We start from the raw sequence: 72,089 nt of genomic DNA on the forward strand, positions 1-72,089 counted from the left end.
AGAGCTTTAAAAATGGCTACATTTCTCCAAGATACTGTCAGCTTACTAGACACTTACCTGGGCTTCAGCACCGTGAGCCCACCGGCCTCGCCCCAGAAGGATGGGGTGAGCAGGGATTTGGGCTGGGACTCGGGCAGGAGAGGAATTGATCAGCAGCCATCCTCCCTCACGCACTCCCTGTGCACGGTTCTTTTCACATTTTCCAGCTCATTGGGTCCCCACACAGGCCTGCGAGGGTAGATGGTATTATTCCTGTGGTGGGTGAAGCTGAGCCAGAGAGTCCTGCCAAGATCTGATCCCTGGTACCTGCTGAATTTGGGTCCGACCCAGGTGTCACTTCCTTGGGTCCCAGCTGAGTTCTGTCACTGATCAGTGGGGTGGGGGCGGGGCAGGGATGGGGAGCGGGTCTCGGGCAGTTGCCTTGATCTCTGTAGGCTGCAGGTCTCTTCTCAGAACAGCCGGGGTCCCCCCGTTCTCTGATTCTCCCAGCTCCTGGGAGCTCCTGGGAGATCTGACCGGTGCCTCTCTGCTGGGAGGCAGCCAGTCCCCGTGCGTTTCTGCGAGGTCTCACGCTCCGCACCACTGGCCCGGCTGGGTGGCCCCTCGCGTGTGCACGCAGGCCTGTCTCCGCCAAGTGGCTCTCAGAGACGAGGCCTGGTCGCGGGGCCGTGGGGAGTCTCTCCGACAGGTGTGTGAGGTGTGCCCAGCGCTTTGCCCGGCGTGCCCAGGCGCTGTGCACGTTACCTGTTTGCCGGCGAATGCCCAGCGCCTGCTGGGAGAATTGGCTGGTGTCCAGTGTGAAGTGAGATTCCGGGCTGGAAACGGTGAATGTGCGCTTCATGGCTGACTGGAAGAGGCCGGCCTCACCCCTGTAGAGAGAGGAAGGCGGGTCAGAGGATTCTTGGGCACCAGTGTTCCCTGAAGAGTGCGCCTGGCCCCCACTCTTTCTAGGGGTGCTGAGGCAGAGCAGGGAACGGCCTGTCTTCTCGGCGGGGTGGCCCTCTGAGGGATCTTCAGTGGAACAGGCAGGGCCTGGAGAAGGGGAAGAGGAGTGTTGGGTCTTTATCTTCTTCACCCGCAGCCCGGATGGTTCAGGCTGGAGCTGCAGGTGTTCCTTGCGGAAGGCTCAGGACTAGACGGCCCCCATGCCTGTGTTTGCACGGGTCGGTCCATCTGTGTCCCCCCGAATCCAGCCTCAGCTTGTAGAGAAGCCCTGTGATGGGGGAACCCACAGGGGGTGGCTTTGGTGGATGAAGCCTTCTCTAAGGTCACCTGTGGTGGAGGGAGGTTCGTCCTCCTGATCCCCGTTTTTTCTGTTCACCTGGGGGACGGAAGGAGGGCTGAGCCTGCGCAGGGAGGGTGACGTAGGCTAGACTTCAGGGAGAACTGGCATCCCCTTTGCTGAGAGCTCCCAGAGAATGACGAGTCCTCTTTCTCCGGGGGGCGGGGAGGGAGGGCTGGATGCCCTTCCAGCCCCGGGCCCGTGGACTGAGGCCGCCTGGAACAGCATGAGGTGTGGGGACCAGGGTCCAGGATGCACTCTGACTGCACGGTCCGTCTTTCCTTCCTGCCTTGGAGGCCAAGCCTACGCTGGGGGGCCGGGGGAGCATTGGGCTGGAGCTCCCGCCTGGTTCCCCCTTGCAGAGGCAACTTCTGGAACTGACCCTGTAGGACCGACACCATTTATAAGTTAAAAAAAAAAGGGGGGGGGCGCAAATACATGTCGCCCTTCAGCCCTTCATCCCTATCAGGAAAGAGCCCTGAGCTGCTCTGAGCCTGTCTTTGTACCCCCGCCCTGAGCTCCCCGCAGCCCTAGGGCACCTTCGCCGGGCACTGGAGGGGTGGGGGTGGGACAGGAGGCAGGACCGGGCGTGGTGTGCTGGGAAGAAGGCAGGAGGAGGAAGAGGACTGTCTCAGGCAGATGCACAGCGCGGGGACCATGGCAGTACCTGCTCTGCTGGAGGCACAGGTGTGTGTGCACATGGGCATGCCATGTAGAGGAAGCCCGGAGCCTGAAATAAACCCGCGAATGGCCGAATGAGGGCTGTGTTAAATACGGAGAACCAGACATCCTTTCTTGTTATGACTCCTGCAGCTTTAGCTCCAGCGGCCGGACAGGTCGGGGGGCATTTCAGTGGGCCCGCCTTCCAGTGAGATCACGCTGATTTTAGGCTGCCTGCTTCTCTCCTTCCTTTTCTGTCCTCACTCTCACCCATCCCTTCAGCGAGTGAGTATTTGTCCACGCATGTGTGCTCGGGGGGGTGGGCGCGGGGCGTGGGGCTTGCCGTGTCTCTGGCATCACTGGATGTATCACTTCTGTTTCGGATGCGAACAAACCACACGCTCCCTGCAGAGATGAGCCATCTCTGAGCGGGGCAGACCCTCCCCGCCCCTCCTAGTCCCCGGACCCCTGAGGAGGTGAGAATCGGGGGGGTCTTTGCTGGGACCAGCTCAGGCCACAGCAGGGCAGGCCACCTCTTTGAGGTGGGGGTTGCTCACGCGTGAATCCCCCAGACACTCTAGCTGGTTCTTCTTTTCCGCGTGACCCCTGAGTAAGAGCCCTGAACGGCGGAGACCACCTGTCCCCCTGCTCGGGGAGGAGGGGACAGGCCAGGAGGCAGGGAGCGCAGGCTCGTGGCCACTGGCCTCTCGGGACAGGTGGACTGTGTTCAACAAGGAACTCATTTCACCTTTTGGCCCTAATGGGAGTTGTTTGTATTTTTTTCTCCCTCTCTCTTTTTCCTCCTCTCTCTCCTTCAACCCCCCCTTCCCTCACCACCCCCCCCCCAGCCTCCAAAAGAATTTAATCTGCTGGACAACAAACAATACTGTTATAAAACTTTGAAAACAAGAGGGCGAGGCCTCCCTGACAAGGAGAAGGGCATGCCGGGTAACAGCGAGGGAGCCTGCCAGGCCACGGTGGAGCCGGGCAAGAGCCCAGTTGGCTGCGTACCTGGGTGCCTGCCCCCGTCTAGCCCACCAGCCGTGCCATCCCCAGTCCAGAGGGGGAAGGAACTGAAAGGAAACGGGGGGCAGAGAAGCGCTTGAAAAGGGGAAGTTGTATGTGTTCCCCGTTCTCTGATCTGATGGGAATGCACTAGACTGTGAAACTTCCTCCTCCACCGCCCTCCCCCTCCCTCCCTCCGTTTCTCCCCTCCCTTCCCCCCCCCCCCCCACTCCTCCTGCCTCCTCCCACCACTCACTGTTCCAGGTTCTGAGACTGGCAGACAGAGGCCCTGATAGCAGAATGAGGCTGGCCCAGCACTGTAGGCACAGCCAGCAGCCCCGCCAGCGCCAGGGGAAGCAGGAGAGGAAGGTGCTCGGGGTTGGCTTTGGACTCTGGACCTACCCCCCCGGCTGCCCAGCCTCCCTCCCTCCCGCTAGGGAAGTGGAACCATGTCACAGGGTGTGCCCCGTCCATGTGCTCAGCCAGGTGTGCGCCCAGGTACCGGGCAGACCCGCCACTCGGAGGTTAGTGGATATGCCCGGGCTCCCAGGAGCCGGCCGGGGCCTCGCTCCGGGAGGTGCTCCGGGAGGTGCGTGACCTGGGGAGAAGCTCTGCTCGCCCTCCAAGAGCAGCGGGGCCGGGCACGCCGAGGGAGGGCCTCGTGGGGACCGGAGCCTGCCTCTCCCAGCAGCAGGCCTGAGGGGCTGTGAGTGGGGCGCCCACAGGCGCTTACTCTGCCTGGGGAGGTGGGAGGCCGGGCCCTGCCTCTCTCCCTGGACCTCCAGAGTTAGATGCCTCCTGAGTCCCCCTGGACGGAGTCAGGGACATCATTTGGTGGCTTTCCTCCGGATCCACATGGGCTGGGACTTGGGAACGGCGTGGTGGGCATTGTGTTTGTGCACCAGACCGGAGGCACGCTGCCTTTTCCTCCCGTGGGAAGCTCCGGCTCCGGGCTGTGCCCATCCTCCGAGGCCCTGGGCCGAGCCGGTCCCATTCCATCCCGCCTCCTTCCCTTTGCTCCCCACTGCCTCCTGCTGCCTCCCACGCCCACTGCACCCAAGGGCGGGCAGGGGAGCCCTGAGGCGTCCTCCCTTCCAGCCTGCCCACCCGAGGGTCCCCTGCCCTGGACTGAGTGGGTGACCAGGCCAGGTTCTTGCTGGCGGAGTCAGGAAGGGACAGAGAGCCTCGCTGTGGGAAGCACCGGCCTCCATAGGCCTCCATACCCCGGCCTCCGGGGAGGCCAGAAGTGCTGCTGATGCTGGGCCTCCTGACGAGGAGGCTGTGGCTCCCTGCCCTGGTGCCCCCGCGGGCATTTCGGGGCTCTGTGGGTCTGGAGCATGTTATTCCTGCTTGGGGATCTGGGGCCTGGGAAGCGTGGTGGTCCCTGGCTGCTGAGCCCTCTTTGGGGGGACAAACCGCCCCAGACAGAGAGCCATCTCCACGTTGGCCTCCACGCCAAGGCCTCCGTGCCCCTGCCCTGCCTTTCACTACCCTTTCCTCTGATTCATTAACCGCAGCGTGCGGGCAGAGGCAAGCTCAAGACAAAGTGTCCTGGACACGGGGCCTGGGCGGGAGCAGGGAGTGCCAGGAAGCGGGGCCGGGCCTCTGGGTTCCTCCGGACAATGGGCTGGGGCTGTCTGGGGGGCAGAATGTTCCGCTTTCTCCGAAGGGCCTTCCCCGGGCCCCTCTCTCAGCACGAGGACTCCGGCCTGGCCGCCGGGAGCCCCGAAACCAGCATTCCCAGTGGCAGGAAGAAGCCTGATCTGGGCTCCGCTTCCGGCGCCCCTCCCCCGCCCCGGCTGGGACTTGCGTCAGTCAGTCACGTAAGTGGCTGTGACTCAGCACCCGGCCCGGTGGGGAGGGAGGGCTGCTGCCTCCACGGAACCTCCGCGCTGGCTGTGAGCTCGGCGTGGCCGCACAGAGCGCATCCTGGGGGTGACCCTGTCCCCCGGGCTGGGTGACGGATTTCACACACGCGGGCGCCTCTCCTTCCCACCCCCCTCCCGCGCTGTCGTTTGGGCACCTTGCTGGGCCTGCGATCGTTAGGGCTTTAAAAGACACCGCGTCCTTTATAGAACGAGGCGGGCGCGCTCGGCAGTCTCCGGACTGTTCTGTACCCCACAGCCGGGAACGGAAGTTAACCCTCGATGTCTCCATCGTCGGGCTGGCACGGTTGTTGCTGTGGACCGTGTCCGACTCGCAGGCCTTTAGCCACCACGTGGCCGCCCGGGCCCGCTGCTCCTGCCGCGCGCTGCGGCCGCTTCTCTGTCTTGTTCCCTGCAGGGTCCGGAGCACGGAGCACGCGGTGACCGGTCTGCACCAGCCTCCTCCGAGGAGCATTCCGAGGCCATCCCCGGGAGGTTCTCAGAGGCGCCAGCAGGAAGTCAAGGCCTGGGTTCTGATGCACTGTGTGGTGACCTGTCCTCTGAGCTCGGGCCCCTGCCCAGGCCGGGGAGTGTCCCGGGCGTGGGGGGTGGACAAAGCTGCAAACAGAAGGTGGGCACAGAAATGCGCTGGGGCTGCACTTGGCTCCCAGGTGGCACCTCCCAGGGTGACAAACCCCCTCCTCTGGGTGGGCACTTCCCTTCCCAGGCGGCCCACCCAGCCCTTCTCCACTGGCCGGTGTGTTTGGGGCCCTGAGGCCAATGGGGGGATCCTGCCCCCTGCAGGTGGCGTTAGAGCCCTCAGCGCAATGCGGTACCCTGGGCTACACAGACCTGGGTGCCAGGGAGAGCGGGCCCCCCAGCCCTCCGCAGCCTCCCCCAGATCCCACCAGGGAGCACGCCAGCAGCTGGCTCAGCAGACGCTGAGGGAGAAGCCTGGTTCTGGCGGGAGAGCCGGGATCTCGGCGGCCGGTTCCCTCCCATGGGGTCGGAAGGGCGGACGGTTTGGTACTAAGATGACTTCCTCTCCTCTCCTCGTCTTGGAAGAGAGTGCCCCGTGGTGCTTTGCTAATGATCTTGTATCTCTTCTTCCAGAGGACTCCGCGAATTTTAGGACTGAGAGGCTGGGAGCCCGCACCCTGCGGTGCCCCTAGCTCCCGGTGACAGTGACAGTGCCCTGTGCTGGGCGGCCCCCCTCCGAACTCCTGGCTGGCGTTCCCTGGGCAGCAGGAGAGGCATGAATTAATCACCCTGATGATCAAATGACAAGCGTGTTCTACGGAACAGCACTAGACGCTGAGCTGTGACTTAGCCGGAAGCTGGGCTGAGGGGGCGGGTGGGGGGGAGCGGGGAGTTTTCCTGAGAGGGGGGTCTGCAGGGGGACCCCTGCATCGCTGGGGTGGGGGGTGCTGACAGGGAGTCGCAGTGGGAGAGTGGATGGAGAGAATGTTCCAGAAAGTGGGGGCAGCATATGCAGAGGCAGGGTGTCTGTGTGACAGCATCTTAGGAGAGGGTGGTCAGGTGCTGGCTGTTGGGGAGTTGCAAAGGAGGAAGAGCTTGGCTGGAGAGAAGCTGAGAACGACCCAATGCAGATCTCTTCGTTTTACACGATTCAGACCCCTCTTCCTCCTCTTCCTCACGGTCACGGCCTCAAGAGGCAACAGAGACGTGTTGTCTGAGCGTCAACCATAAAGAGGAGACGGGGCGGGGGGCGGCTGTTAGGAGATGGGAACTCTAACTTAAACACAGTTTGCACATCTTGTTTTCAGGCAGATGTTCAAAGCATCACGAAACACGGCTCAGTGCGTGTGTTCGAGGATTACCTCCTTGCCACAGGTTTAGGACGCTGGTTTTTCTGAGTCGCACCAGAGGTTAAATAATATGGCTGGGGTGGTGGCACTTACGTGGGGCCCGGTGGGGGCCCGGGTCCTTCCGGAACAGGGCACTAGGAAGGGGTGGCCTGGCCCCGGTGACGGGCACCTTTGTGTAGTGCTAGAGCCTCCCAGGCACAGGACGTGAGGTGATGCCAGAAAACACCCGGCACACGGCGTGCTGTTTCCCCAGGGCAGGGCGGTCCTGACGGGGACAGGCATGGCAATGCAGGCCATGGCTCCTTTAGCTCAGCAGTGCAGCCTGGTTCGGGGGGCGGGGAGGGGCGGGGGGACCCGTGGGATGAGACAAGCGAACGTAGAGTGGATGGACCTGTGCCGTGACTCTCCCGCTCCCCGAGCATCGCCGTGGACACCCCTGCCCGCCTGCCTTCCACACGGATCTGGCGACGCCACGCGTGGAGCCGCGGGAAGAGAGGCCGGGTCCTCCGATCGCGCCTCCCTCTTTCCTTCAGCGAGACCCTCTTCTTCTGGAAGCTGGTTTCACATGGTGGCTTAGATTTTTCCATCTTTGTATCTAGCACCATTTGAAATCAGTGTTTTAGGAGTAAGAATTGCAGCACAGCCCAGGGCCGCCCACCGGAGCTGCGGCTCTGGGCACCGGCTCCTCCTCCTCCCGCCGCCCAGCCCGAGCCGCCTCAAGACGGAAGCAACCGGAAAAGCAAAGCACCCCCGGGGGGTATGCTGGGTTTGGGGTAACAGTGTGTGCGTCGCGATGGGGGGTTGAGCAGGGGCCAGGTGGGGATACTGCCCACAGGTAGCCACAGTGCCCTGTTGGCTGGGCCTCTGAGCGGCGATGGGCACTGCTGGGTGGGGACTTGGGTGCCCAGGGAGCGGAGAGGGCTGTGCACCCGGAGAAGCTGGGGCGTCAGCACTGCCCGCCTGCTCCCAGGCCCTGGGCCACTCGCGTGGGCAGCGCGGCTGACGCAGACCTGCCACCTGCGCGCACGGCGGCGGGGCGGGACCCCGGAGCGCCACCGGACCCATCTCTTACACAGGCTGACCGATTTCTCCTGGTGTTCAGAGTCTGTTTTTGTCTAGCACCATTTGAAATCGGTTATGATGTAGGGGGAAAAGCAGCAGCCTCGAAGCCCCGTGCCGCGTCTGCTCAGCCACAGCCTGGGCTTGCCTGGAGGACGGATGGGCAGGGGGCGGGGGCTGGGCGGGGCGGGCACCCTGTTTCCTCCTGACTCCTGTGCCTGCCTTTGCGGCGCTTTTCCTGCAGAGGGAGGAGGTGATGGGATGGGTTTTTCAAAACAGACCGCTGGCTTCTCTGAGGCCCTCGGTTGCCTTTTGCTGGAAGGCAGTAACGCTGTAAGTGCTGCAGATTGGTTGCTTGTCGACGTATCTTTCTGTTCAGACATGGACTGTCCGTGCATCTGGACGTAATAAACATTTTACTGTATTCGATGTGTCATGTCCTTGTGTTTCTTTTTTTTTTAATTGTTATTTTCCACTCACAGCTCTGCGGTGAGAAGCGGGGGCCTGAACAGTTAATTTCCTATGCAGACCTTACCTGCCTTATAAAGCATTCCACTGGGTGGCAGCAGACACACAGTAAAAAACGAAGCCCAGCCCTAGCCGGTTTGGCTCAGTGGATAGAGCGTCAGCCTGTGGACTGAAGGGTCGCAGGTTCGATTCCGGTCAAGGGCACATACCCAGGTTGTGGGCTCGATCCCCAGTAGGGGGCGTGCAGGAGGCAGCTGATCCAGGATTCTCTCTCATCATTGATGATTCTGTCTCACTCTCCCTTTCCCTTCCTCTCTGAAATCAATAAAAATATTTAAGCAAACAAAGCCCATTAAGGCCAAATGGAGTTCTGGGAGCCAAGAAACAAGATGAGAGAGAGAGGATGACAAGAGATGTGGATCACCTGGAGCTGCTCTTGATGGGGAAACCCACCTGGGTCCCAGGGGCCCCGCCTCGATCCCGGCAGGCAGCGCGCCTGCACGTGGCCCGTCAAGTGCAGGCCGCCTGCGGAGCTCAGCGGCGGTGTGATCGAGCAGGAGGTGCTTCCTTTCTCTCCAGGACAGGGCAGTGAGCTCCGGAGAGGGGTTCGGAAGTTAGCCGGAGCTGACAGAACAGGGGCCGAGGCCTGCGGGGTGGGTGTTCAGGGTGCGGGGCCGTGGGACCCTTGCTGGAGCTTTTTGCACGGAAGGTGCCTGACCACCTGCGACGGGCCTGTGGTCGTTTCACTGTGAGCCAGTGGTTCCCGGTGAGTGGTGGCAACTCAGCCAGGCGGGCACGGATGTGATGCACGCCGGGACGGCGGCTCCAGAGCTAGTTCACGCTGCTGATGGAAGATTCCATGTTCTGATCCCCAGGATGTGGTGGTGGGAAGAGGTAAGACCCCCCCCCCCGCCCCCTCCCCCAATGGTTTTATTCACTTCTCTGCGGAGGTAGTTGCTAAGCGCTTTGGGTCAGTTGTAACAAATTGAACCATGTTTGCTCCACGTACTGTGTCCCGAGCTCCAACCTAAGGTACTGAAAAAAAAAAACAACAAAAAAGACATGGATTCTGCAGACAGGTTGCTCTGATTCCGGTCCCCAGATGACTACGTACTAGAAGTTAAGATTAGCAGGTTGCTGCCTTGGGGCACATCTCGAATCTCATTTTCAAGGCCATGCACTTGAAAACGCTTGGTTGGCTGGGAGTCCCGCTTAGCTAAGATGTACCACCTGGTGGGCTGTAGGGGTGTAAGCGGGAAGGCGCGCTGGATGGAAGGCTCACTCGGGCCTCGGGCAGGCTGTCCTGGCAACAGTTCCCACCTGTGGAAATAAAGGCTGAGGCGTTCCTAATAAGCCCGAGACACAAATCTGAACACAATTTAGGTGAAATAATGTAAGTCTCCAGCCCGGTAATTCTTCACGTGAGGTGTTGGCCCAGGCCTCACTGAGAAGCCGGCATATAGTTCAGGCCGGGGGGAGGGGGGGAGGCGGGGGGGAAGGGGACCAGGACTGTCCATATTTGGGAGGAGCTTAAGAGTTTTCCTTGAACATAAGAAAAGCTGTCTTTTGGGTTTATTCTCATGAGACAGCTCCTCCCGACCTTCTGATCAGTGTCACCCCAGGAGCCTGTACAGAGGGATGCTTAGCCGCCACCCTTTCAGGTTCTGCCTTAACTCTTCCAGCAATGGGACCTGGGCATTGCTTTTCGCTGTTTGTTTCAAACTCACCCCGGGTGATGCTAATGCGTAGCCAGGGTTGACAACCACGCGTCTGTGGCTTTGCTCCTACACGGCGTTGCTCCTCACAGTGTGTTCTGAGGACCCACAGCATTGGTGGCCGGTCTCCTGTGGCGGCGGTGACAAGTCTCAGCAGGTGGGGAGCCTCAGTGTCTTCCGGCCTCTAGAAAACATGCTACAGCCTGGGTAACTGGTGAACAACAGAAATGCGGTCCTCACAGTTCAGGAGGCTGGGAAGCCCAAGATCGAGGCCCTGGCAGTGTGGGCATCTAGTGAGAGCCAGCTTTGTGGTTCACGGGCAGTGCCTTCTAGTGTAAGTTCACGTGGCAGAGGGCTGAGGGACTTAGTTAGGTTCCTAATCCCGTTCATGAAGCCTGTGCCCTCTGACCTAGTAACTTCCCAGTGGCCCCACCTCCTAATGCCATCCCCTCGGAGGTTAGGATTTAACACAGGAGTTTTGGAGGAACACAGACACTCACACAGTGTCTCAAAACAACACACATTTATTCTTTTCGTTCTGGAAGTCTTAAGTCAGAAATCAGTTTCACTGGGTGGAAATGAAGGTATGGGCTGGGCCACCCGCCCACCACGGGGACTGGGAGAGAAGCTGTTTCCTTGCCTTTTCCAGCTTCTGGAGCTACATTCTTTGTGTTTTTTTTTTGGCTCCTGCCTCCATCCTCCATCCAGCAGCATTTTGCTTGAGTGGTCACATTGCCTGGTGCTGTAGTCACATCTCCCTCTGCCTTCCTCTTAGAACAGTGGTTCTCAACCTTCCTAATGCCGCGACCCTTTAATACAGTTCCTCATGTTGTGGTGACCCCCAACCATAAAATTATTTTCGTTGCTACTTCATAACTGTAATTGTGCTACTGTTATGAATCGTAATGTAAATATCTGTGTTTTCTGATGGTCTTAGGCAACCCCTGTGAAAGGGTCTTTCGACCCCGAAAGGGGTCGCGATCCACAGGTTGAGAACCGCTGTCTTAGAAGGAGATTGTGATTACATCTAGGGTCCCACTTGAATAATCCAAGGTAACCTCCCCATCGAAGGTCTCATCTGAGAAAACCCTTTGCCATGCAGGTAACATCACAGGTCCCAGGAACAGCATGGCTGTAACCCGCTATCTGTGAGGCCATGATTCAAACTACCACTAACAGCAGAAGGTGGGACTCACAGGAATGCAAACACTGGGCCCCACCTGAGACCTTTTGAATCAGAATCTGCATTTTTATCAAGATCAACCTGTGATTCACCTACACACTACCATGTGAGAAGCAGGGTTCTATGGGACCTTATCCAAAGAGTCTCTCATAATGGAGTCCCATGTCAATTGCAAATTGAAGGAGTCTTTTCCTAGGAGCCTCTTCAGGTGGCGGTAGGTGATCAGAGACCAATCCTTTCCTTAAACACCATCAGTAAGTGCTCAGCTAAATGGCAGTATAGTCTCTCAAACACTCAAGGAAGCAACAAGCCCAAAGTCCCAGGAGAGCAGAGCTGTTGCTTGTTTCCGGTATTTGCCACAAGGCTTGCCACTGCAACATAATAATTCAATGTTTTAAAAGCGACATAAAAGTAACATGACCACAAGTGGCTCCTCCTGCGAATGTGGGTGTCACTGCCCCGCTGCAGGTTTTCTCGGGCAGGTCAGGAATCGGGGTGGGTAGCTTCCTCCGTGTGATCTATGCTATGGTAATGTGTTCCCTTTCTGCCCGTATGTAAATGAGAGGGAAGGGAAAATGCTTTACTGACCCCAAACCCCAATGTTGTACTTCCCCCATATTAAGCAATAAAGGACAGAGTATAGACATTTAAAAATGTTAATTTCACAGAAGGAAAGCAGAAAAGAGCTAGTTAATACTAGACCCCAAAGGAAATTATAAAGAGCTTCTGGTAATCAGTGACTGAAACATCTGAATAAAGAGTTTGCAGGGCGCCCAGCTGGTGTGGCTCAGTGGTTGAGTGTAGGCCCATTCACCAGATCACAGTTCCCTTCCCGGTCAGGGCACATGCCAGGGTTGCGGTTTGATTCTCAGTGGATACTGGGTTGCGGTTTGATTCCCAGTGGATATATATGTGTGTGTGTGTGTGTGTGTGTGTGTGTGTGTGTGTGTAGGAGGCAGCCTATCAATGTTTCTTCCTCTCTCTGAAATCAATAAAAAACATTAAAAAAAAATTTTTTTTGAAGGGCTAAGCAAGAGATTGTCCAATATTCTAACTGACCACACGGGGGCAGCAGTGCTATGATTTACAAAAATAGCTTCTTTTTTTTTTTTTTTCAGTGTAACCTTACATGGATGAGACTGGAAATGATGAAAGTAATGTAGGTTAGGGGAAAAAAAACACGTACACTCAATTTTGCATGATTTCAGGAAGTCAGTACACTAGGTTAAATCCTGTTCAAATACCTAAATTCTTAAAATATGTAAAAAAATTCATTCTGAGTTACAATATTAGCTGTCGGGCATTACTAAATTTTAGAATACCAGTTCCTTAAACCTAACATCTCCTTTAACAGTGCAAATTCAAATTCCTCCTCTCCCACTTTTTTTTTTAGCATTTTCGTAGACTTTTATTGTCACCTACAATGTTCTTCCTGTGTATTTTATACCAATATACAAGTATAAAAAATAACCTCAAGGCAAAGCCAAATAAAATTGAACAAAATGCTTTATTTATAGTCAAGCTAATTTTCCTCCAGTGCTGGTATTAGAAAGATTGCTTCTTGTATTCTTAAACCAGATAACCTTGTTTGGTTAGGCATGCAACAAGACCTTGATTTGAGTCTTAGGCATTTCTGATTTCTTTCATAGGCTGATTTGATAAAAATTCAAATTTCTTAAGTAAATTTACACCTTTACCTCCTGTGTTTATTAGTTTCCATGTAGAAATGGACTGTGGATGAGAGTCACTAGTGCAGAGGTTTTCCACCTTAGCTGCATATTAGAAGCCCTTGGGGACCTTTAACATAATCCCTCTGCCCAGGGCACAGAGCAGATCAATTGTGCTGGGAAACGCTGGGGTGGGGGTGGGGCGGGGGGGGGGGGAGCTCTGCCAGTGATTGCAGCCATGGCTGAGTCCCACGGAGCCTGATCTCAGAGGTTCAGCAATCTGACTTAATGCCAACAGCAAGAGTTTTTGCATAAATAGGAAAACATCTTCCTAGTTACACAAACCCAACTTTATAATTTCCTTGTTGGACTTGGGATTGAAGTATTAGCCATAGCCACGCATTAAGCTGGTGTGGAAGGCATGTCTCCTAGCAGACGGTGTCCACAGATACTCAGATGTGGTCGCCTCATCTGGGTAATAGGACACCTGGGCAGCAATCGGGAGGAGCTTCGCCCGATGGGCATGAGGCGCTGGCCCTGGAAGATGCCCAGGATCTGACAGGACCACAGGCCTCTCAGGCACCAGTGAAGCAGGAATGCAGCACAGGGCAGAGGGCACAGCTTGACTAACAGTGTGTTCCTTAGAGAAATGCAGCAGAAAGAGGAGCCTTGGGGAGAAAACTTGGGATTTAATTGTAGAAAGTCTTCGAGCATCATGCTGAGGAACTTGGACTTCTGCTGTAGGTGTCATGAACACCTGTGAGCAGGAGAGGCATGTGATGGCCTGGGAGTGGAGAAGCCCGGATGTATGTCAGGCTCTGAGATGTGAGGAGCAGGAGTCATGACTGTGAGAGTGGGAAGGTTAGAGAGGGCGGGACCCCATTAGAAACCTACTCTGATTTGAAATCAGGCACCCTGGAAATGAACACACTGACACAAAGCACACTTCAACCACCCTACTTTTTATTTTATCAGATTGTAAGGAGAAATTTTTCAGAAAATAATAAAAACCTCCATTCAGGGGGATTCCCAGTTCAATGCAAATACATTCTTCCAGTTTTAAGAAACATTTAATTCAAATATACTTCCTTCTCTGTCATTTAAACAAGTTTTTCTACAGAAAACTGGTTTCCCCATATTTCAGTAACAGAATTTGACAACATAATGTTTATATGTATATATCTCATATATATTAAATTGAAAGAGAGTAAACTTGAAGCACTATTATAAAAGTTAATTTTGAAAAGCATCACAATCTTTGGTTGAAAAATGTCCCTCACGAGAGATTACAAAGGGAAGGAACACTTTATAGAGTAAAATAGTATTTACTCTGGTCCACTATGATTTTCCAAACATGTCCCTCTCAGGGCAACATTTCTTCAGCCCAATTTGTGCTAACAAAAATAAAAATAAAAATACCCTTTAAGAATAAATGAGAGCGGCAGCCCCTCCTCTCTGCCCACTGGCTCATTTGAAAGAGGCCCTGCCAGGCGTGAGGACTCAGAGGGAGGGATCTGGTCCACCTGAGCATAAAGTGCTACCTGAGCTCCGTGATTTTTCTTCCCTGCAGAGGACCAACCACAAAAACACACAGTTTGGTTTCCTTTTCTGAAACACGTGGCTTTACGTTTACTCTGCCTCTTAGCAGGCGAGGTGAGACCCACACGATGAGTAATTCTGATACAACTTGGGATAGCTGATGGATTTACTCCCTACAATACTGCCTCCTGCCAGGTGACTTAAGTGAGATAGCCTTTTATTCAAGTCGGGAGAGAAACCCCCTAGGCCAGAATTCAGAGCACATTCGAGGCCTCTTAAAGAGGGGAATTCTCCCCAGAAAGGCCAGTGTTCACTTTGTACCAAGCTGGCATTCCTGTGAGGAGTGTTAGTGCCCTCTAACTTTTCACAGAAGCAAGCAGCTGAGCCTAAATTGTTATTAATTCTTAGACTGGTTTGTTGATGTTAAGACAAGGCAGAGAACAAATGCCAGACATTAACTTCATGGCTTCTCTAAATCACCAAGAAGTTAAAATATATTTTGAAAAATAGAAATTTATCTCATCCCCTGTAAAGTTACTTTCCAATAATATTCTTAGGTAAGGAGGTCAAACTTACTCAGTTTTCAGTGGTATTGTTTTTAATTTTTAAGGGCTGAAGTAGTATACACATATTTGTAGACATTTTATAATAAACTATCTACAATACACATAATAGAGTTGTTGAAAGCGTAAGTCTTAAAAGTTGGTATTCACTTTGGAAAAGAACATTGCAAAATCACCTTCTTTATAGATGAAATGTCTCATTTTGAACTATACTTCTCTAAATATTCAGATTTTATAAAAAACATCATTGCCCTACTATAATCCTACCGCGGACACTGTTGAATTGCACTATAAATGCAAGTTTTCTTTAAGGGAAAACAGCCAGATGTTCATTCCCAAGTTCACGCCCATTTCAGAGGGGTCCAAGGACAGTGACTACATTCCAGCCGCATTGAGATGTTAGCATTATGCCTTCACAGCTGCATTCACGGCAGTGAAATAAGCCAGAGAACGCCTTTGTAGAGCTTTTCCCCCTTGTAGTTTATTGAGGTGTAATTGATATGTAACACGATGTAAGTTTAAGGTGTACAGCATGATTTGATATGTCTATTATGAAATGATGAGCAAATTTCAGTTGATACTCACATAGTTACAAAACAAATCTTTTTCCTTGTGACCAGAATTTTTAAGATCTATTCCTTTTTTTAAAAAAAATTTTTTTATTTTATTGACTTTTTTTTTACAGAAAGGAAGGGAGTGGGATAGTTAGAAACATCAATGAGAGAGAAACATCGATCAGCTGCCTCTTGCACACCTACTGGGAATGTGCCCGCAACCAAGGTACATGCCCTTGACTGGAATCGAACCTGGGACCTTTCAGTCTGCAGGCCGATGCTCTATCCACTGAGCCAAACTGGTTAGGGTAAGATCTATTCTTTTAGGAACTTGCCAATATGCAATAAAACGTTACTAGTTATAGTCACCATGCTGTACATTACATTCCAATATGTGCTTATAACGAAGTTTGAACCTTTTGACTGCTACCTTCATCCAATTCCCTCACCCCACCACCCACCTCTGGCACCCACAAATCTGATTTCTTCTTTGATGAGTTGTTTTTTTTTAAATAGATTCTACATATAAGGGAGATCATACAGTATTTGTCTCTCCATATATATGACTTATTTCACTTAGCAAAATGTCCTGAAGGCCAATACATGCTGCAAATAGCAGCATTTCTTTTTTTATGACTGAATAGTATTTCACTGTAGATGCAGACATCCCCTTTATCCACTGATCGGTTGACGGACACTTCAGATTGTTTCCTTGCCTTCGTTACTGTAAATAATGCTGCAACAAACAGGGAGGGGCAGGTTATCTCGCCCACATAGTGCTTTCAGTTAACTCAGATATATTCCCGTAAGATCAGAGGAGGCTCCAGTTCTGATTGTTGAGGGCCCTACGTCCTGTTTTGCGTAGTAGCCATACGAATTTAAATGCGGGTCTTGACATTTGAAAAGAAAAAGATGCAGTGGTAGAGCTTTGGGAAAGCCAATCAGAGTGTCTACTGTGCTGGAGTGCTTGATTTATTCTGGTATGTGCTGTAGGCAGCAGTGCCGTCTGTTTCCCTAAAGGCAAGATAAAGAGGTAGCATCAGAGACAAACCCAATTTAAGTACAGAAATTAAATTCAGAAGCCTACTTAGAAAATGGACAATTCAACTGCAGAACCCCCTCTCCTATCCCTGTACTGTATTATTTACTCCATGCAAACAAGAATTAGAGCAGCTGCATATAAAGTACTTGGTAAATATCTCATAAATTATATTTAGGGCCAATGGGAAAGACTGGGGAGAAACGTGTTCTCCTAATATAGCTGTTTTTAGGTCTACCTCTGAGATGAAACTTTTAAAAAGGTGACGATTCCAACAGCGTTCCTGTTCAGTAATGCCTTCTACCCATATTGTCAAGGAAACCACGGGTTCCCATAAGAGATGCTCCTACAGAACTGAAGTTGCCATCACACTATTATTGTAACAATAGACATCTGCCTAAAAGCTATTATTCTAGCCCAGTGCTGTCCAAAAAATCCGAGTCATAGGGGTACTAATTTTAAATTTTCTAGAAGCCACATTAAAAAGGTAAAGGAAACAGGAAAATTAATTTTAATATATATTTACTTGACCCAATACAGTGAAAATATTAACATTTGCCACGATTTTACATTTTGTGTGCTAACTCGGAAATCTGGTGTGTATTTCATACTTACAGCACATCTTTTGCAGTCCTGATGGGTTATTAACTATTAAATTGGGATGGTTAACTAATAATAACCATTAAATTGGAAAATGCAGCCGTAGTCCCTGCCTCAGTGAAAGGACCACAGCAGACAGACTAAAGCTAAAATGGCCCAGCCAGAGTCACAGTTTGCGCCTCACAGCAGGCACTTCAGGGACGCCCACCCAGGGCAAGAGCTCCAGGTTGGTTTGCACACGTGAATATTTCTCTTGGTGGGAGGCCACCTCTGTGAACCACCCCTGTCACAGGACTGCCCTTGGGACAGAGCCAGGTCCCAAGGACTGTTGTGGGGAGGGAGGCAAAGGGTAGGCCCGTCACTGAATTCTCCAACACCACTTCTTTTTTCTGTGTTTCAAAGTCAACTCATTTTATTTTCTGTAAACTTCTTTAAAAAGAATTTGAAATATAATTGCAATATGTGAGAAAGATAAAAAGAATTCACAAATGTCTAAAAACACTTGATATAGTAACAGTGAAGCTACTTGAAGATGATAAAAATCTGAAACCCAATTACTAATCAGTTATTTTGTATTAACCTTGCCCTTCATTCAATTAATTTCAACTGTTTACAGAGGCCGTGCAGCTCAGGGCAGTCTGAAAAAGACAGTCCTGGTTGGCCTCAAAGGAATCCTGAGACCAGGAAGACAGGCGCGCTGGGAGGCCCAGCAGCCGTCTAATTGGGATGTGACTCCCCTTTGCCCGGGGATCAAAGACACCACTTTGCTTTTACCAAGTTGCCCTCCCCACTGGGCAGAATCTGCCCCAAGCTCCTGGCTGTGACCTCGGTAGGGCCTCACATTGCAGGTGTTGGATACACACCTCCCGCTCTCCCTGCTAGGTGGAGACACATTCTGCCACAAACGGGGGGACACCTGAAGTTCATGTCATTCAGACAGAAGGTGGAGGGGGTCATAGGGCTTAAGGCAATGCAATTCAAAATGTTTCAAAATCTGATTTTTTAATTGCCTTCTCTTTCATATACTAAAACTATTCTGGTCAAGAAGAGACAAATGCCTTCAGGGAGTCAATATTTGTAAGCTAAAACTGAACACATTCGCAAAATTAAGTAAAGTGTATTTTGATTTCTGTAAAAGGAAACTTTGCCTCCCTGCACTTAACATGAACAAATTCTATGATTATTTCCCATTGGGCTAAAAAAGTCCTCATTTATGGATGTACAGCTGCTAGAGGGGAGAGGAAGCAGATAGTCTGATAAAAGGACGAGGGAACATTACTCTATTGAGCCCACCTCAAACCAAGGCCTGCCAGTCCACACAACTTTACATTAAAACTGGAATGGCATTAAATCGGTAATTTAGCAAAGGAAACTGGAATCTCAGTATCCTCGTTAATGTTTACTGTCATCACATCTTAGCTGAGGTTATTGACATCTACATATTCACTCAACATTTTTCAAAGGAAAGGACATCTGAACAGACACACACAGGAAGCAGATACCTTATGATGATAAAAGCAAACCTTTCTCTCATCTCTTCTTCTCAGAGAGAAATAAATTTTACTTCTTTGTGGCTCTCACCAGTTAGGTAGGTGCTGAACAGAGGAAGGGAAAAGGGCTGAATAAAATAGTGGTAACAAATCAAAAGGAAGAGTGGCATAATAATGGGGATAAAATCAATGACAGGGCAGACTAGAAGGAAAGCTGTCAATTAGCTCCAGACATTATGGCTTCTCTGATTCTTAGGAACTGGAAAGAGGAACGTGGTGCCAGAAGCACTTTGTTAGAACCTTACAGATCCTGAAGTGAAGGATGCCAACTCCTTCACACGGTAACACAGTGGAGAGGAGAAACGGCCCTGGGCTCTAGCACCTTAGACTCAGGGAACACGCAGTGGACATATTACATGCATGCAGTACTGTCTCAGAAACCTGTTGTATGACAAGCTGCACATCTGCAGATGGCATCCTGACTTCTGCACGGAGGGAAGATCTCTGTAAAACTGGTTGGAAGACCTCTCCCATTTTCCTGGGATGGGTCTAAATCTCATAAATGTGCTCTCTCCACGAACTACAAAATCTTCGTTTATTAGTTTCCTGTTTACAATATTTGAAGAGTCTGTTGAATGCTCCAGAATTTGAGACCCAACTAGAAAAATGTTCCAGTTCATTCGATCCTTCTGTTGTTGTGTTGTCTCAGGTCCCTAGTCTGCCAACCACCTGCCCTGGCCACTGTATACAGCTAATCCCCCAAACCCTGTGACATTCATGTAAGCAGGAGGCTTAAAATCCACAGATACTGCATCAGGCATTATTAACCTAATATTAAGAACAGGTTTACGTTATAACAAAGTCATTAAATACCTTTAATGTAAGAAAGCAAAACGATTTAGTCATATTAATTGAAATACATAAATTATGCAGAGAATTCTAATGAACATGGCAAACTCGTACTTATCCTGGAATGATATAACTGGAATAAAGAAAGCCATGCATCAGTGAGAAAAGTATTCACTGCAAATAAGGGAACGTATGAATGTAAACAAAAGGCAGCTGGTTTCCGGAAGCGCACAGTCAAGACACACAAAACGGGACGGCAGCAGCAGCGGAGGACAGGCCGAGGGCTGTGCACTCCCAGCCTGGAAAGTGCGGAGAATCAGCTGAGAACGGAAACGGGACGGAAAAGGAAGTAGCATGTAGATGGGGCCCATTTCTGACCACTTTGGGACCCTATTGTTAGTATTCTTAGACGAGAGCTAAGAAATAGAAAAATGTACCGGAGTACTTAAATTTTGTGGCCTTTTTTTTTATCACAATTAAAAAAATTTTTTTTAAATATATTTTTATTGATTTCACAGAGAAAGGGAGATGGAATGATAGAAACATCAATGACGAGAGAGAATCATTGATTGGTTGTCTCCTGCATGCCCCCTAGTGGGGATTGAGCCGGAAACTGGGGCATGTGCCCTGACTGGCATGGAACCATGACCTCCTGATTTATAGGTTGACAATCAACTTCTGAGCCAAACTGGCTGGGCTTCACCATAATTTAAATGATGCTTAATGATCTTAAAAGGACTACTTACTCTATTTTGTACTTTGGTTTTTGTTTTGTTGTCTTTATTTAGCCAATAGATGAGGGACAGTTTTCTTTTGATAGTAGTTTCCTTGTACGTAATAATTTTTGGTGACATTACCCCATACAGACTCCCAATCATATGCTTTTTTGAAAATGATACAAGGGCCTCTAATGTATTCTCCTGCCTTCACATACCCTCTACCCCATGTCGCCTTGTACATTCTAGCAGTAATGTCTCCAAAGAAGTCTAAGGTATAGTCAAATCTTACATGTATATGGACATTTTGTTTGTGTTGCTATGCTGTGTCTCATTCTTTTAATTGCATGTTTCACTTCACTTCTTCATTTCAATGCACCTATCATCCCAAATCCCTCTCCTTTTGGCAACCCTCAGCTTACTCCCTGTATCTGTGGGTTTGTGTCTGTTTTGTTTCCTTTTTTCATTTGTTTTGTATTTTTAGATTCCACATATAAATGAAATCACATGGTATTGTGACTTGGACATATTTCACTTAGCATAATACCCTCTAGGCCCGGGGTCCTCAAACTATAGCCCGCGGGCCAAGGACATTTATCCGGCCCACCGGGTGTTTTTGCCGCCGCTGCCTGTCCTGCTTAGCAGCCGACTTAGCAGTGCGCATAGGAATTTGTTCTTTTTTTTTTTTTTTTAAATATAGTCCGGCCCTCCAACGGTCTGTGGGACAATGAACTGGCCCCCTGTTTAAAAAGTTTGAGGACCCCTGCTCTAGGCCCACCCACATTGTTGCAAATGACAAAATGTCATTCTTTCTATTTTTCTTTATTGCTGAGTAACATTCTATTGTATATATTAACCATATCTTCTTTATTCATTCATCTATCAATGGACACCTATTCATCTTCCATATCTTGGCCATTATAATACTGCAATGAACATAAGGCTGCATATATCTTTAAAAATTAGTAATTTTGTTTTCTCTGGACAAACATCCAGAAGTGGAATTGCTGGGTCATATAGTAACTCTATTTTGAATCTTTTGAGGAATGTCCATAGTTTTCCACAGTGGTTGTGCCAGTTTACAATCCCACCAACACTGCCGGCATCCACATCCTTGCCAGCACTGACTTGATAGCCACTGTAACAGGTGTGAGGTGATTATCTCATTGTGGTTCTAATTTGCATTTCCCTGATGACTACTGTTGAGCATCTTTTCATATGCCTGTTGGCCATCTGTATGTCCTCCTTAGAGTAAGTAATGTCTGCTCAAGCCCCCTGCTCATTTTTAAATTGGGTTGTTTGGAGGTTAAGTTGTAGGAGTTCCCTACATATTTTGGATATTAACCCCTTATTGAATATTGGTAAATATTTTCTCCCATTCGGTAGGCTGACTGCTTTCTTGACAATTTCCTTACTGTGCAAAAATTTCTTATTTACTTAGATGTAGTCCCATTTGTTTACTTTTGCTGCTGTTTCCCTTTCCTGAGACATATCCAAACAGTATTGCTAAGGCTGATGTCAAAGAGTTTACTACTTATGTTTTCTTCTAGGAATTTCAGGGAATCAGATCTTATATTTAAGTCTTTAATCCATTTTGAGCTTATTTTTGTATCTGGTATAAGAAACTGGTCCAATTTTACTTTATTGCATGCAACTTTCAAGTTTTTCCAACACCTTCTTTGAAGAGGCGGTTTTTACGCCCATTGTATTGGCTCCTTTGTCATAGATTAACTGACCATATAAGTCAGAATTTCTGGGCTATTTTATTCTATAGTTTAGCTATGTTGTTATGCCAGTACCATAGTGTTTATTATTGCTTTGTAGTCTAGTTTGAAATAAGGAAGTGTGATGTCCCCCACTTTGTTCTTTCTCAAGGTTTCATTTGCTTTCAAGGCCTTTTTTTTATAATTACTAAGCATGTATCTTTCTGTTTATTTGTATCCTCTTCAATTTCTTTCAGCGTACAGGTTTTTACCTCTTTGGTTCAATTCCAAGGTATTTTATGCTGTCTGATCCTTCTGATTGTTCATTAGTGTGTAAGAATGCCATGGATTTCTGTCTATTTGGTATTCTACTTTACTAAATTTTTATTCTATTAATTTTGGTGGATTATTTAGGGTTTTCTATAGATAGTATCATGTCATCTGTAAATTGTGAGAGTTTTACTTCTTCCTGTCTAATTTGGATGCTTTTAATTTTTTTTTCTTGTCTGACTGCTGTGGCTAGGACTTCCAATACTATGCTGAATATAAGTGAGGATTGCAGATAGCCTGTACTTGTTCCTGATTTTAGAGGAAAAGCTTTTAGCGTTTCATCGTTGAATATATTAGCTGTGGGTCTCTTATATGTGGCCTTTATTACATTGAGGTATTTTCCTTCTATACCCACTTGGTTGAGATTTTTAAAAAAATAAAAGGTTGTTGAATTTTGTCAAATGCTTTATCTGCATTTATTGAGATGATCATTTTGTTAACGTGGTGCATCAGGTCACTTAATTTACAAATGTTGAACCATTCTTAGATCCCTGAGATAAATCCTTTCAATGTATTATTTAATCCAGTTTGCTAATATTTTGTTGAGAATTTTGCCATCTATGTTCAAGGATATTGGTCTATAATTTTCTTTTTTATAATGTCTTTGTCTAGCTTTGTCTAGATATCAGGGTAATGCTGGCTTTGTAGAATAAGTTTGCAAGTGCTCTTTCCTGTTCAAATTTTTGAAATAGTTTAAGAACAAGTATTACTCATTTTTAAAATATATATATATTTTTTTAATTGATTTCAGAGAGGGAGAGGGAAAGAGATAGAAACATCAATGATGACAGAATCATTGACCAGCTGTCTCTTGCACACCCCCTACTGGGGATCAAGCCCACAACCCAGGCATGTGCCATTAACCGGAATCAAGCCCAGGACCCTTTAGTCCACAGGCCAGTGCTCTATCCACAGAGCAAAACTGGCTAGGGTGCAGGTATTACTACTTTAAATGTTTAGCAGAATTCACCTGTTAAGCCCTCTGATCCTGCAGTTTTTTAAGAGGTCCACCCCTACCCCCCACCCCATTTCAATTTCATTGCTAGTAACTTATCTGTTTAGATTTTCTGTATCTAAAAAACAAAAAAGATCTTCTGTATCTTCCCGTTCTATCTTGGAAGGGTGTATGTGTGCTTTTAGAAATGCATCCATTTCTTCCAGACCGTGGCATTTTTTGGCATATATTTTTTCACAATATTCCTTAATTATTCTGTGTATTTCTTTGTTGTCATTTGTAACTTCTTTTTATGTATGTATTTCAATGGGTTCTCTTTTTTGCTTGATGAATTTAGCTAAAGGTTTGTCAATTTTGATTCAAAGAACCAGCTCTTACATTATTTTCTATTTTTTTCCTAGTTTGCTTATTTCTGCTCTGATCTTAATTTCTTTCCTTTGCCTACTTTAGGTTTTGTTTGTTCTTTTTTCTAGTTCCTGTAGGTGTAAAGTTAGATTATTTGAAATTTTTCTTGTTTCATGATGTAGGCCTGTATAGCTATGAACTTCCCACCCAGAACTGCTTTGCTGCATTCCATAAATTTTAGTTATGTCTTCAATTTCATTCTCAAGACAGCTTTTCATTTTCTGTTTAATTTTCCCTTTAATCCATTGATTGTATAGAAGCTGGTATTTAGTCTCCACACATTTGTATTTTTCCAGTTTTCTTCCTGTGAGTGATTTCTAGTTTTATGCCACTGTGTTTCAAAAAGTTGCTTGACATGATTCAATCTTTTCGAATTTATTGCGCTTTGTTTGCGGGGCAAAATATATGATCTACCCTGGAGAGTATGCTATCTGCACTTGAAAAAATGTGTACCCTGCAGTTTTGGATGAAATGTTCTATAAATGTCTATTAACTCGATTGGGTTAATGTGAGACTTAAGGGCATTATTTCCTTAATTTTCTGTCTGGAGGGTCATTTCATTGATGTGAATGCAGGTATTAAAATCCCTTACTATTATTGTATTACTGTGAATTTCTCCCTTTGAAGACAGTTAATATTTGCTTTATATGTTTAGGCACTCCTATATCGGGAACTCTCTGTACAGACTAGACCTGGATGTCTGTTTCCTTTCCCATGTTAGGAACGTTTTCAGCTATTACTTGTTCAAATAAAGCTTCTGTACCATTCCCCCCTTTTTCTTCTTCTGAGATCCTTATAATGCAAATGTTAGTACACTTGATGTTGTCCTAGAGATCCCTTAAGCTATCCTCATTTTTAAAAATATTTTTCTTTTTGCTGTACTTACTGGTTGATTTCCACTAGTCTGTCTTACAGGCCACTGATTCTTTCTTCTGTTTCAGCAGTTGCATTCTTCAGCATACTTTCTCTTTGTTGGAAGTTCTCCCTAAGTTCCTCTACTCTTAAGTTTGATAAATAAGCATCCTTATTACTGTCTCTTTAAATTTTTTATCAGGCAAAATACTTCTCTCCATTTCATTAGAAGTTTTTCTGAGACTTTTTGTCTCTTCATTTGAGCGGTATTCTTTTATGTTTTCATTGTGTCATTTCCTATGTTCGTTAATATCAATTAGACAAAATAGCTTTCTCTCTGTCTTTACAAAGTGGCCTCTGTGTAGGCTGTGTGTCAGGGGGTTGTTGGCAGGGTACTTGGAATCATGCAGCTGCCTACAGTGCCTGAGGCATGGGGCCTATGGAGATGGAGAGGCTCCAGCTGGGGAGGGCAGGTGTGTGCCCTAGAGATCCTGTTTCCTCCCTTTGGTTCAGATAATTCTGAAAATGAGATGCAGCAAACTTGCAAGTAAGCCCAAGCACCTAGACAGAACTCCCGCCCACTCTTTCAAGGTGTAGAAGATATACAATGGTGCTCACTGGCAACTCCAATCTCAGATTCCCATACTCCAATCTCAGATTCCCATACTGCTCTTGCAGCTCATCTTCTCTACTAGCTCTCCCTCCCTTTTGTTATATAAAAAATGGTCTTGTGTAGAAGCAAATAGAAGTGAGTAGCTTGTGAGTGCCGAGTAGTGTTGGCAGGCTCTAGACTATCAGGATGGAAGAGCTCCGGTCAGGGATACCTTGTTCATACTGCTTACTCCTTTTATTCGGACCCAAAATCGGCTACAGGGAGCATGGTTGAGAACACACTGCAGCCATCTTGCTGGTTGGCCAAAGCACCCAGAGAGAGCTCCCCATCGCCTTATCGAGGTGGAGGGCGATGTATACAATGGAGCTTACCTGCACCTCCTCTCTCAAAGATTCCCTGCAGATTCGGGAGAGCCCCTGTGGTTTCCCATTTCTCTACTTGGTCTCCTCCTCTCGTTTGTTCTATGAGCCCTCAGGTAGGTGCCTACTAGAAGTTGCTGCTCTCTATATAGGTGCATATTTTGATGTGCTCGTGGGAAGAGGGGAGTTCAGTGTCCACCTATGCCACATAGTAAGTCCGTAGAAGGGCAATTGTGTTCCTAAATCATCATAAATACAAGTTGACATCAAATCCATTTTGTGCCAAGTTTAAATAGCAATTTGGGATTATCTGTGCCTGGTGTCCTGCTTCCAGAGTTACCCCTAAAATACAGTTCTGAAAAGGGGTTTCTAAGTCAACCACAACCAGTTTGCAGGAAGGGGGAAACAGAAAGACTATGATCATTAAACAGCGCTAAGAATATAATATAAATCTGTAATTTTAAGAAAGCAAGGCAAAACTAAGTATTATACCAAATACCTTTAAGAAATCTTTAGGAGTCTTTAAAAATCTAATTATCTTAAGCAAGAGAAAAATTTGCCTATAAACCTCATTGTATTTCCTCAAATCGGAAGTATACTGGCACATCAATAATAGTCTTCACCCTGGTTACTCAAACTGTAGTCCAGGCCCAGTAGCATCATTACGTAGGGCTCATCAGAAATGGAATCTCGATCAGTTATGGTACTGAACATTGAATCCGGGGCTACAGTGCTCAGACACTTCTTCAGCTTTAAAATAACCTTTAATTGATAGCTAGAGTGTTTGATTCAAACTTGTTTAAGAATCTTTAAGTATTATGATGTAGTGACGTTTTAAACAAAGAAGAAAAGTGAGGGACACAATGCTATATTGCTTTCGAAATTATTTCTACATGAACCTTTTGGAATTGTAAAAGTACTTCCTACTCAGGCTGATGTGTATGGGTAATTTAAAAAATACTACTGATACTACTGAAAGGGAAATAGCATGTGTTCTACAAATATAAGATTGAAGATTCAAATGAAGGCACTGCAAGTACTTAAACCCAATAATATAAAGGAAGTTTGAGCTCTTTATGAGTGTAGAACATACTTTTACTACATAGTCTAAACCCAATGATTAATATAAGAAAATATATCATAAAATCAGGAATACTAAAAGTCTGAAAATTATTGGTTTGAGCATCCTTCTGTACACTAAAAGATTGTGGGTTTGATTCCCAGTATGGGCCCATATGAGAGGCAAATGATGTTTTTCTCTCTCTCTAAAAATCAATAAACATACCCTCAGGTGAGGAATAAAAAAAAAGTATTGATTTCAAAGCTGTTTTCAAAGTAATTGGGAAGAATGAATAATTAAAAATCAAATTTCAAAGTAGCTAATCTTGGTCTGTGCTCCAGAATTTATTCTCTTTCATTAAATTATAAATTAAGTTTAATGTTTAAAAACCCTGTGACCTTAAGATTTATACATTTTTATTTTCTAAGTTTCCCATCTTTTTTCATTTTTTATAAATAAAAAGACAGATGTAAAGTTAATGAGGTGCCTTATAAATCTTACCCCTCTCAGCAAGTTTAACCCCATCAGTTTTTCTGCAACCTAGTAAATTAAGAGAACATAAGAGGGAAATCAAATAGTGTTGCTTTTAATTCCTAAGTTTAACTTGTATAAATAATAACTCTAAATGAAAAAAAAAATTAAATTGAATATTGGATTGATGGCATCTACATAGCTTCTTCCAAATACTTAATAAAAACAAATGGAATGTTTCATAAAAAGTTCCAGTGAATATACCTGTCAAAATTTCCACAGTGAACAATTTTAAATTTAATCCTGGCCACCAGCCTAATTTGGAATGTAGGGCTTATCTACAGTAGGGAAGGTCCCATCATGGTCCATGATTCGCTGCAGAACTGAAACCCCAAATCACACAGAAATTTTTCTTAAAGACATATAGCTGAAGCAGCTCTACACAGATTTCTCTTGTTACAATGATAGTAAAAGTCGCTGTAAATATTTTTTAGTAAAGAAATGCAATTCTGACGGCACAGTCATGTAGGCACATTGGAAAAAAAAGCATGCAATAGAGTGTAAACACAAGCTGCACAAAAGTACATCAAGAGTGAGAGGCACCAATATGTTCAAGAAACGTGCGTTACGTTACCCTTTCCTCTTCTTGTGACGGTACACAAAGCAGCCAACAATGAGTCCCAAGAAAGCACCTACAATAAACCAGAGAACAAATGTAATTGAAAAGTAATCACCAAGATTCAAAACCTAGCAGAAGAAATTAATGTTCAGTGAGCAGAAAATGGTATTTTATTTAAGCACATTGCCCTGGCCATTCATTTGTTCCATCTGGACTCTTCACTGTCTTAAGTGCAAATCTCTGGAATTATTTAGTCCTCAGTAAGCCAGAGAAGAGTCCTTTCCTAATTTACAAAGATACCCAAAGCATATTTGGGATGAAAACATGTATTATTTAGGATTTGTGGCTAAGTGGACATACAGAATACAAATGAATATATAATCAACACAAGGCAGTATCTATATTATAAAAAGCCAGTAACTGGAACGCCGTAACCAGAAGGTGCATTGATGGGTCTCGCGGCGCAGTGGGTCTCTAGTATCATATAAAAGGTGAGGTGTTTCTGACTGGTTTACTTAATTTCAAGCTATAAAAACTGTAGAAATTGAAAAACTGCTACACAAATAGTGCTCTTCACATTAATACTTTGATTTAAGTGGGATCCAAGTTGGAACACTTACCAACAGCAAGAACAATCGCAGCAATGACTCCAGCACCTGGGAAAAATAAAACCAGTTTCAAGATAACTGAGCACTTGTGGGTCTCCAGGTGGCAATTACATTTTAGTTAATCAAATCATCTATAAACTACAGCAAAAAAAAAAAAGTTTTATCAGTCTAGTTTAGTGTGACAGTGCATCCAGCTCATTTGATCATCGAGCCCTTCTAATCAGATTCCAGGCTTAGGGCCCAATACTGTTTTGTGCTGTAGCTACCACACTAGGTTACTAGTAAATATTATTAGAACAATTAGAATTCACTAGATTAGTGGGAAAATCATTTTAAAAATGTATTATTCCATCTTAGTTGATATAGTTCAGTATTCAGTCTACCATTTCTTATGACTTTATTACAAACTTATATTTTTTCACCAACAGTGGTGGGTCTGTGGAATAAGTCATAATAAAGTTCTATTAATTTATTACAGAAATGTAGTATGTTGAATCTTCACAAGTAATACATTATCTTATCATCAATCATTCCTCATGCACGCCCACCTTCAAATTAAGACATAACAAGGGGATTCTAAGAATGCAAAAGAAACACCAGGGCACATGGATAAAATTATGCTTAGAAACTTAAACAATTACTTTTGACTATCAAGAGAGCAATAAATAATTCTACAAAATCTTAATTATATCTTAATTAAATTTCTATGAGTCAAAGCATACAATGTCTTTTTTTACCTCTACACTTTTTACTTCATTAAAAAAAATTGTCTAGTGTTTATGAATGAAGGTGCTTTGGGTTTACTGGCACAGTGACAGTTTGACCACAGTGTTCAGAGGGGAAACTTATCCGGCCTAAGATGCATTTTAGAAAAAGACGAGCCTTACTAAACTAGTCTAGTGTAAAGAAAAGTAATACATACTTTTCTTCATTTATTCATCAAAAATCCTTATACTTCACTTAAATGACACAACTATAATGATCATTTTCTTGAACATATATTGTGTGAACTATGTGAGTCTACATAAAGTGTGATACACTAGCGTTGCTATGAAAAAAAATTAACCCAACTTACAGTACGTTAAGGCTTGTATATACAAGGTATGAATAGAAAGAAAACTTACCAATTGCCATCACAAAATGACACTATCACATGGAAAGAAAGTTATAGCCTACAAATTTTAACCTATAAATAAATATAGCATTTGAGAAAGTTACCTCACCTCACAAGGAATCTTTTAAAAACTGTATTAATTACATGTATCTACACATACTACTGTTTAGATTTGTCATGGTATCTACACTATTACTACTAAAATTACCAAATGTTAATTCTCACACATTAGTGATAGATTATACTTTCTCAAACTACAGATAATTGAAATATATTTCCATATAGGACTTTAAAATCCCATACTGCAGAGCATTACTAACTAAAATAATACCTAATGTTTTAGGTGGTGTTTCAGGAGTAGGATGTCCTAGAAAAAAGAAAAAAAGGAAATAAGTAAAAAGAGAAAGAGACAATAACAAAGTTTAAGATCTCTAAATTATAAGAATTTTTACCTTTGAGAATAAAAACTCAATTTTATTTTCTTCATATAAATTATATTAGTGTCTTTTCCAAATATCATAAAATATTATAAATTTATATTCAATGTCATCAGAATTCTTCTTCCTGTCCAGTAACATTTCCTATGATAATATTCTGTGATACAGTAATTAAATTTATCATTAGATTAACATCAAAATTAGCCCATGGATTGATGTGATTCTACATAAAATTAAAAGACATAGGGCCTGGCTGGCATGGCTCAGTGATTGAGCTTCGACCTACGCACCAGGAGGTGGTCATGATTCCATTCCCAGTCGGGGAATATGCCCGGGTTGTGGGCTCGAACCCGAGTGGGGCGTGCAGGAGGCAGCCAATCAAGAATTCTATCTCATCACTGATGTTTCTATCTCTCTCTCATCCTTTTTAAAATCAATTAAAAACAAACAGGAAGGCTTAAAAGGATTTAGAAGTTAATCTATAGGAGAAGGAAACTTCCACATAATAAAGGCCATTTATGAAAAACCAATAGCTAATATCATCCTCAATGGTAAAAGAATGAAAATTTTTCCCTTAAGATCAGGAACAAGATAGGATGCCTGCATTTCCTACTTCTACTAAACATCATATTGGAAGTTTTGGTCAGAGAAATAAGGCAAAAAAATATAAATAACCAGCACCCAAATTGGGAAGGAAGAACTAAAATTATCTCTTTGCAGATGACATGATCTTTTACATAGAAAATGCTAAAGATTACACACACAAACATAACCTGTTGAAACGAAAATATAAATTCAGCAAAAGTTGCAGGCTACATAATGTACACCCCAAAATCAGTTGCATTTCTAGACACTAAAAATGAACAATCCTAAAGGGAAATTATTAAAACAATTCCATTTACAAAAGCATCAAAAATAAAATACTTAGGAAAAAACTTAATCAAGCAGGAGAAAGACTCCTACACTGGAAACTATGAAACACTCCTGAAAGAAATAGAAGATGACATGAATAAGTAGAAAGACATCCTATGTTAATATTACAAAAAGTAACCCACAGGTTACATGCATCCCCTATCACCACCTTGAATATGCATTCTTCAGAATTACAAAATCCAACTTATAATCGAACCCAGGACTCCTCAGTCCGTGGGCCGACACTCTATCCACTGAGCCAAACCGGGTAGAGTCTAATTTATAATTCTTGAAATCCAAGGATCTAAAAATTGCCAAGACAATTCTGAAACAACAACAAAAAACACAGCATGGTCTAGAGGACTCAAACTTCCTGATTTTAAAGCTTACTAAAAAGCTACAAAAATCATGCCGAAACCGGTTTGGCTCAGTGGATAGAGCGTCAGCCTGCGGACTGAAGGGTCCCAGGTTCGATTCCGGTCAAGGGCATGTACCTTGGTTGCGGGCACATCCCCAGTAGGGGGTGTGTAGGAGGCAGCTGATCGATGTTTCTCTCTCATCAGTGTTTCCAACTCTCTATCTCTCTCCCTTCCTCTCTGTAAAAAAATCAATATATTAAAAAAAAAAAAAATTGGCATTTCAAAACAGTTGGAGAGAAGACAACTTATCAACAAATAGGGGTTGGTGCAGTGGAAAGGAACTGTATCTCATTCCATATAACAAGTATTTCAGATGTACCAACAATTTAAATGCAAAGAATGTAACCGGAACATATGGCTGAAATGTTTATATAATTTGAGTATAGAGAAGATCTAAAGCTTTTATAAGACGGACACAACAACTCATAGCCATTAGGGAAGTGATGGATATAGCTATTAACGTAAAGCTTCTGCACATATCAATGACCACTGATAGAGCAAAATATGGCACATATTAAAGTCATCATTAAAAGGATGGGAACAAGTCTAAATACAAACCCCAGTCTTTTAAAAAAATATTTCTTAATTTTTTAATATATTTATTGATTTCAGAGAGGAAGGGAGGAAAGAGAGAGTGAGAGAAACAATGATGAGAGAGAACTACTGATCAGCCACCCCCTGCTTGCCCTACACTGGGATGTGTCCTGACCTGGAATTGAACCGTGACCTCCAGGTTCATTGGTTGATGCTCAATCGCTAACCCTAACCCAACCTAAGATGGTAAGTGTAAAAAATGCTTGAAAAATATGAACAGCATGATGCCATTTTTGTGTAAGATAAAAGAAAAATTGTCAACATATGTAGAGATCTACACATACAAGATACTGATGTACAGGAACAGATACAATGGACTAAGAGAAGGAGACTCTTTAACTCTATAATGTTTGAAATTTATATTCATATACTACACTACTTATGTAATTGAAAGTAGTATATAAAGTAATCTATATCCAATAGTGTAAAAATCTTAAAAGGGAACTGGTAAAAATAACGGGGGGGGGCCGACTAGAAAAAAAAATGTTCCCTTCAGGTAAAAGGGGCTTTAATTTATAAAAAGTTCTGATAAATCAACACCAATAATTCAGAAACCTAACAGAACAAAGGACACGAATAAGTAATTTAGACAAAAAAAGCTTATCTGATAAAGGAATGTAAATTAATACATAACATGAAAATGTTCCACCCATCATATTAAAAACTTAACAACAGAAGTAGAACAAAGAGTTTTGGAACCTGGAATACCTGGAACTGGAGGCTTGGTTGGTGGACTAGGCTTGACACCTGGAAAAATAAATTTAATTCCATTCACCAGCCTTATCAATATATTATGGATTTAATTTCTATTTATAAAAAATGTTAATTAGTCATTAACATAAAAAATACAGATACTTTCTGAACTTTGCACATCTACTTCTGGGCATTTAACCTAATTAAGTATTTAAAAAATACATAACAATGTATGCATAACAATCTTCACTACAGCTTTGTATTTTGCAATGGAAATCACAGAGGTTATTTAATAGTAAAAATAGTAAAAAAAAGTATTCAGAATTAACATTTGTATCTTATTATTTTTTAAAATGTTTTTATTGATTTTTTAGAGACAGAGGAAGGAAGAAGGAGAGAAAGAAACATCGATATGAGAGAAACATTGATCAGTTGCCTCCTGAACACACCCCTACAGTGGATTGAGCTCGCAACGTGGCCATGTGCCCTGACCAGGAATCGAGCTAGCAACCATTTAGGTGCTTGGGAGGACGCTCAACCAACCCAGCAACACCAGCCAGGGCTACATCTGTATCTTTTAAAAAATACCATTCAAGCAGCATTAGGCTACAGTACATCATTTCTATCCTTTCCTTTTGCCTCAGCATTTCTTGGATATTTTTCCATATGAGCAGAATTAGAGCTATCTTATCACTATTACATGTTACTAATGATTCTTTAATAACAAAATATATTTTACAGGCACATGAAGAATTTTGATTTTTGATATTTAAACTGATGAACTGAGTGGATCCAGAGACATGGAAGCATGGAACAGAATCTCAGAGGGAAGGCGGGAGAGGGTGAGTGGGTGGGAAGTAACCAACCAAAGACCTTGTATGCATATACAGTATGCATAACCCGTGGACAAAGACAATAGGGTGCGGAAGGCCTGGGGCGGGAGCGACAGGAGGGGGTCAATGGGAGGAAAAAGTGGACATATGTAATACTTGCAACAATAAAAATTAATAAAATAATAAAAAAACCTCTAGTTTAGAAACTTCTTACAATCAATTTGCTCCTCTTCTTTCAAATGCTAAACTGTAAAGGTGTTTTATAAACCTTTTATGAATTCTCATGGTCAACTCATTGAAAAGAGCATATCAATAAACAGTATCCCACAGGGCATATACATGTGAGTAAACACGGTGGGTCAATGAGTATAAACTTCACATGCAAAAACCACCTCTTCTCACCCCACCCCCCAAACCTCACAGCACTCAACTGAGATACTCAAGGAGGCTACCAGGGCCAGATCTACAGGAATTATAAAAAGGTGTTCTAATTACCATGTTAACATGCATAACTTCCCTCAATTTTTAAAGCCTTAGGAAAACAGAAAATATACAAGCAAACTGAAAGCCAATGATTGAGATTTGAATTCAACACCCTCCTTAACCAACAGGGAATTAAAGCCCACAGAAACGATGTTCCATGAGTAAGCAGAACCAATCGAGGGCCCTGAGTGAGGGCAGCCCAGGCTAATGCTCTTCCCACTACTGCTCCTGCCTCTCGTTTCTGCTGAAACCAAAGAGAAGCCAGAGAAAGCAGCACTGAAACCAGGAAGACAACTCCTCCCACCGCATGAAAATAATCTCTCAAGTCTTAGGCTGAGTGGTTGATGAGTAGTCCATGCAACAAGTCCTCCATTTCATTTCAATAAAGTTTTTTCCCTGTATTTCAGTTGCTATAAAATTTAGTTTCTGTTCCAAATGAAAATGCTAGTGAAGCCCTGGCCCGGTGGTTACAACATATTCCCATATCCCTGTGGTCGGCAAACTGCGGCTCGCGAGCCACATGCGGCTCTTTGGCCTCTTTAGTGTGGCTCTTCCACAAAATACCACGGCCTGGGCGAATCTATTTTGAAGAAGTGGCATTAGAAGAAGCTTAAGTTTAAAAAATTTGGCTCTCAAAAGAAATTTCAATCGTTGTACTGTTGATATTTAGCTCTGTTGACTAATGAGTTTGCCGACCACTCCCAAAAGGTTGCAGGTTCACTTCCCAGTCAGGGCACATACCTACATTGTGGGATTGATCCACAGTTGGCTTGCATATGGGAGGCAAACAATTCATCTCTCTTTCTCTCTCTCTTCAAATCAATAAACATGTCCTCAGGTGAGGATTAAAAAAAGAAGGCGGGGGGGGGGGGGTTGCCAGTAAAGGCAAAAAGAATAACTGTGTGAGATGAGAGTGGAGGGTAGTAGCAATTCGGGTCTTGTTCTAGAGACACCGCCCGAAAGCACCAGTTGAAATTGCACTAGAAAAGGAATGGAACTGTTTACAGTCCAGGAAATGACACTTAGTCCGGGATCAGGAAGATGCCCTGTAAAGGTGTCACCAGATAGACCACTTTTCAAATGGATGAAATAGCAACGTTGATGATGGAAAACAAACACACTGAAGAACAGAAGCCATGGGTCTTCTTGTTCCCTGACTTACTGGAGTGATGCTGTGAAGGCATATAGCTGCCTTTAAGAACTTCCTATATGCCAGACACTGTGCTAAATGCATTAGTGGATCCCACTTAAAGGTTCCTACCATCCAATGAGGAAGGCATTGGACAATCTTACATATAAATAAACACATTTAAAGTTTACATAACTTGCCAAGTTAACAGCTGCTTCTATCTGAGGACCATGGCAAATAAGTTTAGGACCATTACGTAAAACAACTGGAATGGCTGTAAACATGTGCTTCCTCCTTTCATTACTAAAAATGATGAATGAGTGCAAATCATCAGATAGTTAAAGGATTATGAAAAAATATTTGAGAATTGAAATGATTTCTAAAAATCACCAGGAATTTAAAAGGCTTTGAAAAATGTAAGTAGGAGGTTACTAAACCTGTGACACTGGAAATTGGAGGTTTTGTGCTGGGAGGAGTTGACACTGGAAAACAAAATAATGTAGAGTGGATCAAATTACTTGGGAGTTATCGCTGGCACTAGCACCAAGAATTCAAAAGAGTTTTGAAAATGTAAGCAGGATGTTACTAAACCTGAAGGACTCAAAATCGGAGGTGTGGTACTGGGAGGAGGAGGAGTCACCACTGGAAAAGAAAATAATTTCAACTGGATTAACCACATAGGAATTATGGTCTTTTCATTCTTAACTTATTTAGATGCAAATACCCATGCTTCAATTTTCTTACAGATGGCTGCTATACAGTTTTACACATAAAGTCAAAGAAGACAAATTTATACACCTGTGTGATACACATAACGTGCCAACCCCATGAAAATACACAAGTAACCAAAGCAGAATTCTTTGTGACTTTGTGTCATGTTAAGACATAAATACTAAAACTGCTTCACTTCAATTACTCTGTCATTTATATTTCAAAGAAATAAAATCCAAACAGGACAAGAAAGTAGAAAACCTTTGTACCTTTAACACAGCGAGGCTTCTCGGGTACCCAGGCGCTATTAGCTTCACAGACAATTTTGGGGCTGCCTTCAAGGGAATAACCCTGGTTGCATGCAAATTCAACCTCTGCTTTGTAGTAAAATTTTTTTCCAAATCCTGACACCATGCTTCCATCAGGGACTGATGGATATTCACATTTGACCACTGAAACGTGAAGAAATTTCAGAATTAATGGAAAGCTGTTTTAGCCTAGGAGAGAAAACCTAGTTCAAGGTAGTCATTTCCACTGTGACAAAGAGGCAAGGAATGGAAGGCAGGATGTTAATCTTCTTTAAAAAAACTTTATTTGTGCATTTTAATTCCGGGTAATTAGATTTCACACAGTCCAATCATCTTTTCCCACCTAGAACGGACTGTCATTAGGTGTACTGGCTTTCCTACATCTTCCCCCATTAATGACAGGTTTTGAGAAAGGTCTGCCTACCAGATACAATTTCCTAGTAAGTTCAAACACAGCCTTTTGATGCTCTTCAGCTCTAGGGCTTTGTTAACATTTCATGCTGACACTGAGTACAGTGCCCTACTTTTGTACAAAGGCAGGAGAGACTCTTGTGATGAGAAAATGCTTCAGCTCAAATGTAAAAGCTGGAAAGAAGCTGGCTCTGCAAAGGTGCAGGGAGGAAGTTCTCGGGTACTGCCAACATACAAGAACTGGGATGTTCAAGAAACGGAAAGGCCAATGGAGTCAGGGCAGTGTTTCCATACATTTCTTTTAATCCAACCCAGGAACCAAAAACTCCATTTTCCATCGCAAACCAGTATATAATCTCACAGACTTGAGATAAAGTTAAAAGTTAACCGTTACACTTCCTACTAGGGTGCCCTGGTATTTCCCATTGTACTTTACCTCTCAAGAAGAACAATGCTGGTCCTGACCTACTAGATTGATTTCAGGATCCAGTAGTGGGTTTGGCAGAATTTGGAAAAAGTAAAACACTGGCTGGCAGTAAGTACAGAGAGCATCTTATGAGAATAAACCGGAAGCTGGCTCTTCCTCCTTGCATGTGGACCTGAGTTTCCATCAGGTATCTTTTCCCTTCAGGCTAAAGAACTTCCTGTAGCAATTCTTATAGAGCATGCAGGGTGGTGACAATTCTCTTAGCTTTAGTTTATCTTAAAATGTTTTTATCTCACCTTCAGTTTTAAAAGATTTCTCTTTAAAAGATGAAGGGATTAAGAAGTACCAATTGGCAGTTAAAAAACAGTCACAGGGATGTCAAGTACAGCATAGTGAATACAGTCAGTAATCCTATCCTGTATAATAAAAGTGTAATATGCTAAGTGTCCGGCCCATAGATTGACCATTCAGTCTACTGCTTGACCCTTCACTATGGTGCGCGCTAACCACCAGGGGGCAGACGCTCAGACCAGTAGGTTAGCAATATTTTTCCTTGACAGATTTCTAGGGGTCCTGTTTTATTTTTCTTTCAGCACTTTAGATGTTATTGTCTTCTAGTTACAAGTTCCTTAAGAGAAGTCAGCTGTCATTCTTACTTAGCGGGGTGAGGCGAATGTAATATGTTGGTGTTGTTTTCCCCCTCTCATTGACTGCTTTTGCTCTTTTGTTTTCAGAAGTTTTACCATGATTGGTTACTTCAGCGGGGGGTTCTTGGTAAAATTTCAAAATATATTTATTCTGCTAGGGCCGATGTCGGCAAACTGAGGCTCACGAGCCACATGCCGCTCTTTGGCCCCTTGAGTGTGGCTCTTCCACAAAATACCACGGCCTGGGCGAGTCTATTTTGAAGGAGTGGCGTTAGAAGAAGTTTAAGTTTAAAAATTTTGGCTCTCAAAAGAAATTTCAATCGTTGTACTGTTGATATTTGGCTCTGTTGACTAATGAGTTTGCCGACCACTGTGCTAGGGTCACTGAATTTCCTGGACTTGTGTGCTTGTTTTGGATCAAATATGGATAATTATTCAAATAATCATCTATACCAGCGGTTTTCAACCTGTGGGTCGAATGACCCTTTCACAGGGGTCGCCTAAGACCATCGGAAAACACAGATATTTACATTACGATTCATAACAGTAGCAAAATTACAATTATGAAGTAGCAACAAAAATAACTTTATTGTTGGGTTTCACCACAACATGAGGAACTGTATTAAAGGGTCGCGGCGTTAGGAAGGTTGAGAACCACTATACTCTCTTTCTGACCTACAAAAACATGCATATTTGGCTTCTACTCTCCATGCATATTTGACTGCTAGTTGTTCCCCAGGTTGTAAGTCTTTCTCTCTCTATATATATTAAAAAAGATTTCTTTCAAATCATCTGGTAGGTTTCTATTGTTCTCACTTGAGGTTCACTGATCTATTCTCTGTTGTGCTGAGCTGATATTAATCACAGAAATTATTTCTGTAAGTTAGAATTACTGGATATAACTTACAGACGTTAAAACTCATCCTTGTAAGTGCACAGCTGAATGAGGTTTCATCAATTCAAATACAAACCATGTACCTATCACCACAGTAAAGACATAGAAAAGGTCCAATACCTCCAACGTTCCCTCATGCTACTTTGTAATCAACTCTCCCCGTCCCCATACCACGACCACCTTCCACCAGCTAACCATCGATCTGTTTTCTATCCCTATACTGTTTCTTTTCCAGAATGTCAGAATGGGGTGACAGCCTCGGCGTACAGCTTATTTCACCTAGCATAATGCATCTGAGATTCACTTCTGTACTTGCAAGATCAGATGCTCAATCCTTTATATTGCGGAGCATTCTCCCATTATATGGATGCACCATGGTTGTCTGGCCATTCACCAACTGAAAAAGATGGACTGTTTCCAATGTGAGATGATTATGAGTAAGGCTGCTATGAATATTCTCATACTAGAGTTCTATGTGAACAGTAAAAGATTTACTTGGGTTGCTGAGTTGTATGGTTAAGTGCATGTTTAACTTTATAACAAATCATCAAATGCTTTTTTAAGTACACATACCACTTTGCATTCTTAACTTGCAATGTATGAGGAGTTCTAATTACTCCATATCTTTGAAATGGTATGGTTGTCACTTTTAGTTTTATCACTGTGTTTTTAAATTACATTTCTGTGACTAATGCTATTGAGTAATTTTCATGTACTTTTTTGCCACCAGTATAACTTCTTTGGTGGAAAAGGTCTATTCAAATATTTTGCCCATTTTTAAAAAACTGGATGTTTTCTCATTTGTTTTCAAAGATCTATATACATGTGCTTTGCAAATATCTTCTTCAAGTCTATGCTTCATATTTATATTCTTATAACTGTTTTATGAGAGAATTTTTGAGTTTTTAAGAATTTTTTTTTTCTTTTGAAAGATTATGCTTTTAGGGTTGTATTTAAGAAATCTTTGTCTAGGTCACAAATACTTTCTATATTTTCTTGTAAATACTTTTTTTTATATTTGTCTATGATGATTTAAGTATATTTATATGGTGTAAAACAGGGTTGAGATTTTTTTTTTTTTTTTTTTTTGCATATGGGTATCAAATTGTGCCTGTGCTTTTACCATTTTTTCCACTGAATTATTTGTCTATCTGTGGTAAACCAACTGAATACAGTTGAAAGGGTCTATTCTGGACTCTCTATTGCATTCCATACTGTCTTAATATATTTTATAGTATCCTATCCTACATAATAAAGAGGTAATATGCAAATTGACCATCACTCCAACACACAAGATGGCCACCCCCATGTGGACACAAGATGGTTTGTATGGAAGGGCAGTTGTGGGCAATCAGTCAAGCAGGGGAGGGCAGTTGGGAGGGACCAGGCCTGCAAGGGAGGGCAGTAGGGGGTAATCAAGCCTGCAGGGGAGGGCAGATAGGGGTGACCGGGCTGGCAGAGGAGGGTAGCTGGGGGCGACCGGGCCAGCAGAGGGCAGTTGGGGGCGACCAGGCCTGCAGGGGAGGGCAGTTGGGGGGGACTGGGCCAGCAGGGGAGCAAGTTAGGTGTCGATCAGGCTAACAGGGGAGTGGTTAGGAGGTGTCAGGTTGGCAGGCAGAAGTGGTTAGGGGCAATCAGGCAGGCAGGGAGGTGAGTGGTTGGGAGCCAACAGTCCTGGGTTGTGAGAGGGATGTCTGACTGCTCTTGAGAGGTCTCAGATTGGAGAGGGTGCAGGCTGAACAGGGGGACACCCCCCTGCCCCATGCAAGAATTTCGTGCACTGGGCCTCTAGTGTTTTATAAGGTTTGATATTAGGTAGAATGAGTCCTCTAACTTTTTCAAAATTTTTACTATTATACCTCTGCTGTATATTCATATAAATTTTAGAATCAGTTTGTCTATTTATACAAAAAGTTCTATTGAGATTTTTAATGGGACTGTGCCAAAATTATAGATTAATTATGGAAAATTGATATCTTTACTATGATTTACCCTTCTAATCCACAACCACTACATTTCTATTAAGGTCTATTAATTTATTCTATCAAAATATTTAGTTATTTTTACCATTCAAATCTTGCACATGTGTTATACAATTTATTTTCAAATATTGTATGTAGTTTGAAACTCCTGTAAAAATTATGTAAAAAAATTTCAATTTCTTATTTATTTCTTACAAGTATATTTCTGTACATTGATCTTATTATGCTTGCAACCTGGCTAAAAACTTCAGGCTTTCGAATTTTCTACATGGACAATGATGTATAGTAAATATAATCTACTTTCTTCCTTTCTCCTCATCATGTATGTCTATTTTTATTTCTTGCCTTACTGTACTGGGCAGGACCATCCTAGTCTTGTTCCTACCTAACGGGGAAATAAATCATTCAGGTACCAGTGAGTGAAATGTCAGCTAGGGGATTTTTGTAAGAGCCATTTTTCAGGAACAGATAGTTCTATTCTTAGTTCACTGAGAAGTTGTATAATGAAAAGATGATGGATTCTGTCAAATGCTTTTTTTCACATTAAGATAATCATGTATAGTTTTCTTCTTTATATGTCCTGATATGGTAAATTTAAATTAACCTTACATGCGTGGAATAAATTGTATTTGATTATGACGTGTTAATTTATTATACGATTTGATCTGTTACTATTTTGTTGAGGACTTCTGGTTCTATGTTCATTATGGATATTGTTTTGAATGTTCCTGAAATGTTTCTGTCTGGTTTTAGTATGGGAGCAATGCAATCCTCATGAAATGAGGTGAGATGTATTCCCCCACACCCCTTTCGGATTTTCCTGAAGGGGTTGCGAAGAGCTGTTTTTATTTACTCCTGAAATGTCTGATACGATTCCCCAGGGAGAACAGTTCTCTTTATGAGAAGGTACGTTGTCAAATCTATAGGCATAAAGTCGTTTTTGTTACTCTCTTATTATCCTTTAAATACCTGTCAGATACATTTAGTGATGTCTTCTTTTTCATTCTTAATATTGGTAATTTGTATTTTCTTTCTTTTTTGTCAGAATGGTTATATGTTAACACATTGGATTGATCTCTAATAACTAGGTGATTTCACTAATTCCACAATTTTTCCTATTCAATTTCATTGATTTCTATCTTTATTCTTTCCTTTTGTTTCCTTAGTTGGAGTACAATTTGCTCTTCTTTCTTTTAGGTTCAAAAAGAAGTCTATATTACTGATTTGAGATGTTTCCCCTTTTCTAAAAGAATTTCATGCTATTAGTAGTCTACTAATGCTTTTGTCTGTATCCCACAAATGTTGATGTATGACATTTTCATTTTTATTCATTTCACAATACTTTCTTGTAGGGAGTGGCTACAGAGTTAAGCCTTGGAATGACCTGTGGCAGAGCCACAAACAAGTCCCAGCTTACAGGGCAGAGCCCTCTTAGTATAATTACGCTTGACCTTATGGCCACCCCCTGGTTCCTTCCTGGGTAGCTAATGGGCTGTGGGAGGTGCAGCAAGTGCTGCCCAAACAAGTGAAATTTGCAAGAACATTGTAACTATGGTGACCACTACCTTGTTTACCTCTGGCTATAAAATAAAGGCTCAGCTTGCTGGCTGGATCCTTCTCTGTGGCTTCAGCCAGGCACAGGAGATCCACGGAGCCCCAGCTATATTCTCTTTGGGTCTGTCTTTTCTTTAATCCGTTTTTTCTTTAATCCTTCGCCGTTTCCCCTCAGGCTCACTGAACCCTTGGCTACGCTGGCCCAGCACACTTTCTAATTTTGATTGTGAAGTCTTCTTTGTATCATGAGTTAGAAGTGCCTTGCATAACTTTCATATATTTGGGGATTTTTATAGATATACTAGAGGCCCGGTGCACAAAATTTGTGCACGGGGGAGGGGGTGATTGGGCCTAAACGGGCAGTCAGACATCCCTCTCACAATCCAGGACTGCTGGCTCCCAACTGCTCGCCTACCTGCCTTCCTGATTGCCCCTAACCGCTTCTGCCTGCCAGCCTGATCACACCCTAACCACTCCCATGCCAGCCTGATTGATGTCTAACTGCTCCCCTGCCAGCCTGTTTGCCCCCAACTCCCCTCCTCTGCAGGCCTGGTCACCCCTAACTGACCTCCCATGCAGGCTTGGTCCCCCCCCAACTGCTCTCCCCTGCTGGCCATCTTGTGGTGGCCATCTTGTGTCCACATAGGGGCAGGATCTTTGACCACATGGGGGCAGCCATCTTGTGTGTTGGAGTGACAGTCAATTTGCGTATTATTCTTTTATTAGATAGGATTAGATAGGAGAGAGACCTGGTGCATGGGTGGGGGCCAGTTGGTTTGCCCTGAGGGTGTCCTGGATCAGGGTGGGGATTACCTTGGGGTGTGGGGCAGCCTGGGCAAGGGGCCTGTGGTGGTTTGCAGGCCAGCCCCACTCCCCAGTGACCCAAGCGGAGGCCCTGGTATATGGAATTTATCTACTACAATTGAATCTTTGTGGCCTGGAGCGGAACCAAGCCTTCTGCTCGCTCCGTGGCGGCAGCATTTCTGTTGAGATTTATTTATCTTCTATAATTGAAATTTTGTAGCCTGGAGTGGAGGCCTAGGCCAGGCAGGGCTGCAGAAGCTTGGCTTCTTCCATCGCCAGGGGCAACCCTAGCCTCCTGCTCTCTCCAGCTCTGTGGCTGTTGCCATTTTTGTTGGGATTTATTTATCTTCTATCATTGAAACTTTGTAGCATTGAGTGAAGGCCTAGGCCGGCAAGGGCAGACGGAAAGCTTGGCTTCCTCCATTGCCGGGGAAACCAAAGCCTCCCTCCTGCTCTCCATGGCTGCAGCCATCTTGGTTGGGTTTATTTGCATATTTGCTCCTGATTGGCTGGTGGGTGTGGCTTGTGGGTGTAGTGGAGGTATGGTCAATTTGCATATTACTCTTATTCGATAGGATTTTGATATTTACATTCACTCCACTGTCATCTGATGATGTACAGTAAATGATTTCAATATTTTGAAATCTGTTAAAAATTACCTTAATGCCTAGAATATGTAATTAGAGAATGGGATATTTCATTTGCCCTTGACAAGAGTAATTATTTTGGTATTATTTGGTGGTTCCTTTCTTTCAAGAGTCAAATACCATCCATCACCTCCCTGTTTTAAGTCATGCTCTAAGGCCTTCAACATTGTTTTTAAAATACAGGCATATGTGAAAGATATAGCAGGTTTGGTATCAATCCACAGCAATAAAACGAGTATCATCATAATGCCAGGCATAATCTATTTGCTGTTGAGGGTCTTGCCTTCAATTTTTAAAAACAAAATATCTGTGAAATGCAATAAAGCAAAGTGCTATTAAACAAGGTATGCTTGATGTTTTGTCCAGAGTTTATCAATTGTATTGGTGAGAAGCTTAAGTCTTTTATAATTTACCATTTTTTCCTAACCAGTACTCTTAGACTTCTTGCAACACAAAATAAATCTGTTATTTTTAACCTAATGTGTGTTGAGTTTTTAATCCTTAGAAGAAAAAAGAAAATCCCAACTCATGCATCTACATAGTAATTCACAATGCAGTATAAGTTGGAATGCCAAGAATATGTATGGTGAAGAGTGGGGAACACTACAAGTAAATTTAGTTTTTATTCAATTTTACCTTTTTACAATTAAATTAGAAAACAATTTAACAGGGTGAGGGAACATATGTGGCTATTCTGTTTACTTGTTAGTCAAGTGAAGAAATAAATAAAAATGTTATTACCTTTACACACAGGAGGGTCTCTACTCCATTTGTTTAGCCCAGAACAAACCAGTCTGCTCTCTCCAACAAGGGAATATTCATCTGGTAGACCAGAAGGCTTACAACTGTAAGTGACTACTTCATTATATTCAAATGTATCCCTGTGGCTATTGGTGAATTCTCCATTTGGTATTTGTGGAGGTGGTTGACATAAAATCTCTTAAAAAGAGAAAAAAAAAGGACAGGAAAGGCAAAAGAAAAGATAAAAGATTAAGACAGCATTAGTAATGCCTTATGAACTGCCTTCAATAAATTTATTAACATATGATTTCTACAATCTAGTCGAATATTCAATATCTATTTGAAACAAAGTTTCTATGAAGAAAAAAAAGTATGATCTTTTTCATCCTTAAGAGTATGTAGTGCAATTTGCCAAAGGTACAAATGGTGTGTTAATGCAACAGCCCAAATCCTGAGGTCTACATTGAAGCCACATATTGATGAGTTTGCAAACACGTAAAACAATACCACTATTCTTTTTTGAAAATCTTGGTTTTCCTTAAAAAAATATGTTGTATATATTGATATGTATTGTGCTTACTGTTCTTAATAATTATTTTTAAAATTTTTCAAGGATAATTCCAATATAATGGAATAGCAATAGCCATATCCCACCTGAAGAAAAGCTATGTGGGGGTTTTTTTTAAATTTAAAAGCATAAAGTCAAATCAAGGCCAAAAGTTTGAGAACTACTGATCTAAATTCTAAAGACAAAGTATACTTACTTTCACACTGTGGGGGGTCACCACTCCAAGCCACATCATTTCCAAAAAGTTCACAATATAGAACTGGTTTTCCAAGTAAGTAATAACTAAGTAAGAAGAAAAAAAGATTACTGTTGTGCTGGTTTTTTCTTTTTAACCAGTTAACATGAGGCATATAATAACTAAGAAAAATTTTATATGGTTATTTTTCTGCACTAGAGTAGCTTGAGGGAAAATTTTCTTAAATAGCCTATAATGAAAGTACTAATTAAATCTATAATTTAATGAAAGAGAAAGATGCTGCATTTGAGCACACACTGACCTACAGCAAATTATCTACACACTAGAGGTCTGGTGCATGAAATTCGTGCATAGGGGTGAGGTGGGGAGGTCCCTTAGCCTGGCCTACACCCTCTCCAATCTGGGACCCCTTGGGGGATGTCCGCCTGACAGTTTATTAAAGCCTAATATGCCAAGTGTCTGGTCGACCTGTTGGCTGTTCAACCAATCAAAGCGTAATATGCTAATTATATGCTAAGGCGGCTCAACCGCTCGGTATGACATGCACTGACTACCGAGGGGCAGACAGTCAACTGGTCGACCAGTCTCTATGATGTGCACTGACCACCAGGGGGAAGACGCTCTGATTGGCATGTTAGCTTGCTGCTGGGGTCCGGCCGATTGGGACTGAATGAGATGGGCTGGACACATCCTGGAGCCCTCCCGCAGCCCCTCCCTGGCTAGCCAACCTCCTGCCTCCCTCCGCAGGCCCGATCATGCACTGGTGGAGTCCCTCAGCCTGGCCTGCACCCGCTTGCAATCCAGGACCCCTTGGGGGATGTCGGGGAGCCGGTTTCAGCCCGATCACACAGGCCAGGCCGAGGGACCCAACTCGTGCATGAATTCATGCACTGGGCCTCTAGTCTCAATATAAGATTATTTTTGGCTGGCAATTCTACCTACCATTTCTATAACCCCTCCATCAACTCTGAAGGTTGGCCATTTAAAGTAGGGTGCACTTTGTTGTCAAGGATAAAGTCACCATGATTACTACATTTTTAATGCTAATGGTAGGCTTATTATTATATACTAGAGGCCCAGTGCACGACGTTTGTGCACTGGGGGGAAGGGGGGTCCCTCAGCTCGGCCTGTGCCCTTTTGCAGTCCAGGAGCCCTTGAGGGATATCCCACTGATGGCTTAGACCCAATAACTCTAGGGAGCGGGCCTAAGCTGGCAGTTGGACAACCTGAGCACTGATGCACAGGCGGGAGAGGCTCCCACCACCACCACTGCGCTTGCCAGCCGTCAGCCCGGCTTCTGGCGGAGCAGTACTTCCCAGGCTTCCTACGTTGAGTGTCTGTTCCCTGTGGTCAGTGCACATCATAGCAACCAGTCATTCCGCTGTTTGGTGGATTTGCATATTAATCTTTTGTTATATAGAACTAGAGGCCCAGTACATGGATTCGTGTACCAGCGGGGTCCTTCAGCCTGGCCTGCGGGGGCCGATCAGGGCTGGCTGCCCAGGGAGGGACTGTGGGGGGGCTCCAGGGTGTGTCCAGCCCATCTCACCCAGTCCCTATTGGCCGGACCCCAGCAGGAAGCTAACCTACCAGTCAGAGCGTCTGCCCCCTAGTGGTCAGTGGGCGTCATAGCAACTTGTCGAACGAAGGGTTGGACACTTAGCATATTAGGCTTTTATTATATAGGATAGCATTATACAGGTCTGCTTTACTTCAATGGAAATTCCTTTCTATTCACTACACATCTTTTCAGTCCCTATAAGAAGCTGAAGAGTTGATTGGCTATAAGTACAACTTCTCACACACAAAGCAAAATTAAATCAACATTATGGGAATACTTAGAAGAGAAGCAAAACAAAAATAGAAGTAGTCACATTTACCTATTTCCTCTACTTACCCCTCATTACAAGAATAGTTAGCCTGTGAACCAAACTGAAAAGTTCCTTCTACGCGGCCATTTACGGGCTCTGTTGGTTGTGGACATGATTTTCCTGAAAGAAATTTTAAAAACTCGTTGTTTTACACAAACTCCAAAACAGATCTGAATCAAAACCAAAATTCTACATTGCTCTACTGTGGGAATACTACTTTTCTTTCTTTAACTATTAAAAGGCCAAACTGAAGATTCACATTTACCCAGACAACTAACAAGAAAAAGATTCCCTGGAAATTTTCAAAGCTTGAAAAAATACATGACTATCTAAAAACCTACATCCACGTGAGAAAACCATCACTGTAGTAGCAGAATATGCGGTCTGAAAGGTATGAGAATCTTTAGAACAACAAAAATGAGAAGTCTTGTGTACTTACTTGTACAAGCCTCCCGGAGAGCAGGTGCCCATGTGCCATCAGCCTGACAAACAGTGGCGGTGGGACGAACAAGAGGAACAATAAGCCTGTATCCTGGGCGACACTCATAGTCTGCCATGAACCCAGGGCTTACGGGGGGCACAGGGTTACCCTTGGCTTTCATTGATTCATATCTTGGTATCGCATCACAGGCATCTGGGCATGAGAGAACAAGACACGGGAGTCAAGTACTTTCTCTTTTTCACCAGCCACGGATTCTGGCAGGTCCTTGGAGAGCGTATGGTTTCTGAGGGAATAAGGTGAATATTCATCCAACAGTAAATTAAAGAGACAGCGGCAATATTTTTGGTTTTAAAATATACTGATAGGTGTGCGTCCTTCCCCAGTGTTTCTCAGTTCACTGCACACTCACCTCTCCCCTAAGACAACTTCTACAGTATGTAGCCCTAGATCAGAGTCCTCTAAAACAGTTTGAAATGCAAAATGATGGTGACTTGTCACTTCAGGCTCAGTCTCCTCTCAGGAGGCAAGTTCCTAGAGGTCAGGGTCATATCCCTTCTGTTCCTGCTACACTCTGTGCCCAGTGGGTGCTCAAGAAATGCTATTGATAGAGGTAATCATTATTCAAGTATTGTGGATTTCATAGATAGAAATAAATATGGACTAAACAATTTCAAAATATAAGACTTCATTTCATATTAGTGAAATGAGCATTTTTACAAGTGAGTAAACACCATTTAAAATCAAATTGTAGCCTGAACCAGTTTGGCTCAGTGATAGAGTATCAGCCTGCGGACTGAAGGGTCCCAAGTCCGATTCCGGTCAAGGGCATGTACCTTGGTTGCAGGCACATCCCCAGTAGGGAGTGTGCAGGAGTCAGCTGATAGATGTTTCTCTCTCATCGATGTTTCTAACTCTCTACCCCTCTCCCCGCCTCTCTGTAAAAAATCAATAAAATATATTAAAAAAGTAATAAATGAAATTGTATAACTTTGAATAGCCTCACATGAAAATAATTCTGCTTTCTTAACATAACTTTAACTACACAATGGACTCTTGAACAATGGGGCAGTTCGATTCAGGGGTTCCCACACAGTTGAAAATCCGCAGGTGACTTTTGAATTTCCCAAAACTTAAATAGAATGTTTCCTCTGTATCAGTGGGGGATGGGTTCCAGGACACCCCAGGGATACAAAAACCCCTGCATGCTGGTCACTTATATAAAGTGGTGAACAATGCCTACAGTGTGTCTTCTGCATTGTCGGATTCCCAATTGCAGATGGATAATACTGTTGGTTGTTTCCACGGATGTGAAACCTAGATACCAGCAGTTTCTATATATTTACAGAAACAAATGCAGGCATAAGTGAATTCTGGTAGTGCAAACCAATGTTGTTCAAGGGTCAACAGTAATTTAACCTTCCTTCACAGATCAATGGACTATCCATGACCTCAGAAGCTAGCTCCCTGAGGTAGCTGTATGGGCTGTGTATCCGATATATCCCTAATGCTTTTAGAACTTTTTACCTCTGATATCTTTGGAGGGGGGTAGTTTTCACTCCTTTGTCATTTCTACTTAAGCAATATGCCTTCCTGTAAATTATCTGTGGGCTTGAAAACCTAACAAATTTCTTAGAACAATTACATACAATAATGTGATGGAGACACATCAAGTAAAGCCCTAAAAGGCTAAAGGAATGCGGAGGCCTCTCCTATAAAGGTTAAGGGCCTAAAGTAGATCTATTTTGCTCCCTAAGGAATCTTTCCTCTTTTACTCCCTGAATCTTGGTCTTATTTCAGATGGAGAGACCAGTAAAGAGAACTCTACACACGAGAAATTTTACTCTTCTTTCTTATCATATTCTAAATTCTTTTTCTTTTTTTAAAAAAATATATTTTATTGATTTTTTACAGAGAGAAAGGGAGAAGGATAGAGAGTTAGAAACATCGATGAGAGAGATACATCGACCAGCTGCCTCCTGCACATCCCCCACTGGGGACGTGCCCACAACCAATGTACATGCCCTTGACCGGAATCGAACCTAGGACCTTTCAGTCCGCAGACCGACGCTCTATCCACTGAGCCAAACCGGTTTCGGCTATATTCTAAATTCTAAAACTCTATATCTACCCAGTCCAACATTTCATTTCCATCATCCACCTACTGGCAAATGTTTCCAACATTTCCACTATGCTGCCCTTGATATCCAAATGTTCCTCACTCAACTGCTCAAAACAAAACAAATGCAAAAAGCAAACCAAAGTCCCTAGTAATTAAAGGCATTGTTTAAAATAACAATGCTTTTTTATTGATAAACTAGAGGCCCAATGCATGAAATTCGTGCAAGAGTAGGCCTTCCTTCCCCCGGCTTCCCTCTGGCACCCGGGACCTGGGATTCCCTCACAGCCCTGGCTTCGTCTGGAAGGTTGTCCAGAAGGACATCTGGTCTAATTAGCATATTACGCTTTTATTATTATAGATAACATTACATTTACTGAATACCCTGAGCTAGATATTGTCATTTTCAATAGGAAAACAAACATGGGCTAGAAATTCTATACAATTCTGTTCAGATACAAATGCACAACATTATTCTAGAATTTCCTGGAACCACCACGAAAGAAATCATGTAACAGCATTCCCACAATTAAATTATATAAGTGTCCTTTGTTTTATGCATTCAATCTCAGTAACTATCTTGAAAGCAGATAAAGGAGAGAGGATTCCTAATATGACTTTCACATGTAGTGTCTATATGGAAAAGTCAATAAGATAGTTTAATCCATTCAACTAACTTGGAAGTATTTCTTCCCGCTAACATACACCATGAAAGACATGCTTCCACCAATGTGCATGTCAATGTTCGGCAACCAGTTGATCACAAGCTATATACACTGCAATAATTGAATGCAATACCACATCTTTTAACAAGCAAATTTCTTCCCTTGCTCAGAACACTGAATTTTTTTCCTATGCTAATGTTTAAACTAAACATTCCAGGACCCAGAAAAATAGCACTTTGCCTTAGTTTTCTCTAGGTAGTTTAAATATAATTATTATTTGGCTGCAATGCTACACTTTAACATAGATGACATTAGGTAAGATGATGGGCTGCATTCAGAAAACTCGGCAATGTTCCAAATGGGTTTCGGGAAAATGAAATCGTTTTCTGCTATGGATCAAGAGAACTGCTCACCTTGTCTACACTTGCCAAAATTGGGTAAGCACTCTCTCCCTGCTTGCAAAAATTAAATCACTTTCTGACATGAGTATACACACCCCTGCCCAGATTGGTGCCTTCAGAAAAGCATGGTTCTCACCAAACAGGACCTCCAGTGAAACCTGACAATCCTGCTCCTCCTCCCACTGTCTACACAGCACCCTATTTTTAAACTTTCTTTGCTTCCCAAAATGCAGACACTGGCATCTACACCTGCCAATTTATTTCTCACCGCCTCATTTGTAGGCCTACGAAAATCACTAAATCACTTTCAAAGTCATTAAGTGGCCTCCTTGTTTTTCAGTGACTCCTAACCCTTTCGTCCTCAGTAGTTTTAGTTGCCCTGTCTGGAACATCTGGAGCTACCGGTCACTCTAGCTGAAAAGTTCTCTTTGGTTCCCAGGACAGCATGACCACCTTGTCCTCAGACTGCTCTCCCTTCTCTGCCTGATTGGATAATGTGACGTTTCTACTAGGCAGTTCTAGGAACTCCTGTTACTTCATTCTGCAGACTCCCCTGGGCGGGCAGATACACTCCCATGACTTCATTTCCCCTAAAAAGAGCTACCTCCCAAATACCGCCCCATCCTAGATCTCTGGCTGGGGTGCCAAACCTATATATCAAATTGCTACCCCACACAGCTCCCCTGGGCAAGTGTCATGCTGTCTCAAATAACATAATGAATGTGCTCTACTGATTCTTCACAGGCATACCAAGCAAACCAGTGAAATGGTTTCCACAACTGAATGCCTGTTCATCCTCTACTTCTATCCTTACTTCCACAGCCACTATCATTTATCTGGATTGTGACCAGAGTTTCTGGATTGGTCTCCTTACCTACCTTGGCACTATTCACTCCATTCATTTTTCATGTTGTTACCAGAATAGTATTGATATGACACAGCGACCAAGGACCTTCCAAGTCAGGTACTTGGCAATGGATCCCCAATGCCCTCAGGATAATGTCTAAGGCTCCTTGGCATGGCTAACAGACTTAAAATCCGCCACTGTGTCAAGCCTGCTTTCTCTTGCACACTATTGTCAAGCTATATTCAATCCCTTGTGGTGCCCATTAAATTACTTAAATTACTTTAGCACTGTAGGCCTCCATGCATTATTTTACTTCAGTTTTGACAGAGACCCTGTCCTTCTTCCCACCCACTCATCCTTCAGTGGCATCTAGACCCTGTCCTTCTTCCCACCCACTCATCCTTCAGTGGCATCTTAGATGCCAATTCTTCCTTGAGGGATGTCATCATGATACCCCAATATACTTCTCATATTGTAATTCTTTATTATTCTCATTCCCCTCAAGACTGTCTCATTTATCACTGCCTTTCTGGTACCTAGAACCAGAGCTGAATGAGCACAGTTATCAGATCTATACACTCTTAGATCAAAATTAAATTCTTTATTGTTCAGCCAGCTTGTTCCAGAGATATCTACATAGCATAATTTTTCTTCAGCCTAATTTTTTTCTTCAGGTTTTGCCTTTATTCAAAGTTTTTTTTTCTATTGGTTTAGTTATGTTTATTTCTCTTCACTAGAGTTTTAAATTTCTTTCATGTCAAAATATTTATGCTTAGATGGGCCCATTTTCCATTGCTGCTATTATTAGCAATAGTGTTTGAACATTATCAAAGGTGGACTGTAGGCCAGCAAGTTTCAGTAGAAGCAGCCTGGCTCCAAAAGGAATCAGTCTGAAGAACATCATCACAGTTGCAGTGAAACAGCCTGATTTCAAGAGTCAGGCAAGTGCCAACCAAAGCCACTCAGATAAAACAAGGCCTTGGCCAGAAAAGGATGAAACCTTAACCCTTTGCACTCGCTTGCTTTTTTCTCGATTCCTTTCCTTTATTCTAATGCTAACCGTGTCGAGTCACACTCGACATCTGAGTGTAAAAGGTTAAATTAGATCTGGAGGACACTCCTTCGGGTAAGGCTGACTTCTCGTTTCAGTAATAATTCTTATTTAAATGGCAAATATTTTACTGTATATGCAATATCATCACTGTCTGATGTAACTGAAGTGGAACCTTTGCCTTTGTTACTACAGCCCCCCAAGCTCATTCTGGCCTGCACTTTAGCCACGGGCCTAACTGCTGATATTTCTACTGATAGGAGAGATGCCTTTGGAATAGGTCACGATTGGAATGTTGTAGAAGCAACATGGCTTTCTTACTTCCAGCTGAACTTTAAAAATGGCCTGTATGTTCAGAAATTATTGGATGCTATACTTTTAGCTATTATTAAGATCCCAGGGCATTCTAAACCTGACTCCACAAGGAATGCAGTCCTTAAAAGGAACCCACAACAGTCAAACCTCTGGTATGGCCAAAGGGATATTTCCCCAAACGATAACGTCAAAAAACTGGTTAGCGACCAACAACTGGCCTCAGGAAAAGAAAAACAAAACTGGAAATCTGACAACTGTTGGTTTGATAAAAAGCAGCAGCTCCGGTTCAGGCCAAAGAACAGCCCCGTCCAACCAGAGGCTCTAAAACTCCCACTCCTACCTCGTGTACACGCATTAAACCACTGGCCCACTGACAAAATGCACCAATATTGGTGGTCACTATTAATAAGGCCACAAAAAGTACCTACTTGTCCCACTTGTCTGAAGTACGAGCCAGGAAAGCCTGATCCAACTGCTGCCAGACATTTTAAGCTGCCTAATGGACCACTCTAGGTCTGGCAAATGGATTTCGTACAGCTTTTCCATCTCGTGGATATGCATATATTTTAGTCGTGGTCTGTATATTTTCTCACTAGACTGAAGCTTTCCCAGCAGACAGGCTACTGCTTCTGCTGTGGCTCAAGTCCCTGTGAAAAGATCACCCTCACCTAGAGAAGCCCTCCAGAGCCCAGAGGGGTCAGGGAACCCATCTTACCAGCCAGGTGCTTTGACAGTTTTGTACAACACTTTCACTGCACTGACCATGCTCAAACCTCAGGTTTAGTCGAATGCACGAACAGCATTAAGACTCACGGACAAAATTTGCAGAAACCCTCCAAATACCTTGGCCAAAAGCACGGCAGTTGGTTTGAGAAGCCCTGCTTCAGGCCACGTAACCACCCAGTCCAACCACTGTACACGCATTAAACCACTGGCCCACTGACAAAATGATAGCACCTGTGCATCAATATTGGTGGGCACCTATTAATAACCACCCAGATCCTCCTCCTTTAGAACTCAAACTCTCACCCTTGGAGATAGTCACAGAGAGCCCAATGCACCCAGCCCCTGCCTCTTTTTATGGACAACAGGTCAAAGGAGATATACTTCAATATTATAATAACTAAGTTCTTCTATCAAAATTAACCATTTTCTGCCCTGGCTGAGTAGCTCAGTTAGAGCATTGTCCTGTACGCCAAGGTTGCAGGTTCGATCCCTGATCAAGGCTCATACAAGAATCAACCAATGAATGCATAAATATGTGGAACAACAAATCAATGTTTCTCTCTCTCTCTCTCTCTTTCAATAAATAAAAATTTTTTAAAAAGAAATCTTTAGGAAAATTAACCAATCTTTTCACAGTGAACTCCAGGGAGATGAAGACCTTAAACAACACACTGTGCGCTCTGGACACTTCCTCTATTGGAAAAGGCTCTTTGCAACCTCGCTACAAAGGCCCCTATCAGGTCCTGCTAACCAGCCCTTCTGGGGCCAAACTCCATGCAATAGATTCCTGGATTCACGTGACACATCTGAAAAAAGCACCTAATCCTGACTGAACCTGCACCCCATCTGGTGACCTGAGGGTGCAAACTTCCCAAAATTGATGCAGAGTACACCTGATGAGACAGTTATCCCAAGATGTTCAGACCAAGCCAATTAGAAGGTTTAAAACTCACGGAAGCCTCTCTCTCATAGACTATTAACTGATCGTGGATTCTTATCCAATTCATAGTCTCTGAATTCGCAACCTACAGGCCGTCTTATTGACAAGACATTTTGTTCCAGTTTCTTTTGAGAGCAATACCGCTTAATTGCTTCATGTTTTATACCTGCAGTATGCCTTCCCAAAGCTCTTACTTATTTCCATTCTGAGTATGCCTTCGGGGATTCACTACTCCACCAGGCAAACTGGAGAAGGGTAATTCCTGGGAGATCTCACTGCCCCTCCCCATCCCTCATTACTCAAATGATAGGTTCCTCTGACACGGAACATGACACTCAGCAACGGTCCTTCCTGGCATCAACGAACAAAAGGCCACTGAATCCAAGGACCTGACTCTTGATCAGCAATGATTTTGGAGAAAAATCATTCAAAGGGAGGCATGTGAAAATTAAAAAATAGAAATCTCATTTAAAATGGAGTCAGGAGGCTAAATGAGAAAACTCACACACACATAAGCAACACATATCGATGGTCCCAAATGTCAGTGACCTACCATGCATTTCCCACAGGAAGTGATACTATTTTGCTGCCTCAGCAGGAGGAAGAGGAAGATTTCTCCTTGCCTCGTCAGCCAATGAGACTGCCAGAACTCAGCCAGTGCAAAGTCACTGTACCTCAAACTTTCAGTTCCTCTCCTTTTTCTCTGGGCTTGTTCCTGGTTCACCTGTAGACCACAGGTCCTGAAATACAATTCTTGCTTGTTCCCGAATAAACTCATTTGGTGGAGAAGTATGTGGCTACCTAGTTGTTTAAGAAACAGATAACAGAACCTTCCTCCTAGAGGCCAGAGGAGTTTTGTTCCTGAGCTTTTAAGAGCCAGCTGAATATTATATTTAACTTCCTGCTACTTTTTAAAAAATATATATTTTATTGATTTTTTTACAGAGAGGAAGAGAGAGGGATAGAGAGTTAGAAACATCGATGAGAGAGAAACATCGATCAGCTGCCTCTTACACACCCCCTACTGGGGATGTGCCCGCAACCAAGGTACATGACCTTGACCGGAATCGAACCTGGGACCCTTGAGTCCGCAGGCCGACGCTCTATCCACTGAGCCAAACCGGTTTCGGCTAACTTCCTGCTACTTAATAGTTATACAAGAGTGTTGATATTGAGGCAAAAGAGTGAGCATTTGTAATCATAAGTGTGACAAGACACATAAGATCTCTGTATTCTAGTGGGAAGAGAACCAAAAACATCATTTTGGAAGGGTAATTACAAGTTAGGATGAGTGTGTGTGTGTGTGTGTGTGTGTGTGTGTGTGTGTGAGAGAGAGAGAGAGAGAGAGAGAGAGAGAGAGAGAGAGAGGGAGGATGGTCACAGAAGGTCCCTCTGATGGGGTAACAACACTAATGAGTTGGAAGTATGAGGAGGAGCCAATTATGCAAGAGGCAGGAGGACAATGCTCCTAGGCTGAGGGGCAGCAAGTGCAGAAGCCCCAAGTGGCAGAGTGTGGCCTGTCTCAAGAGCAGAAAAGCCTTCCCTCCCACCAGCCATTTGTTAAAGGCTCTCAGAGAGTCATGCGCCTTCCCTCCAGCGCACCTGTCTGGGGTTATAACCCTAGTATCAAGCCCAGCTGGGATGGCTCGGTGGTTGAGCATCGACCTATGAATCAGAGGTCAAGGTTCGATTCCCTGGTCAGGGCATATGCTCTATTTGTGGACTCCATCCCCAATGGTGGTGGGGGTGTGCAGGAGGCAGTTGATCAATGATTCTCCCTCATCATTGATGTTTCTATCTCTCTCTCCCCCTCTCTCCCTGTCTGAAATCAATAAAAAATATATATATATATTTTTTAAAAGACAAGTATTGGCCCTGGCCAGTGTGTCTCAGTGGGCTGAGTGTCAGCAAAAGCATGGAAAGGTTACCAGTTCGATTCCCAGTCAGGGCACATGCCCAGGTTGTGGGTTCAATACCCAATCAAGGTGGGTTCAGGAGGCAACCAATCAATATCTGTCTGTCTGTCTCCTCTCCCTCCCTCCTCCCTCCCTTCCTCCCTCCACCCCTCCCTCCCTCTCCCTCTCTCTTTAAAATCAATTAAAACATTAAAAAAAAAAAGACTTATATTATGGTTTCATTAGTCACTCCCAATAAATTTTAGCAAGTATTTTCTTTACTGATTGCCTACTATGTGTCTGGCACTGGGGATCTAACAGTGAGAAAAACACAGTTCCTGTGTGTGGTGTGCAAAGAGTGAAATAAGGATCATGAAAGTAGGAATGGTTTGTTATTGGTCACCAGTGTGTCCCCAGAACCAGCACAGGGCCTGGCACATACAAGGCAAATAATTTATTAAATGAGTTCTCCTAAGGAGAGAATGCAGCATGCAAACTGTATACTATGTAGTGGGATACTAAAAATCACTGGGTCTATAAACACACATGCATATAACGACAGTTGGGAATACACCATAAAGTATTCCATGGTTGTCCTTTGTGTATATTTTATACAATAAGCATGTTGTTGTCTTTTAGTATAGTAAGTACTTAATCCAGTCAACGAAAAAGGAAACTTATTTCGTGAATAAGTCCCAGGTTTAGTTTATGACCTGTAGGGAAAAACCATATTAACATTATTGTCCATTTCTTGGGATACTAATTTCTCGCTGGGTTTGCCTACCAACGTATTTAGGTTACTTTGGATAGCCCCTCAAATATGACTCAACCTTATAAAAAAAAAAACAAAAAACAACAACGCCAAAAATACATTTAGTAATTGAAAAGGATACTGCGTATATTTCATGGGAACAAGAAGACCTCAAATGAGCCTAACCAGTGTGGTTAAGGACAACAGGGGGGTGGGGGCATGCGTGGGGAGGGGTGTGGGATGGGAATGGGGGGATGAGGACAAATATGTGATACCTTAATCAGTAAAGAAATTAAAAAAAAAAAAGACCACACCGGGCGCAACAGTCAGCAAATCAATGCTCATACGAATGTGGGCAACAAGGTGCCTGTTAACTTCAATCACAAAAGCACTGAGCGCCCTTCCAAAGCCACGCCTCTCACTCCAGGGCTCAGCAGGCGCTCCCCAGCCCCCACACAGAGGAAGCGGTGCGCTTCCTCGCCCCACACTCCGCAGCCCAGCCCCGGCCACTTCCCTTCAGCACACACCCGGTAACACCCGGCGGGCACCAACCCCCGGCGGGGCACCAACCCCCGGCGGGACACCAACCCCCGGGCATCACGCCGCGCAGGAAACACAGCGCGAACACCCACCGCGGGCGCGGCGCGGCCCCTGGCAGCGGCCCCCCGCACTGGGGCTCTCCGGAGCAAGCCCTCACCCGGAGCGCCGGGCCTGCGCTTCCCGTCCCGCTCGGCTCGGTCCCGAAACACCTGCCCGCTTCGGCTGAGGACACGCTTTTGCAAACCCCGGCCGCGCCCAGCGCCCTGCGAGGCGCAGTACCAGCCGCTGGCACTTCGGGGTCCTCCCTCCCCTGGACCCGCGCGCAGCACTGCCCAAGCCCCGGACCCCTTAGCCCGACCCACCACCCCGACCACTCCCCGCCCTCTCCCCGCCCTCGGCGGCGGTCGGCCGGCTCCCCCAGCCGCTCCAGCTCGCTCCGGGAGCGAACCTGCTCTCCAGCCCCCTACCGGTGGATGCGGGTAACCAGAGCACCAGCGTCGCCAAGAGAGTCCCAGCGAAGCTCCGAGCAGAGCAGGGACGGCGAGGAGGCGCCCTTCGAGGCCCGCGAGAAGCCGTCATGATCCGGGAGCGGGAATCCGTGGGCCAGCAGCCGACCCAGCAAGCCTCAGACTCTAGAAACCTTGAAGGCGGAACCCCAAGTGGGCATGGCTTGGACCACGCCCGAGCGGAAGTGCGGCTAGGGGGCGGGCCCAAATAGCGGGGCGACGGGCGGGGCCTCGAGGGGAAGGGGCGTGGCCTGGCCGCGCGCTAACCCGGCGGGTTATTGGCAGCTCAGGCTCCGCCCGCGCCGGCGGGAGACGGGCGGTTCTTCACTTGACCAGGTTTGCGGGAAATGGTGGTTCACCGCCGTGTCCTTAAAGAGGCAGTTACCACCCCACTCAGGAAGGGCGGAAAGGAAACGAGGGCTGGCCCAGTCATCATTGCGCCCTTTCCGGAGCCCGGGATGGAAGAATAAAGCTCATGGACCTGAAAATAGAAACCCAGAGCCCAGACCGGGGTCGCCTAGGGACCCGCACCCCTGGGGCTCCACTTTTGTCCTGGGGCCACCAGACTGGCAGGAGGGCCAGGGCCCTTGCTCAACATTTGGCATTAACTCGGCGTGATTAGGGACGACACTTGAGATTTCCGCGGTTGGAGGTCTGCTACTGACTCCTCTCAATGCCTGCTAGATTTCAAAATCCCCAGGATGGTTTGGCCAATGCGTTCCCAACCCCTAATGTCTGTAAATGACTCTGCCCCTTACTCCCCTGAGAGAACCCCTGGGAAGGTAAATTAATACCTGGCCATAAACATATGGGGCCCTTGCTCCTGATCACGTAACTGGTTTACTGAAGAGGAAATATACATGAATGAAAAAGTTAAGGACAGGGATGTATTCATGGCAAATTCTTGGAAGTGATGAATACCGTTATTGTTCGGATATATAGGAATTAATAATACGGAGAATTTTTCTGATGAAACAGTATCTCAATGCTAGAAATACAAGAATGAGCAAGATTGATTTGTAGAATTGTGAGTAAACCTGTATTAATTAAACAAAAACCGGGAATATGACCAATATTAAAAGGAACAAACAAAAGAATTGACATTTTCTTTCTATTAGTTGCAAAGGATAAAAATGTCAAACAATGTGAGTAAACATTGGGGGGGGGGCCAGGACCCACAAAACATAATTTTTGTGTGTTTTTTAAGTTTTTAAATGGACTTGACTTTTAAAGCAAATAGTTACATTTAGAGTTCATCCCACAGAGACCATCAGACCTGTGAGCCAAAATGTATAATTTTGGAAAAAAATATAAGCTCTTAAGTGTCTAGCGAAAGTATAAGGAATTTTTGCCAGATGGCTAATGGGATGGAATTCTATGCAGTAAGCAGTGTAAAAATATATATATATATTAATGTGAAAAACTATCCTGTATTCTTTAGTAGAAAAAAGGCAGACTGCAAATCAGTATGTGCCTTTTGGTATTCCTTTTATTAAACAAAAGTAGGTTATTGATATGCATGAGGAGAGATTAGATGGAAATATACCCCCCAAAAAAACTAACAGTTGACAGGATTGTGCATATTTCATTTTTTGTGCTTTTCAGTTTTCTATATTGGCTCAGGTTGTTTGGAATCAGGAAAAGAAAAAATTTTTTTAATAACCCACCTTATATATCAACATCTACTTTGTTCATAGAATGGTGATAGAAACTATCACAGAAGGTTAAGGAATGAAAGGATGATGAGGAAATGGAAGCTCTCAATACAAACCTCAAACACATCTCCAGGAATGATAAAACTGTATATATATTTAAACAGTTCAGCATCTGAGATGTACTAACGACTTTCAGGGTTCAACAAATCATGGAATTTCCTCTTCCTCTCAGACCAACACAATGTTTGGATTGTTAGCAGAGCTGTAAAACAGTATGTGTGGAGGTGATGTATAAAATAAAGGCCTTAGAATCTTGGATTAAGTGTAGACACTCCATGATGACACTTAAATTGAAGGAGGTATAAGTAAGGCAACAAATAGGAAACTCAATGAGGGGGGTGTAGACTCTGTCTTCATTATTACAGTTGTAAAGGTGTGATATAACGGAAATGTTCTGTGGCTCAATGTTGGCACTTGTGCAAACAGAATCTATTCTCTACAATCATCTATCTGTACACTATGTTACAAGTCAATTATATCTCAGTACAGCTGGGGGGGAAAAACTTTCCCATTTATTTCTAGGCTTGGAAGTAAGGTGTACTTTTGTGTGTGTGTGTGTGTGTGTGTGTGTGTGTGTGTGTGTGTTTTCATGAGAAGATTTAACAGGGAAAAATATATAACTAGTGTTTGGTTTCCTAGTTATAGGTACTAGATTAGATTTAACGATTGGGATTTACTTGAACTTTCTTCCTATTGTGAACGAAACAAGCCACCTGCTAACCTGACAAGCTCAGGGGAGGCCTGCATGGCAGTCTTGAAAACTCAGAGACCTAAAATAACCACAAAAGATGGTCTGAAAATTAAATATTTAACTACAAACAGGTTATAGTGGACAGTCATTCCTAAACTGATATCTTCCCTGACAAAGATCAATTTAGATCTTTCCTGAGCCCATTTGCCTTTTTGCCTCTAAGATAACATATCTGTGAGATGTCTGGGTAACTTGTAACTTCCTTCTTTTGCTGGAGTCCCTGGGGCACAACCAAATGTGGTGGGCTCCAGGACAGATACTTCAAATTCCTACATTATCATGTTAATTGTTCCTGTACCCACCTAAGTATGTGTCCATCATTTTACTTTTTATCCAATCCCAGGGGTTTCCCACCGTTTGACTTTATCCCACCTCCTTAATCCGTCACCAATGAATTTCATGTAGCTGACCTATGTCCCTCCTTTGATGGCAATGTATAAAAATAGATGTAACCCTGCATTCTCCGGAGCATTAACTCAATTCATTGAGGTTCTGCTTCCCGGCATATGTCGACAGTTTGGCTCAAATAAACTCACTAAAATTCTTTACAGGTTTCAATGGTTTTTTTCGTTAACATTACCAGTGAAATTTCTGTACCTCGGAATCATCAAACCATTTTTTAAAATCCTCACCCAAGGATATTTTTTCCATCGATTTCTAGAGAAAGTGGGAGGAAGAGAGAGAGGAAGGGGGGGGGAGAGACAGAGAAACATTGACCTGAGAGAGACACATCAATTGGTTGCTTCCTGCACGTGCCCCTACAAGGGCTGAGGAACCTGCAACCAAGGTACCTGTCATTGGAATCCAACCCACTACCCTTTGGTCCAACGGCCGACATTCTAATCACTGAGAAAACCCAGCCAAGGCATCCAACCATTCTTAGCATCATAAATGGTATCCTTGTTGGTTTCTTTAACGCATTTGGAGTTGACTCACCTGAGGCTCCAACTGATATGTTCTGAACCTTGTTCCTTGTTTTTCTGGACAAGCTCCATGGAGGAGGGATAGAGTTTTCTTGCTTTTTCTCAAGGGCTCAGAGAGTTCCAGGCCTGTAGTAGGGACATAATAAATACGTAGTACTTACTAAATGAAATAAACAGGTGCTGCTGTCAAATGATTTAACGTCTTTCTGCCCATTCTCCGTGAGCATGGGAGCTGTCTGAGAGATTTTTCATTGCAATAATAATTAGACACAGAGAACAAAGCTGGATTTGACTCTAAAAGGAATGAACTACAACTGTCTGCACAGAAAACCCTCCTAAATCAGGCAAGGGAGCTAATCCTTGAGGTGGAGCTAACGCCCACCCCTTAGTCTGGAGATCACTTGTGACGGAATTCACAGGAGAGTACTGACCCAAGAGAGTCAAGGCCTTGAGGGAAGTAGAGGCGTAAACACTAGTGGCTCCTCCAGTTTCCCCTCAAGATGCTGTCAAACTGCCAAAAGAAAACGAGGGGAGAATGGAAACTGCATGTTCGTAGACCAGGTTTTGAGCTGTGTGTTAGATCTCCTTTAAGGCTTTATGAATGGAGGTAAGGATGTGTGTGGATGTCATTAAACAGAGGCCAACTTCTTTACAAGAAAACTATGTTAGATGATTCTTTGCCGCCTACCTTGATATATTTACATGATGCTTTTCAGAGGTGGGGCAGCAGCATAAATGCATCTGTGAATGCTCTCAAAAGGCCTCCTACTGTCCTGGTGGATTACACAGTAGGTGTTTGTGGAAAGCTGAAAGAGAGTGGCTACCTGGAAGAAAACCATCTTTTTTGATGTTGGCCCTGGGAGGGATACCACCTCTATTTGCACCTGGTAAAACCTGCCAGTCAATAGCCGTTACCAGAAGGGCATTACTGTGGTAGGCCACACCCACAGCAGCTATTCTGAAGCCAGTCAAACACAGAAAGAAGGGCATTTCTCAGAAGAGATGTATTTTCATTTTGTTTCCTGTTGGCTTTGGATAGCTTGAAACGGTAAACATATTACAAAGCATATTCCATAAGTAGATTTGCAAAGATAAAACCTTTTATTCCTTTCTCATTATAATGGTGCAGACAGACTGTCTCATTTACTGTAAGCTTCACAGTCTTAAAGGAACTTACATCTCACACGTGTACACAAAGGCAAACAAAACAAGAGTTCAAATTCTAGCTCTAGAAAGAGCTTTTGGCAGCAACTGGCCCAGCCCCCGAGGTTCATATCGTACTCCTGCATTTTCCAAATTCTCCTTAATGAGCCCAATTCCATATTACAAACATTTGAAAATAGGAAAATGACAAACATGTAAACAGAATTCTTAGGCAACACTTTCTTCCTTTAGTAACTGAGACTAGTTATATGTCCTCAGTGCAGTCTTTCCCCTGACTAGACAGTGTGTTCATTTCAGCACAAAGAAGATGGAGTGACAGCATCCAGACGCCGACCGAAGAGGGAGCTTCCTTAGGAATTGGGAGAGCTTTAGCATCTTTGCCTGCACATGTTGGCAGCTCTGTGAAGTCACTTCAAGGATTTTGAGTCTCATGCCCTAGCCAGTTTGGCTCAGTGGATAGAGTGTTGGCCTGTGGACTAAAGGGTCCCAGGTTCGATTCTGGCCAAGGGCACATGCCCAGGTTGTGGGCTCCATCCCCCCCAGTAGGGGATGTGCAGGAGGCAGCCAATCAATGATTCTCTCTCATCATTGATGTTTCTATCTCTCTAGCTCTCTCCTTTCCTCTTTGGAATCAATAAAAAAAGAAACGAATTTTGAGTCTTAGATCTTATTCTGTTGAAATGAATCGGCTCCTTTCCGACGAGCATTTTAATTCGAGGTATTCTCATGCTTCATATTTTTTTTTGTCAAAGAAGGACACTGAAGTAACAGGAATTTTTATTTGGATGGCAGATTGGTCGACAATTGAACCACCCAGAATGTATATGTTGATCATCACTGCTAGCGTTACACAGAAGTTATAAGTTCAGAATAATGTGGGGGTTTATTGCCCTCTGTTGTGGTAGCTATGTAGGGCACAAGACAGTATGGCATGAACTAAGTAGATAAGAGAGATTAATTATTAACTGACCTTTCCTCGTTGCTTCTTTTGCCAAAAGTGTTCTCAGAGGTGAGCAAATGAATAAAAAGAGCCCTATTCCAGGAAACCTACAGGTCCATTGTAACACACGGATTCTTTCCTTCAGCCCTATTTCTGAACCATGGCTGTGGCATGGGAAGTAAACAGGATCCAGTAGTTTGGAGGAGGCATGGCATGTCCTCCTGCAGTTAACAGTCAAGACTGAAAGGAGGTATTGCATAGTCTAGGATGTCCAAATGCTTCCTTTGGCCAGGATGAAGCCTCTCCTCTTTCTTAAGGCCCGGAACACTGTCCTTCCACCAAGGGACAGACCCTGATGAGCCCCATCAGTTCACCAGACACCCCAAGCAATTACTGCCACCTGATCCCTCTTTCTAGCTCGTAAATTATCCCCACATCATCTGTTACATACACCATCGTGGAGCATTCTCATGTCCTTCAACACCTGTCTTTGGAGTGTGCCTTTTTACCAGGATCACCCCCACTACTCCTATACCTGTCCTGAGCTCACAGGTGTTCAGCCTGGTACAGACTCTAAGTCACACCTTGTCTCTCAGATATTGCCACAAATCATTAACTGTCTCCTGTAGAGGTCAAAACTCCACTATTAAAAGAGCACTCTGAGATAAAGTCATTAAGTCATTCCTACCTTTTTATTAAAAGGTGGCCAACCATCGATGTATGAAATTTGAGATTCAGATTGATGTAAAAGAATGTGTTCAAAAAGTTGACAATAAAATTAAATTTTGATAAATGCATTCTCAAATATTTCCCAAATATTCCTCATTTGATTAAGTCTATACTCAGAAATTTGGGTAACTTTAAAAAGTGGTCTTTACTCTTGAGTTAATTTAGCATGGGAAAAAAAACACATAAGCACAATTTATGGTATTTTATAAGTGACTAGTCACTGAAGAATGAACGAATGATCAAGTAAATGAATGCCATAGAGTTAATAGGCAAAAAACAAATGAAATATCAAGTACAATGGGATGTGTTTATATACAGTTTTTAATGAGGAGGAAATGATTGTCATTTGGCGAGGATAAAAAATACAGATGCAATATTATACAGTGAACATAATCTCAAGGTGAGATCCTGTAAATGTAAAATATAAAGAAGCTTAAAAAATACTAACCAGTGGGTGGAGGCTATTATAGGTAATTTTTATATTCTTTATGTTTTTCTGCATTTTCCATGTTTTCAATAATAAGCACAGATTACTTTAAAAGAAAATCGTTTATTTAAAAATTGGAATAGACAGGGAGTTCTGCGAGTCCCAAAGAGAGACGTCACTTTGGCCTGGAGTTATTTGGGAATTTGTGAGAGCTTCTTGGGTCAGTGAATCCTGAGCTGGGTTCATGTAACTTAGGTCAGAAGAAAGGTGGCAATGTGTTTTAGGCAGGTAACCTGGCAGGAATAGGATAAATCAAATGATATTTTAAGTTTCTTCTTTTTTATTTATTTTTTAAATTATATTTTATTGATATTTTACAGAGAGGAAGGGAGAAGGAGAGAGAGAAACATTGTTGAGAGAGAAACATCGATCAGCTGCCTCCTGCACACCCCCCACTGGGGATGTGCCCGCAACCAAGGTACATGCCCTTGACCAGAATCGAACCCGGGACCCTTCAGTCCCCAGGCCGACGCTCTATCCACTGAGCCAAACCGGTTTCGGCTGGAATATTTTTAAATAAAATCTTATAAAGACAAATGTTGCCCTCACAGTCTGGTTATATAGTCTCTTATATTTGGTGGCAGCATAGCTGGCTATGGCTCAGTTTTGCACAACTTTTCCATCCAAGTACCCTGATAAAAGAGGAAAACAAATGCATCACCCCAAGAGCGTTGGAGGCTAACTTAAAGCATCCGGAAAACACAACACTTTGTGCCTTATTTTATCTTAAAATCTCCTACATTATTTGCCTTCTTCTCCCTTATAATGCATTTGTGTTAATATAGAAGTAATGTTATTTTTCCTTCAAGCTATTGGAAAAACATTAGGAAAAAAATATTTCCCTATGCCATTTTCCTTCATGACTTCCGTGTCTCCTTGGTATGCTAGCCACACATTCCCCAGGCATAGGTAAATGCCTTGATCCTATTTGAGAAGGATCAAGGTCAATGATTATTAAATCTTCAAAAAGTTAATTACCAATTCTGAATTTTAAAAACTCAGCACACATTTTGTTTGCTTCCATAAACAGCCATGAAAAACATGTTCTTGGACAAAAGCAAAGTGAGTATAAACCAAATAATAAACATAGGGCTTTGCAAATTCATTTCTATTTTTTTGGTTGGTTGGTTTAGAGAAAAAGGAATTGGCTGTATCTTAGTTAACTAGAAATGCCTCTCCCATCCCCTTCCCTTTTCATGTGGCCACTTGCACTGTCCTCTGCTCAATGTAAATCTCACATGCCAGGTGCGCATTGATATGGAAAGAGGTAGAACAGAAAGGAGGAAAATTTACCCAAAAATGTGGCGTTTTTAACAATTCTGCTTTCTTCAGGAGGGGCTGAATCCCTCCCTTTGTAAGGCTTCTGGTACTGCTGTTTCTGAAAATGGCCTCCGGATCCTGTGGACAGGAAATGTTAGGACTCCGAGGCATAGCCAGAGTGAGGAAGGACCGAGTGAATTGCCCTCGGTGCGATTAAGAAAGATGAGAATATTCTGGTTGTGTGTGCCTTGAAGCCTCTGGATCTCGGCTCTTCTATTTAATTCTGCTGTTGTAGTGTGTACGCAGCCACAGGCAACAGGTGAATGAAGGAGTGTGACTCCTCTGTTCCAGTAAAACTTTATTTACAAAAACAGTTACTTTTTAGCTCAGTGATTTTTAATATTCCCTTCTCTATTGCGTGCCACTTTGGACTGTAGCATATTTTTCTTTTTTACTCCAAACCTTGAGCAAGCAGCTGAAAATTTACTAAACAGCAGCTTGGGGGAGGGCTGCCTGAGTAGGGGGAATGAAGGGATAAGACACAGCAACAAGCCCAAATGGAAGAAGACGGAAAGGAGAGCGCGGCCACAGGAGCTGAGGTGAGGGACAGAATTCAGATCGAGTGGGGAAGCAGGGGAAAGTGAAAGGGAATGTCTCACTGGGTCCTTAAGGGATTGATCCTGCACCTTAAAGGGGAGTGGAGGACTTGGAGGCCCACCCACCTGGCAGAGGCTTGGGTTCCACGAGGAAAAGAAAAGCTGGCTACTTCTCAAAGGTTCTTAGCATAAACGCACAAAAATATAGGAATGCTATGAAAAACAGTGCCTGTGCACAGCACTGAGGGAGTCCTCACCCCAAATCACTGGAAACCACAATTATCCAAGAAAAGAAGACATCACCAGCAACGGCGTTTCCAGCTCCTGAAGGACTTCCTAACATCTTTGGAGTCAGTGATCCATCCGCCTGGTGCAATAGCCTATTTAAATCCTGTTTCCATTTTCGATACTTGAGTTGTTGAAAAGCTTTTGAATTCAATTTGTGTGTTCGGTACCTGCTAGGTTCCTGATTTGTTTGCAGACTTTGCGCATGATCACAGGGCCTTCTTGGGATGTGAATGGATGTTCACTTGTTTAAGTTTTTTGCATCTGTATCACTGCTAATTGGCAGGGGAAAAAGAGATGGGAAAAATAATTATACACATTTCAGTTTTGAAAGAAACGAATCCGTGTTCATTTTGAAATTCAGGGCATAATTTGCTTTATGTTTCTGAAATATTTTTTAAAGATATCTAAAAAAAAATCAAATTCTACTTTTCAAGATTAAGTGAAGGCTTGGATTAGGAAATAATACTAAAACCATCCTTATATGTTGTGTTGGAACTCTAAACTGCTTATAGACAAGTGCCCATGCCTTAGAACAACACATTTCCCTGTTTTCAAACTAATTTTGATGAGTAAATCTTGTTACAATGTAGGGAGCAGCTGTAGGGTCAAGCCTGGGATTGACCTGTGACAAGGCCACAAACAAGTCCCAGCTTGGAGGGCAGAGCCCTCTTAGTTTAATTAAGCTTAACCTTATAGCCCTTCCTAGTTCCTTCCTAGGTAGCTAATGGGCTGTAGGAGGCCAGCAAGTGCTGCCAAAACAAGGTGAAACTCACAAGAACATTGTAAACATGTTGACCACTCCCCTTGTTTTGATCTGCCTATAAAAATAAAGCCTCAGCTTTAAGGTTTGGTTTTTCCGTGTCCTCATCCAGGCACGGGAGATCCACCAAGCCTCAGCTATATTCTCTTGTCTTGTCTTTTCTTTAATCCCTCACCGCCCCACCTCAGGCTCACCGACCTGCCCGAGCTGGATGCGGCACATTACAAGACTGTGACATTTGAGCTTCACAATGTAAATCACTTTGTTCTGCAATCTTTCACAAGGCTTCCTTCCCCCCTATAGTGAAGATACAAATTCTGTTTCTGTACAATTAGTACCCACAGTTAAGAGAGCACAGTAGCCGAGACCGGTTTGGCTCAGTGGATAGAGCATCGGTCTGCGGACCAAAAGGTCCCAGGTTCGATTCCGGTCAAGGGCATGTACGTGGGTTGCGGGCACATCCCCAGTAGGGGGTGTGCAGGAGGCAGCTGATCGATGTTTCTAACTCTATCCCTCTCCCTTCCTCTCTGTAAAAAAATCAATAAAATATATTAAAAAAAAAAAAGAGAGCACAGTAGTTTTCATAAAGGTATATGAGAACGGACAGTTAAAAGAAGTATTTAATCTCTTTTAAATGTTAATAATAACAGGCATGTGTAAATAACAATAGCTAACATTTTTTTACTTTCATCACAAGTGAGACACTCTGTTAAGTGAGGCTGAAGCTATTATTATCCCTATTTTTCAGGCAAGGAAAATTAACTTTAGAGAGATTAAGCATCTTAACCAGGGTATTAAAGCTAATAAGTGAGTGTGAACACAGGTCTTAGTGACTGCAAAGCCCATGGTCTCATGTGATATGCTACACTGCCCCTTTGGGGATTAATGAGCACTTCATTTTACACAAATGAAACGATACATGTAATACCAGTACCTTTCGGTTTCTATGCATTGGTATTAGGGATTTAAGAATGGAAACCCAAAATGTAAATCACTCTACCACATTCTATTGCTTCCTCATTACCCAGTCTTTACCCTCTCATGGAAAGTGAATGAGGACAACACTTGAGACAAAGAAGAAGACTGTGATTCAGGAGTCAAATTTGTCCCAGGATGAGGAAGGGCAAACTTGAGATCCGTGTATGAAGGAGAAGTGAGTTGTACAGCTCTGTGGGATGGGTCTCCTAGGAACACTGACTAAGTGGTTATATGAGTAATGGCCTGAAAGTCATCTTGGATGATGCGTGTTACATGGGGTGTGAGAGAATAGGACCTCAGGGAGTATATATTGACTGAATGGCTACCCAGTTAGTTAATAATGGTGGTTAATATGAATACAGGGTAATGCAAGGAGGTTTTACAGATTTGGCTTTGATAGATTTGTCACTCTAAGCTTCATACCAAGGAAAACTTTAAAGCTTTATCTGACTATGCACAAGAAGGCTGTTTTGTAGATAAATGGGAATGCATAAGAGGCAGAAATAAGAGGCAAGGACAAATAGGCTCTGAATGGAATAGTCTAACAGTATTATTCCTCAAATATTGGCACATGACTTACCTTGTTTAACATTTGTCACAAATTATTGATATAGTAAATACCGGTGAAATATCACATGTGCAGATAGAAGTATTTTTTTCATCAGGAAAATGTCAAGCCAGTGATGTTAAACCACAGAAAGAACTTGCAAGTCTGTGTGAACTGAGAGGGAAGTTTTCATTAAGCCTTAGTATGGACAGAGGCCCTTACAGAAATATTATAATTTCCCCATAGGCTAATAACTCAGAATAGAGTATACAAGGAGACATCACATACTCTTCTACAGAAGGATATTGGCTCAAGATGCCCATGTAGCTAAAACAAATTCAACAAAAGAGAGGTGGGGGTGGGGGTGGGGGATATGAGGGGGAAAAGGAAATACTTCAGTTTTGTGCTATACACAGTTCTGGACACTGAATTTCAATGATACAGAATCAGCTTCAGAAATGGGCTAAAATTATCAATGGAATAGCTGAGATTTTGAGTCAGATAATTGGGAGTAAAACCCTAACTCTTACAACTTCCTACTGGTATGATTTTAAGTCAGTAGCTGAATGGCTCTGAACCTCAGAGTCTTCTGTGCTTTGGGATAACAACACTATTGGGCCTTCCTACCTCTCAGAGTTGCTTTGAGGACCAAAGAAGACAATAAATAGTAAAGCATTTTGTAAATAAATCTATTAGCTGTTGCTATTCTTATTATTTATCTTGACTACTGTACAACTGGAGGTCAAAAATCATTAAGTAAAAATTGTTTTTGTGTGCCTATACTTGGTCTCTGCTCACAAGGACCTGTCAGGGTGGATGGTAAAGAGTGTAGTGGGAACCAAGAAGACAGAGATAAGTAAATAGAATGTGGGAAAGCCCAATGCTGGGGCAAGGGAGGAAATACACAGAGTAATTAGATGTGTGAATGTGGGAAGGCTGACAATTGAGGAGATGTACAAAGTCATCAAAAATGTGGTATGAGATTAAGACAGATTTGCTCACCAAGTTCACTGTTAGTCTATCAAAACAATGAGCATCCTGAAACACTGAGGTAAGTTTAGAACAGGTTAAAGATGTACTATTTCACTTGGTAGAGAGTTGTAGCAGAATTCCCTGACGGAGAAGAGAGGCGGTTGTATGGATCACAACACAATTCTTGGAAGATACCACTAATTGTCACAACACTGCTTTTTGATGTGGACTCTCTGTGCACTACTTCAGCCCATTTACTCATATTTTTTCTGACCACTTCATTCTCACACCCTTCTCACACCCTTCTCTAAAAACTTATCTATTTAAAAAAAAACATAAGCGGTTTGAGCATTTACTAACAAATTAAAATGAGACAAAAGCAGAAAGAATACACACACAGTTATGATCTCATTTTAGAATACTACTCAATGAGGCTGACTCTAACCATCATATTAAAATGCCATCTCTCCTATGCCTGTGCTCCTGATCTCTCTTCTCTCCCCTATTTGTCCATTGCCTTTATCCCACTGTTGTTGTTTTTCTTTTTTTTTGGGGGGGGGGATATTTTTTTAAAATCTTTATTGTTGAGAGTATTACAATGTCCCTCCCGCCCCCCCATTGTCCCCCTCCACTTGGTTCCCACTCTACCCCAGGTCTTCACCACCCTTTTGTCCATAGGTAATGCATATATGCATATATTTTCTTTGGTTAATCTCTTCCCACCCATCTCTTCACCCCTTCCCTCTGAGATTCATCAGTCTGTTCCATGTTTCTATACCTCTGGTTCTATTTTATTCATCAGTTTATTTTGTTCATTAGATTCCTTATTCATTTATTTTGATTTTTTTTGATTCAACTGTTGATGGATATATATTTATTTCCATTTTATTGTTCATATTTTTTATTTCTTCTTCTTCTCCTCCTCCCTCTCCTCCTCCTCCTTCTTCTTTAAATACTAGTATACCCTTCAATATTTCATGTAATGTTGGTTTGGTGGTGATGAACTCCATTAGCTTTTTCTTGTCTGTGAAGCTCTTGATCTGACCTTCAATTCTAAATGATAGCTGGGTAGAGTAATCTTGGTAATAGGTCTTTGCTATTTATCACTTTGGATATTTCTTGCCACTCCCTTCTGGTCTGCAAAGTTTCTGTTCAGCTGACAGTTATATGGGTGCTCTCTTGTAGGTAATTGACTGCTTTTCTCTGGCTGCTTTTAAGATTTCCTTTTTGTATTTAATCTTTGGAATTTTCATTATGATGTGTCTTGGTGTAGGCCTCTTTTGGTTCATCTTGTTTGGGACTCTCTCCACTTCCTGGACTTGTATCAAAGACAAGAAAAAGGACCATTCAGAAAGGAAGGACATAATAATGGAAATGAAGAATAATTTATAGGGAATCAACAGAATAGTAGAGGATGCTGAGAAACAAATCAGCGATTTGGAATACGAGGAAGCAAAAAACACCCAACCAGAAGAGCAAAAAGTGAACAGAATCCAAAAATAAAAGATAGTGTAAGGAGCTCTGGGACAACTTCAAGCATACCAACCTGTGCATCGTGGGGGTGCCAGAAGCGAACAAACAGAGCAAGATATTGAAAACCTATTTGAAGAAATAATGACAGAAAACTTCTCCCACCTGGTGAAAGAAACAGACTTTCAAGTCCAGGAAGCACAGAGAGCCACCTTTATCCCCTTTAATAGAAATGATTTAGTGTCTTGTTTACAGTCTCTCTCCCTCCACTGGAGTGCAAAGTCCATAAAAGGCAGAGATTTTGCCTGACTTCACTGATACAGAACAAGCCTTAGGCCTTTCCTGCTCAGAGCGGTGCTCTGCTCTGGGAAATCTTCACTCAACGCACTGAGTGTGCTAAACACCACCACCAAATGAATCCTGGGTGGTTTCTGAACTGTCTCCTGTGTCAGAGGTAGACTTCACCCTGCACCCTTCTCTTCCAGGCCTGGTTGGATCCTGTGTCTCCCACAAAGCAGGCCATCTTGTTCTATACTATTCCATCCCTGTCTGGTTTTCTTTGGCTCTGAAATAAACTCCTCTTCTGGCTAGACAACTACGGAGGTCCTCTCCATTCCTATTCTGTGTCTCTCACCGTGCTTCCTTGTTCTTTACTGTGAGGCCCTTTATGCCCTTCCCTTCCTCTGAGGAAAGCTCGAGCCCCAGATAATAATAATCAAATCGTCCCAACCTAGCCCCACCTCTCAGCTATCAGCCTGGACCTATGACAGGATGATTAATCAGCCCAACTGCCTCCAAGAGAAGGGACTTCTGCATTCTGATAATTGAAGCTTAATACCTCTTCCCCCTAATCGTAGGTATGATTTCTAACAAGAAAGTA

General features: G+C 43.5%; 1 protein-coding gene and 1 non-coding gene across 9 annotated transcripts; one reads left to right on the forward strand and one right to left on the reverse strand.

The window, feature by feature from the left end:
* The first annotated feature begins 7,709 nt into the window (after positions 1–7,709).
* On the forward strand, positions 7,710–7,791 carry MIR29C (microRNA mir-29c). Its single transcript, NR_129012.2, has one exon. It is a non-coding gene; the product is annotated as a microRNA mir-29c (primary transcript).
* A 5,883-nt stretch (positions 7,792–13,674) lies between these two features.
* Positions 13,675–57,795, reverse strand: LOC103290140 (membrane cofactor protein-like). 8 transcript variants are annotated; one of them, XM_054711432.1, is made up of 14 exons: positions 57,591–57,795; positions 46,874–47,068; positions 46,461–46,554; positions 44,564–44,649; positions 43,800–43,997; positions 35,653–35,835; positions 35,264–35,314; positions 35,110–35,154; positions 32,243–32,281; positions 29,504–29,539; positions 28,071–28,106; positions 27,466–27,523; positions 18,531–18,623; positions 16,340–16,403 (listed from the first exon to the last, which is right to left on the reverse strand). In XM_054711432.1, the coding sequence occupies exons 1-13, from the start codon at positions 57,700–57,702 to the stop codon at positions 18,572–18,574; spliced, it is 1,185 nt and encodes a 394-aa protein (XP_054567407.1). In that variant the 5' UTR covers positions 57,703–57,795; the 3' UTR covers positions 16,340–16,403; positions 18,531–18,571. The 8 variants fall into 8 exon arrangements, with proteins under 8 accessions (XP_054567406.1, XP_054567409.1, XP_054567412.1 ...); XM_054711435.1 differs by lacking the exon at positions 18,531–18,623 and adding an exon at positions 26,862–26,900; XM_054711433.1 differs by having other exon boundaries at positions 16,345–16,403; positions 18,552–18,623.
* Positions 57,796–72,089: the final 14,294 nt, after the last annotated feature.

The sequence above is a fragment of the Eptesicus fuscus genome, chromosome 22 (assembly GCF_027574615.1).
Source record: "Eptesicus fuscus isolate TK198812 chromosome 22, DD_ASM_mEF_20220401, whole genome shotgun sequence".
Taxonomy (NCBI): domain Eukaryota; kingdom Metazoa; phylum Chordata; class Mammalia; order Chiroptera; family Vespertilionidae; genus Eptesicus; species Eptesicus fuscus.

Coding starts and splice junctions, on each gene's coding strand:
- LOC103290140 (XM_054711431.1), bottom strand. CDS start 57,702: ATGACGGCTTCTCGCGGGCCTCGAAGGGCGCCTCCTCGCCGTCCCTGC. Junction 35,836..43,799: donor AGACCCTCCTGTGTGTAAAG/GTAATAACATTT, acceptor TTCACGTTTCAG/TGGTCAAATGTGAATATCCA. Junction 16,404..27,465: donor CGTCACAAGAAGAGGAAAGG/GTAACGTAACGC, acceptor TCTTGCCTTTAG/GGAAACAGACGGCACTGCTG.